The following is a 65,958-nucleotide window of genomic DNA, read 5'->3' as shown; positions in this document are numbered from 1 at the left end:
TTAACCCCTTCTTTACCGAAAATGTGTTTTGATGTACCCCCGTACATCGCCAGTAAACACCCGTGAGACACCGGACCTGCTACCGTTGTACGCTGGTACACCCTCTAATGAATGGCAGCTTATGGGCCTCAGGGGAGCCCGGTAAGGCTGTTTCTGAGGACCTCAGGTTAGCAACAGCTCTGTGTTTTGACAACAAAGACTGTGACGAAGTTCTGATGAATTCTGACATCGTAAGATACGTCATGACTGAGTTACGGTGGCACCAATGGCTTGCTCACTCATCTGCGATGTAACCTCTTTTAGACCAATCATTATTTTATTTATAATTTCTACTACAGATATTGTACTATATTTTCTGCTGACATACTGCAAAGTTTACACCCCTTGGCCTGCCTGAGAGAGTCAGTTACCACGCACTTGACCACGAGAGAGGGTGTACAGGATATATTTCTCTCATGGCGTCTCTGGCAGATTCCGATAGTGACGAGTTATTCCTCATGAGGATACTTATTTAGATGTATCAGATGATGATGCAGCAGTGTCTGATGTGTCAGTAGATGACTGTGATCCTGAAAATGATAGCGAAGTTGATGTGAGTGAGGAGGAGGAGGAAATTAGTAGCGAACTTAGTGACGCTGCACTCTCGGCAACAAGTGGGTCAAGGTCGCCATCACCATCACATGTGTCCACACACTTCATGCTCAGCTTACAAGGTAAATAAATAAGCCATCAATCTGTGCAGGACATTTTTTTCAAGCCAGTTTGTACAGTACTTACCTGGGTAACAGTACTTTAGCATAAGATATGTAAACTTATATACCGTAATGATTTATTTTATAATATTTTTTTATTACCAACATCATGCTGGGTTTATGTGATCATCAGTATTTAAATAAATAAAAAAAAGTGAATGGTTTCGACGTGGCAAAAAATATACACTACCCCTCACACTACGGGAGGGGGAGCTATCAGGTCGGTATGGGGGGTAAACGTAATGTTTACACTGGGGGGAGGGGTCGGTAAAGAAGGGGTTGAGTTTCTGGTAAACAAATCGGGGCACCTCACTCGGGGCACCAAGATGTCAGAAATATTTAACTTTTTATAAATCGGTATCCTCGGTCGGGCACCAAGATGTAAGAAATTTCAAGTATTTTCTAGTAAATAACTCTTAGGTCCTTACTCATCCCTAAAATTGTCCTTAAGTAAATTCAAACAAGTCTCATAGGTTAGGTGAACCATAACTTAACCTTAACTCACTTAACTATTACTCTTCTATCTCATAGCTAATACCCCCTTGAATTGGCCAATTCTTAAATGTTACTTAGCTAGGGAGTTCTGGACAGCAGATGACGACAAGCCGCTTTTCTGTAGTTGCTTGTGCTTTAAGCATCCTTGAGGTGCGTATATACAAATGTGCATGGACCTTGTTTAGGAGCAAAGTGAGACATGATGGGCCTCTATCTCCCTCATAGCATTGTAGAGGTGCCAGCTATTAATTAATTACAATATTAAATACAGTTAGATTACATCATGATATATACAGGGCGAATCTAACAAATTAATTTTAGTTTTAATTAAGCTAAAGCCAAACCAAATATTCCCTTTGTCTATATGAATATGTTAAATCCACATCTTCTCTTATGTGAGGCTTCTCATCCTCTAGTCACGTCATCTAACGCGCAGATTCAGTTTAGGTCAGTGGAACTTTCCAAGTAATTACACTCAATCCTCGTAAACTGCGGCAATTTGGGTCTGGACCACTGCCGCAGTTTATAAATAATAACTCTTATGTGGATAATTAATTAGGGTCTGGACTTTGGCCTACCACCCTTCAAAGCACCCTACCTACACCTATGTAGGCACCATCAAACACAAACATACAAATTTAGGTATATTGAGTGCATGTATTTAATAGAAATAAACAATGTTAAGGGATCTCACCTTAATCCTATGACAATATGGCTTAAGTGAATGAAGTGGGGTGGTGTTGGGAAGAACTTAGAACCTCTCAGCATGAGGTGGGGATGCTCCCTCATGCTGTTCTTCATTCTCCAACTCCTCAGCCTCCCTCAGGAAGCCCTCAAAGTCTGCCTCAGAGATGACTGATACTTGATGATGGTGGTTGTTGGGTCGTGGTTATCAAATTGAATGCTGCAGTTTATGATTCTCCTCGGAAAAAGCCCACTTCGGTGCCTAGATGCGCGATTTTCGTGACTTAACAGCGGTTTAAGGGTGCCGGCAGTTTGACAGCCACTTTGCCGCGGTTTACGAATTCATGGTTTATAAACACGCGGTTTACGAGGATTGAGTGTACTGTACATGTATTTACAAGATAGTTGTCCACGAGGGTTAAACGCAGTAGCATTTAATTTATCAGTAATAAGAATTATTAAAGAGAACGTAATTTCTGGGTTGTAAAAACTGCTTGAATGTTATTAACCATCTCGGGTTTTTCTCTGCTTTCTAACCAGGGACGACTATTTTAAAAAGTAGAGAGCGCAACTGCTCAGGGGAAAAGTATTTCCCACAATGGTATTAAAAATAGCATTAACAAAAGTTGGGCTGGGTACCCTTGTGTTGTTATGTAGCTCCCCATCATTCTCCTCCCATCCCCCATCCCCAGTTTTGTTAGTTTAGCCTTCTCTTGTATCATTGGGGATTGAGGAGAGACGTTTGACCGTATGGTTAGATGAAAATTTATGGGTCTGGCGGTTTTAGGGGATGAAATGGAATGAAAATGTTTGCTAACCAGAAAAAAATTACCCTTTCATTCATGTGTGCTCGAGAGTTAGCGTTCAGTTTCACATTCTTCGTTCGATTTCGCGCTTCCCAACAAGTTTCAGACTGATGGAGCAGTTTAGCCATATGCTCAGTCAGTCCGAAATGTGTTGGGAAGCACAAAATTGAACGAAGAATGTGAAACTGAACGATAATTCGTGAGAACACATGGATGAGAGTAATTTTTTTTCTGGTTAGCAAACATTTTTTGTTCCATTTTGTCCCCTAAAACTGCCAGACCCATAAGTTTTCGTCTAACCATACGGCCTAACATCTTTCCTGAAGGCGTCATGATGCGAGAGAAGGCGAAACTTTAACAACATTGGGGATTGGGGGATAGTGCCGTGGAACTACGTATCAGCAACACAAGGGTACCCAGCCTAACTTTTGTTAATGCTATTTTTAATACCATTGATGTTCTTAACTACAATAGTTATATCTTTCTCAGTGTTTTACCTGATGGTGGGTATAAGTGGGTATTATGTGGGGTAAGGTTGTAAGAAAAGGTATAAGTGAGAGTTTTGGAAAGTTGCCAGAACACACTGTGACATTATATGTGCAAGTACTGTATATTGTTTGAGTGGCTTGGATTTGAGTACCACGGTCCTTGTCCAGTCCCTGTTGGCTGCGGTACTTGAGGATTGGGTGTTATATATGTGTGTGTATGTGTGTGTGTGTGTGTTGGCATACACACACATTGAATTTCCTCCCGTATTATTTCCCAGTGTTATGCCCTTTCCTCTTGGGACATCCTGTATATCAGTTAAGTATCTTTCAGTGTATAGAAAGTTTGCCATTATATTCATATGCATCAGACATGGTCTAATACCTTTCAGGTATCATTCTTTTTACCATATGTATTTTGGTGCAGTTTAATTGAATTCTAACTAGGAATGGTGTAATGATGAGTGCATAATTGGTGAGTTTGGTTTGATAAGATTCATGTCAGAGACTGTTGAGGAAAGATGCTTTGTAAATATAGGGGAACACCAACATTAGTTATCATATTTCTCTGTATATAAAGATTATTAAAGTAAAAAATTTTTCTTAATTTTAGTACAGTATGATTTATAGATCTCCTTAACTCCTTCTCTGTGAATGACGTTTTGTTTTACTGTAGTCTGGGTGAAGGCTGTGCCCTACATGTAACAGTTTGAACGATCAGGAGGTTACTTTAGGATTTTCTGTCATGTAAAATAATTTTGATGAAAGAGAGATGATAGGTCATATGTATGATATGGATAAAAAATTATATTGATTTCTCTCTCTCTCTCTCTCTCTCTCAAGTGAAGCATGTGCATAGCATCCTTCATAGATTCAGTATTTCACACACACAAAGTCATTCTACAATGTCGCACACTGCACTTTTATTTGGCAATAGCAGTTGTGTTTTAATGGTCTTGCACGCATGAAACAGAATGAAAAGGAGACAGTCACAGCGAATGTTATCACTGGAAGGCCGTCTTGGCTCAAATGTCTGACTTGATTGCGTGTGAGGCACCGTGTATGCATGGGATTGTCGTATGAAACCACCTCAGTTATTGTATAAACAATCTTGCAGTCATTACCCCAAATCTTAATATAACTTTTGCTTCATTGTTCTTTTGATTTGTTGCACACCAGACTGTCATATGTCGAGTTGTGACTATACCTGTACAGTATGTATATATGGATGGGATTATAAGAGAGAGGCCAAAACATGAGTTGTGGAGTCGAGGGTGGGGCCAGTGAAATAGGGGATAGTATTTCAGATCTGATGTATGCAGATGAATCTTTACTACTTGATTGTTGTGGGCAGCATCCGAGTACTGTAGCCTATAAGTTGTTGCTCAATCCCAGCCTGCCAGGCCCAGCAGACCCATTGATCACAGGGAAGCAACTGCCCCAGTAAGGTTGTCCCACAGGTTCCCCACACCATTTGTGTATGTGTATCTTAGTGTAGCATGTGTTGTACAGTGCTCCATTATGTGGGTACGTTGTGGACCGATTCTACAAGTGGGGCACATGTCATCTTTGATTCCACACAACCCAAATCTAAACTAGTAACTCCGTCGGTGCGTCGGCCCTTGGGGCTCGGGCCGAACAGGTCAAGTAGGTGCGCTGCCTTGCGCCTATCCTTGGTGGAGGATGGTTCACTGGCTTGTCTAGGGAAGTCCCAGCTGGAAATCCTGGGGGCATCCCTCGGTGACTGGTGTCTGCGGTCTTGTCTTCATTGGGAGTTGACGGCACAGGCTGCCTGTGGTCTCTCCTTCTCCAGGAGTCCGACAGTGACTGGTGACATAGGGGCACTGGTTGTAGTAAGTGTACCTGTAGACTCACTATAGGGCCACTCCAGACCTCTTCCAGCAGCGACTCCACAGGGGAGCCTGCTCTGCCCCCTGTGGTGCGGGGAGAACGAGAGGGGTGTCCTGCTTGGTCTCTTGTGGAGTGAGGCTAGACCCTGGGACTGCAGGCGAGTGCCTCTCCCTGGTGAGCACAGTGGGTGTCGCCACGGTCCTGCTCCGGGCAAGGGCTGCAGGTAAGGGAAGCAAAGTGGGTTTTCTCTCCCCGGCATGCATGGTGGGCACCGCTGCAGTTCTACTAGACCCTGAGGCTGCAGGCGAAAGGAGCACGGTGGGTGTCCTCTCCCCGGCGAGAATGGTGGGCGTCCCCATGGTCCTGCTGGTGGCTGTAAGTGAAAGGAGCATGGTGTGCATCCTTTCCCCGACGAGCACGGTGGACGTCGTCGTGGTCCTATAGGGGGGAGCAGGTGAAAGGAGCACGGTGCCCAATGAGCAGGGTGGGCATTGTCGCAGTCCTACTTGGGGAGCCTGCCGGCACACGGATCCTGCCCCGACCTTGTTGAGTGCTCGTCCAGGTAGAGGGTAATGCAGCTGGGTGATGTACCTCTTGTGGATTCCGCTGAGGGGAAGAGGGGCGTGTGGTGGTTGGGGACTTATGTCTGTCTTGCTCGTTCTCTATTCGCGCCTTCCTGTGGTCTCCCCTTGGTACATCTCGTATTTCACTCAGTAGCTGACTTTTCTCCTGCAGGTGACATGAGCAATGACTGGGCATTTGACTGCTGTGCATTCAATGCCCAGTCAGAAAAAAATAAATATTGTTGAGAAACGAGATTTGCCAGTGAGGTAGTGCTAGAGTATTGCTGATGATTCTTGATTTTTTTTTCGCTGCGTGTCAGAGTTGCCAGTTTTGCCAGCTGTTTGTGAGCATAGTTATTTTGGAAGTTGTAGATTATTTTTTGTGGTCTTTTTCTCTGTAGTGTTTTATTTATGTGATTGTTAAATTGTACAATTTTATCTCAGTTTGTATGCTAAATAATTTAGAGTGTTATGCAGTGTAAGAAAACTCTGGCATGTTTTGGATGTCTCTGATACGGTAACTGTAGTTGCTAGGGTATACTAGAAGCTTCAAAAGAAATGCAAGGCTGTATAAGGATGAGGAGGGGACTGGAGTAGTTCAGTCAGTTTCAGTTCAGTTTGAGTGTAGTTCAGTGTCACGTTCTGTTAGTGAAGACTGTATATCTCCAGTACTTGTGAAAACTCTGGTGTTGCTGGCAGGCATTAAGTGTAATTGCAGTTAGTGAAGATTGTATATCTCTGGTACTTGTGAAAACAGTGAAGTGTAGTTGGCATGCATTAAGTGTAATTATTTTAGAAAATATAGACAGCAAACTTAAGAAGCCAGTGTTTATGATGCCTGTGCCGATCTAGTTGTACACCGAAAGGCTGACCATAGGAAGAACAACTCACTGGGCAACATTCTTCCTATACAGAACTACAGCTGTTGGAGCCTGTGGCAGTGTGGGACAGGGACATAACAGTGGTGTCAGGAGTGCTGATCATTAGAAAAGTGCTGCAGTGAGTCTAACCTTCGACAGACTTCTTGCCAAGCTAGGCACGAGGTGGCATGTCCGACAGCAATCATTAAGTTATTACAAGCACAGAATGAAGGAGAGAAAGAGCTTAAAGAACAATTGCGAGCACAGAGTGAACAACTAGAGGCACAAAATGAAGGACAGAAAGTAAAATGCAGTATAATATCACCGAGAGCAACCCAACACCCCAAGAAGGAGCCCACAGAGGAGCATTTACAGTGTGCCTGGACTCCAGGCGACAGGGACATAAGTCCGTCCAGGTCACGCACCCCTATAACCCGGAGCTCACCCGCCACCACCATAGCAGGAATACGAGACTACCCTCCGGGCGAGCTGACCACCGACAACCACTGGGTGGAGCTGTTGCTCCAGCTTCAATCAGCACCCCTGAGATGGCCGGTAGCCGCTCAACCCTCCTACAGGACACGGCCTGCAGCCTCTCTGGAGGTAACAAAGAGACGGCCGGTGACCACTCCCACCTTCATCAAGAGATGGCCAGAAGCCACTCTGAAGGTGCCCCTAACGAGATGGCTAGTGGCCGCTCGACCCTCCTACAGGAGACGGCCTGCAGCTGCTCTGGAGGTAACAAGGAGACGGCCTGCAGCCGCTCTGGAGGTAACAAGGAGACGGCCGGTAGCCGCTCCGACCTTCATCAGGAGATGGCCAGTACCTTCTCCCGCCTTCATCAGGAGACTTCTGGTAGCCGCTCTGAAGGTGCCCTGAATGAGATGGCTGGTAGCCACTCGACCCTCCTACAGGAGACGTCCTGCAGCAGTTCCGGAGGTAACAAGGAGACAGCCGGTAGCTGCTCTGAAGGTGCCCCCGAGTTGGCCTGTAGTCACTCCCTTCCCCAGGCCATGGCCAGTAGCCGGGCCTTAGCGACGGCCGGTAGCTGCGCCCCTAGAAGGCCATGGCCAGTAGCTGTGCCCTACGGTAGGAGAAGGCCGGTATCCGCTCCTCTGTCAGGTACTGACTCCTGCCCACCAACTTATGACCCAGAGGGAGCCCCCAGCCTGGAGGAGTACTGGAGAGGCCCCATGACTACCACTGGGCTCTTCTCCCTGTAGCCAGTTCCTGAGAGGACTCTCCTGATGGACCCCGATGAACCCCGATGTAGGCTGATGCCGAAGCCCCCTCCTGACAGCGTCCCCGACTGCCGGGGACTGCAGCCCTTGGGACCTCCAGACCGCCCCCAGGACCCTCAGGCGGGACCTCTCTACACCCCTATGCCGGAGATCGTCCTTTGTCAGGCGCCTGAGCGAGAAGTTCAGGCAGCTATTTGGCCCCAGCCATGAGGGACAGACTCCCACTCCAGGTCCTGAAAGTGCGGGACCCTTCGCCACCAGCAGCCCCGGATGAGAGAGGACGCCCCTACGCGTGATGGCAGAACTCAGCCCCATCAGTAGTGAGGCTGAGTTACCTACCTCCACCGCCCTTGCTGAGATGAGTTGATGTTCAGGAGGTTTGCCTTTGCAACGGCACTCCCTGATGCTGTTTATGGTTTTGAACTTTGGCTAGCGCTTTACCCTGAAATTACAAAGTTCCATTTCTTTTTACCTATTTCTTGTGTCACGTGGACGCATATTTTGTGTAGGTAATTGTTCCCCTTCGCGCCACGTGTATAACTAGCTAGTTAAGGTGTTTCTAAATTAACGAACTGGCGACCCAATGAAGTTGTGGTAGGCCTGCATATAAGCCCAGGCGCAGAGGCTCGGCTCTCTCTCACTCTGTTTCCCTGTCAGTGACGCCGGCTAGCTCTGGGTCGTCCAGGTTTAAGGTTTGTGTATGTCCTTGGTTAGGGATGTAGGATGGACTTTAGCAAGTTTATGCTCTTGTCCAGTAGGCAGGGTGATGTTTTGTGTTTTGTTTTCCCACTATTGGTTGTAAGTTAAGGTAGTTTAATAGATTATGTTAATTTTGTACGTGGTGTTTTGACTCTCCTTAAATGTTCATATGCTAAAGTAACTCCAGATCTAAGTAATACAATATGGTCTTGTCGTACACTCAATTATCATTCTATCGTGGTTTTACTCAGGCCGTGCACCTTGTCCACTTGGTGATTGGGTAGTTTGCGACAAATGGGGGCCTGTCCGGGATTGAATATGTATACTAGCCTGTATATTTAGCTACATTACACGTTCCTATGTACTCCCTGTGCATTGCAATTTAGCCTTTAGCAACAACTGTTTCCCTCATATTTGAGTTTGCTTTATGAAACAAGTGTTCTCCCTGGTAGTCCTAATTGTGTGCACTAGTGTATACGCGTGTAGCTAATTCCTGCTCAGTTACCTCATTCAAGAGCTGTGTTCCGTTCACGAAACTGTTCCTAGAGTGTTGTTGCTTTACAACTCTTTGTTTGTTCTACTCTGTCTGGGCATATGGGTCATGTATATTGTATGATCTATATTATTTGATAGTGTGGTGTATAGTGTTTTGTGGAGTTTGTTGCCTTAGCTCCATACACACCACTATCGTTATATTTACTATACCAGTTGTTTTACTTGGATCTATTAGGAGAATATTACATACCCACGTACAGCAAAGATTAGTACTCCCACTTTACTGATGACATTGTATTCCCCACGTAATTTTTGTAGTGTGTGTGTGTGCGCGCTACGTTCCCGTGTGTGGTGGAAGGTTTATTGTCCCACTAGGTGAAGTGGTTTACTGATATTTGAGTGATTACACTATCTAGCTAGCTAGCTTATTTTCGTTGTCCTTCCCTTCTCGCCGCCATCATGTTTGTGTTGGAAGATTTTGTTTCTAATCCTACAGTGACTGCTCTTTCTAGGTTAACCAAGGTTCAGTGGGAAGTGCTGGCAGCTTATTATAAGCTTGAGCTTCGTCCTAGGTTGAAGAAAGATGATATAAAGCAGTTAGTACTTGCACACATGGTGAGGGAGGAAATTTTCAGTGAGGAAGAAGTGAACATGTTGGAACATCCTAGTGATTTGATGGCTTTGAGGAAAATTGAGCTGGAGGAAAAAAGGCTTGAGGTTGAGAGGATGAAAGCGGACAATGATAGAATCCGTCTCTCTCGTAGTCCCACATCGCCTGAGTGTGAGCCAGATTCCTTCAAAATTGCTGCAGCATTAAAGTTTGTTCCTAAATTTAATGAGGAGGATCCAGAAGATTTTTTCACTCATTTTGAGAAGTCGGCTGAGCTCCATTCTTGGCCCCAGGATAAGTGGGTGTTGCTAATACATAGCTCATTTACTGGTAGAGCTCAGGAAGTGTTTACCGCACTGGATGCCACTCAAATTGAAGATTATTATTTTGTAAAAAAAACTGTATTGCATGCATACAAGAAAGTGCCCGAAGCTTATCGGCAACAGTTCCCGCCGCTGCCGTAAGACAGAGGGACAGACTTATGTAGAATTTATCCGCCGCAAACAACGACTTTGTAAAAAATGGGTTGAGAGTGAGTTGACTAGTTTGACAGTTGAGGGCTTGCTGGAGTTGTTTGTGCTGGAGGAAGTGAAATCTTGCCTCCCAGCTAGAGTAAGGTCACATGTGGAGGAAAAGGGTTATGTACGTTATCTGAGGCTGGCATTGCTGCCGATCATTTCTCCCTAACTAATAGTGAACCCTTCCACAAGTACAGGTTGACTGCTCCCCAGCATAAGCCAGCCAGCACTTCACAGAGTGAACGGCCCCTGAATAAGAAGCTGACGGAGACCCAGGGACCTTCTTTAAGCTTGATCCCACTGGTGAGTGCGCTGGTGAGGAGGCTCGTGGAGTTACTAATCAAGACGTGAGGTGGTCTCTCTTCTGTAGGTACTGTAAGAAGCCTGGCCACATCATAAAAGACTGTAGGAAGTTGGCCAGTAAGTACAGCCCCACCCAGGGCAATGCAGTTCTCCATGCCAGTGCACTCACCCAACCAGTGGAGGTGAGTGACCCACAGGTTAGTGATTTACTTGTTTCGGGGCCATGTGAACATTCAGGTGATTCCCTTGAAGTACCCTCATCATTTAAACCATTCTGCTCGAGAGGTGTAGTATCAAAACATGAGTCCAGTAGATTCTCGGCTCCTGTTGTTGTGTTGCGTGACACTGGATCTGATCTATCTTTCATTTTAAAGGAAGATGTTCCCAATTTTGATTGTTATACAGGTGAGACTGTACTAGTGTCTGGTCTGCCAGGAGAGGCTAGATATCCCCTTTGCTCAGTGTATCTTCGGTCTGTGTTTGTCACAGGTCCTGTACTACTAGCTGTAGTAGATCACCTCCCCGTTAGGAACATTTCAGTATTAATTGGCAATGATTTAGCTGGTTCCCAGGTTACTGCTAACCCCATCGTTTCAGACAAACCTGTTGATATCAACAACACTACTGACTTAGAGCTGAAACACCCTAATCTCTTCCCAACTTGTGCTGTTACTCGTAGTCAGAGCCAGAGGTTGTTGGACGCACATACCCCTGCTGTAGAGCCAGAGGAAAACACACCCGAGGGAGATGTTTCCCTTGCGGAATTGTTTGATGATACACTCAGTAAGTCTAGTTCTGGTCTCCTTGACTTTGGTAGCACCCCTATCACAAGGGAGAGATTAATTCAGGAACAGTCTAGTGACCCCGAATGTAAGTTGTTTCTTGCACAGCTTACTGAAGGTAATGAAATAGATGAGGTTCCACACTGTTTTTATCTCAATTTGGGGGTGTTGATGATGCGTAAATTCAGACCACCTAAGGCTCCAGCCAATCACACGTGGGAGACAGTCCATCAGATCGTCGTCCCAAAATCTCTACGTATAGAGATATTGAAGGTGGCACATGATGGGGTGGGTGGACACCTGGGAGTCCGTAAGACTTACCACAAGATTTTGTCTCATTTTTACTGGCCAAAGTTGATGAAAGATGTTAGTACCTATTGCCGTACCTGTCATGTGTGTCAGATTAGTGGCAAACCAGGCACTGAAGTCAATCCTGCACCCCTTCAGCCCATTCCTGTCATGGAGGAGCCCTTTAGTAAGGTAATTGTTGATTGTGTGGGCCCTCTCCCAAGGAGCAAACGCGGGAATCAGTATTTATTAACCATAATGGATGTTGCCACTCGTTATCCTGAGGCCATACCTCTCCGTAGTATCACTAGTAGGAATGTTGTCAGGGCCCTGATCAAGTTCTTCACAAAGGTTGGGTTACCTGCCATCGTGCAGTCCGACCAAGGGTCTAACTTCACCTCCAGGCTGTTTCAGCAAGTGATGAGGGCCCTGGGAGTCCGTCAGTGTAAGTCAACCGCTTACCATCCACAGAGTCAAGGAGCCCTGGAACGTTTCCATTCTACCATTAAGACTATGATACGTACTTATTGTTTGGAAACGGGTCAGGAATGGGATGAGGCTATTGATCTTTTATTGTTTTCAATTAGAGATAGTGTAAATGAGAGTCTAGGTTTCACCCCGTTTCAACTCATTTATGGACACCAGGTCCGTGGTCCTCTCAAAGTCTTGAAAGAATGCTGGTTAAATGACGAGAGTACTGTACCGATTGCTGCATATGTAACTCAGTTCCGCTCCAACTTGCAGCGTGCCTTAAAGTTTGCCCATTCTAATCTCAGTCATGCTCAAATACGAATGAAAGACAATTATGACAAAATTCACAAGGCACAATCCCGCATTTTTCATGTTGGTGATCAAGTTTTAGCTCTGCTACCAGTACCAAAGCAGCCTCTTCAGTCTCGGTACTCTGGGCCATATCATGTTTTGAAGCGGGTTGGAGACCTTAATTATATCATTGCTACGCCAGAGAGGCGGAAGAAAAGGCGAAGTGTCCATGTCAATTTGTTGAAAATGTATCACTCTCGTGACCAATCACAAGGAGGGGAAGTGGAACAGGTCACCTTAACAGGAACTAGAGTAGTGGAAAACTCAGAGGAAAATGACCCTACACCATTCGTAGGCAGTAAGCTGTCAAATCGTGAAATTCTAACAAATCTTATGAGTAAATTAGAGCATCTGCCCCCCACCCAGGCAGGCGATATTGACTGTCTTCTACAGGAGCATCCAGACCTCTTTGGTGACACCCTCGGCTCTGTACCCTGCTGACCCATGATGTGGATGTTCAAGGAGCCCCTCCGATCCAACAAGCTCCATACCGTCTCAGTGCCGAGAAGAGGGAATTCCTGCAGTACGAGGTGCAGAGGCTAAAAGCAAGGTTTGATCCGTCCAAGTATGAGTCCCTGGGCCTCACCTGTAGTATTAGTCCCCAAGGCTGGAGGAAATTACCGCCTTTGTGTAGATTATAGGAAGGTCAATGCTGTTACCCTGCCCGACTCCTTTCCACTACCCAGAATGGATGACATTATTGATGACCTAGGAGCGGCCCGCTACGTCACTAAGCTTGATCTCCTCCAAGGGTATTACCAAGTGCCCTTGACAGAACAAGCCAAGTCAATCTCTGCCTTTGTCACTCCAAGCGGCCTTTGGGAATTTCTAGTTCTTCCCTTTGGCATGCGGAAATGCCCCGGCCACATTCCAACGACTAATGAACAATTTGATTGCAGAGTTGCCTGGCGTCCGTGTGTACCTAGATGACTTAGTTGTCTGGAGTGACAATTGGAAGGAACACCTTGAGAGGCTGCGAAAGCTCTTTGATGTCCTGGAGGAGGCCAATCTCACAGTGAACCTTGCCAAGAGTGAGTTTGGGCACGCCCACGTCGTGTACCTGGGGCATGTGGTCGGACAGGGCCAGCTAGCCCCTGTTGATGCAAAGGTGGATGCCATCTTACAATATCCACCACCAGCTGACCGAAAGTCTACCATGAGGTTCCTTGGGATGGTGGGTTACTATCGTCGTTTCTGCAGGAACTTTGCCCAGGTCGCTGCTCCCCTTACGGATCAACTTAGCTCCAAGAAGACGTTCCATTGGACAAATGAATGTCAGCGGGCATTTGAGGGTTTGAAGGCCCTGCTGGCTTGTGCTCCTGTGCTCCGAACCCCGGACCCACATCGGCCCTTCATCATTAGAGTCGATGCAAGTGATGTAGGGGTGGGGGCAGTGCTCTTGCAAGAATATTGTGAAGTGTTACATCCCGTATGCTACTTTTCCCAAAAGTTTAAGGTTTATCAAAAGGCTTATGCCACCGTTGAAAAGGAGGCTCTTGGAATTGTCATGGCAATAGAAAAATTTGAAGTATATCTGTCCAGTAGCGCATTCCCCATCACAGTGTTCACAGACCACAACGGACTTGTTTTTATTGAAAAGGTCAAGTTTAAGAATGCTCGAGTGCTGAGATGGGCTCTAGCCTTGCAACCGTATAATATAAAACTGCAGCATATTCGTGGCAAGGACAATACCATTGCAGATGCGTTGTCAAGAGTGTGAACAGAGTGTAGGTTCCCTATGATTTACCATGTCATTTACCCATTCTATGTTTTTAGGTTTAAGGAATTTTTTTAATATTGAAGTAAACCTACTTTTGTACCTATAATGTTTGTACATGTTAGAGTAACTTTTTCCGGCTTGGTAAAAAGTTCTTTTTTTGGGGGGGAGGTGTCACGTGGACGCATATTTTGTGTAGGTAATTGTTCCCCTTCGCGCCACGTGTATAACTAGCTAGTTAAGGTGTTTCTAAATTAACGAACTGGCGACCCAATGAAGTTGTGGTAGGCCTGCATATAAGCCCAGGCGCAGAGGCTCGGCTCTCTCTCACTCTGTTTCCCTGTCAGTGACGCCGGCTAGCTCTGGGTCGTCCAGGTTTAAGGTTTGTGTATGTCCTTGGTTAGGGATGTAGGATGGACTTTAGCAAGTTTATGCTCTTGTCCAGTAGGCAGGGTGATGTTTTGTGTTTTGTTTTCCCACTATTGGTTGTAAGTTAAGGTAGTTTAATAGATTATGTTAATTTTGTACGTGGTGTTTTGACTCTCCTTAAATGTTCATATGCTAAAGTAACTCCAGATCTAAGTAATACAATATGGTCTTGTCGTACACTCAATTATCATTCTATCGTGGTTTTACTCAGGCCGTGCACCTTGTCCACTTGGTGATTGGGTAGTTTGCGACACTTGCCTTATTTTCTCTAATTTTCCAAAAAGTATAGATTTCCTCTTTAGTTTCTTCAATGCTATTATTATCGAATAGGTAATCACCAATTACATAATCTTCATTTTCCACATTTGGTTGTTGTAGTTTCACAATTTTTTTTTCTTTTCACTGTATCCAGGGCACCGCTACTACGCCCAGACCCGAAAGTGAGTGACAGTGAAAGCAGTGTCCGTGACATAGTGAAGCATGGGCAGAACAGTCAGTTAACAGACTAGGGGAAGTCAGTGAGAAAAGCATCAGTAATAATATAAAAGAGTGGTGGAATAAGCAAGGTACCAGTGAAACAGTGAACACAGCAAGGCAGTAAAATACGGGTCTATCTCAGTGAACACGCTACCAGATGGTGACACCGCTTCACACTAAGATCGTACGGAGGCCCCAGTGCAAAAGTAATATTTAACGACCCGACCAACCAACCCGTTAGGCTACCCGCTGTGAAATAGTGCCACCACCTCCACCAGTACACAGGCATAACCTCTCTGCCCTAAGTGCTATTCACCTTACCCGATGTTATGCTGGGTGTTTTAGTCCGACCTCTCGTCCTAAAGACACCAGCGACTGAGCGGGGTCCTCTTTCTAGACGGGAAGTAGAACACCCACAAAGGAACAGGGCATAAAAACTCGGCAGTATACCTTAACATATTGTCTTAATTCAAACACCTTACAATACATACACAAAGATATACTGAATATAGAAGGGGCAAAGTGACAGTGTTACTACTATTGGTACAATGTGTCCATAAGCAACATATTGATGTCAGGGTCAGTGTACAACTTTCCTCAATAGACATATATATGACAGGTCACAAGGGCACAATATAGATGTTAGAGTTAATGCACAATTGTCATTTAATACACACGTCAGGATATTCTACATACGGATGGAGTGAAGCTCCAGGTTAATCAGTACTACCATACATATCATACAGGCGCAATGTCTGTACCTGAGTCACGGCGCCAGGGAATGTCACTTAGACGCGGCGACACTGTTCACACGTTCTGTCTTTATGGACTGTCCTTAGTCTTGGGCCGCCACTGATACATTTCCCTGGTTCCGAAGGGCTTAGGTATAAACACAGTACCTTGAGTAAGTTAGGGTAGGAATCTTGATGTATTACTTCTGTCTCACTGTTCACATTCACTGACCATAACTTTCTGGTGAATTGTTTCTGTCTCACTGTTCATATTCACTGACCGTCACTTTCTGGTGTATTGTTTTTGTCTTACTGTTCACATTCACCAACTGTCACTTTCACTAAGTCTTTGACACGACTCTGGAGGTGGAAGGTGTCGTCACTGGACTGCTTGTCCCTGGGGTTAACAGAGGTGGCGCCCGGGAGTGGGAGGGGGCCCCTCGGGAGAGCTCTCCTGTAGGAGGCAAGGCACAGCTCTCGGGGGCGTCACCGCCCGGGCGCGTGTCCAGTCTGGGGTGCAGGGAGGCCCTTCCGTCTGGGGGCCTTGACCTGGTAAGTGGCCCTCGGGACGGGCCAAACAGCGTCAGGAGTCTGGCCCGCTGCTTCTTACTCCGGCTGGAGGGCCGACGGGGAGCAGGGCCTGAGCGGTCCCGCCTTGGGGTCCGCAGGTTGGCCCTGGGAGGCCTGGTGCTGTGGTCGCCAACAGGGTGGGGTGCCGTCCGGGGCTGTCTGTGGCACCTCTCCTGCGGGGCGTCCGTCAGGGGCCGGCGTCATCCAGGGACAGGCCATAGGGCAGGAACCCTCCCTTCGGGGACAGGACCTCACCACCACTCCTGGAATGGCAGCACCTCCGGGGAACCACACCTGGAGGGAGAGAGAGAAGGGCGTCCCACACAGCCGAGAGGTAGTGAGCCGGCCACGCAAGGGGCCTTCCCCTCCGGGAGAACCCTCAAGACTGCAGACTAAGGGCATACAGTGGCCATCCCTTCCCCAACACGTACAGTGGCCGTTGTCGCGGTTCCAGTCTCTAAGGGCAGCAGCAGAAGGATGTACAGTGGCCATTCCTTCCCTGGTACGTACAGTGGCTGTTACCGCGGTGCTGCTCCCGAAGGAGGAAGAGGCAGATGAGGGACGTACAGTGGCTGTTCCCTCCCCGGCAAGTACAGTGGCCATTGCCGTGGGTCTGCCTGCCCAACGGGAAGTAGCTGAGGGACATACAGTGGCTGTTCCCTCCCTGGTACGTGCAGTGGCCATTACCGTGGGACTACTCCTATAGAGGAAGTGGACGAGGGACATACAGTGGCCGTTCCCTCCCCGACGTGTACAGTGACCATCATCGTGGTTCCACTCCTTCTGCCTTTGCCTGTTGGTTTGTGCTCAATAGCTAGCAAACTGAGGTGGTCTCCAGATGTGGCTGCAGCAGAAGGACGTACAGTGGTCGTTCCTTCCCCGGTACGTACAGTGGCTGTTACCATGGGGCTGCAGGGGGAAGCAACTGAGGGACGTACAGTGGCCATTCCCTCCCCGATATGTACTGTGGCCATTACTGTGGCATTGCCTGGGACTGTATCTGGAGCAGTCCCACCCCGATCCTGGTGAGGGCTGCTCTGTCCGTGAAGTAGTGTCGCATTCCTGCAACGTAGCAGTTGGGTAGGTTGAGGGGAAGAGGGACTCAAGGTAGGAGGGCCCCGACGCCCGTCTTGCTCTGGGCCAGTCCTGCACTCACCTGGCCCACCTGGGGTGGGGGTAGGGCTTCAGCTCCGTGGCAGGGTTGGGGGTACGGCAGCGGAGGCGCGTATTTTACCCGATCTTGTCCTGAGTAGTATCCAGCGCGATACTTGTAATGCTAGGTGTTTTAGGCTTGGCTTTCCCTTCCTTAAACGCCTAACGTATAGCAGGGCACTCTTTCGAGACCGGGGCTTAGACAAATAAGAGAGAGGCGGACACAAAAACTCCAGGCAACAACCTTACTCGTATATTACTTTGTTAGACAGGGGAATCAGCAGATGTTAGAAATACAATATACTGGGCAATTATAAACTCTTATAACTAGATAGGGTTAATAGTATCTCGCAGGATACTGTTTGGGGATACAGCGAAAATAACATTTGAGGTGGAATATTCTAAATTGGTGTAGTCCAGGGTCTCGAAGCGAGTGGAGATGCTAGAGTTATTTCTCACTAGAGGGGGGTGTAAGGCACTTGGGTCTGGTTATGATTATGGTAGTATGAGGTAGGGTCTGATGGTAGTGTATTCACTTTGTTATTCTTTACTTGTACGTTGCTTTTGATCAATTATCATCACTTACTCCACTGCTTTAGTGTTTATCTTATTACTGTATGGTTCCGTATTTGTTCACTGTGTCTATTCTTCTTTCCAATGCTTTGGTACTATCACTGTCAATTCACTATTCTGCCTTGTCACTGCGCGACCACTATCATTGCACAGTTACAGTCACTATGGTTGAATCTGGCACCAGGGGCGCGGTGGACGGGCGACGCAGCTCCGCTACTGACAGGGTTGATCACCACCAGGAGACCCCATGCTCAGGGGGCACGGAATCACCTGCAGGGGCGTCCGCTTTCGTCCGGGGCTGTGGATGGCGAAGGGTCCCGTGCTCTAAGGGCTGGGGACAGGAATGCGGCCCTCAGGGCTAGGGCTGAACAATTGCCTGAACCAGTCATTCAGGCTCCTGACGGAAGATGAGAATCTCTGCCGTCAAGGTATGGGGAGTTCCCGCCCGGGCGTTCTGGGGATGGTCTAAGGTTCCTGAGGCCTGCGGTTCCCAAGGCTGGGCGGCGCCGACAGGAAGGGGCTGCAGCAACGGTCTGTGTCAGGGTCCACCAGGTGGGTCTCCTCCAGAGCCAGTCGTAGGGAGCAGAGGCTGGGGGAGACTACAGGGCCTCTCCAATACTCCTCTACGCCCTCTGTGTTGGAGGTCGGGGAACAGGCGTCAAGTTTAGGCAGCGGGGTGACTATCGGCCGCTTCCTGCCGTAGGGCCCGGCTACTGGCCGTGGCTTCCTGGGGGCACGGCTACAAGCCTCCAAGGCCCAGCTACTGGCCGTGGCCTGAGAGGGTGGGTGACTGCCAGCAAACTCAGGAGCACCTCCGGAGCAGCTACAGGCCATCTGATGAAGGCGGGAGCGGCTACAGGCTGCCTCCTGCAGGAGGGGTGTTGAGCAGCTACAGGCCGACTCAGGGGGGACACCTTCGGAGCAGCTACTGGCCGTCTGATGAAGGCGGGAGCAGCTACCGGTCACCTCCTTGTTACCCTCAGAGCAGCTACAGGCCATCTCCTTCAGGAGGTGTGAGTGGCTACCGGCCGTCTCAGGGGGAACACCATCGGAGCAGCTACAGGCCGTCTGACGAAGATGGGAGCGGCTACAGGCTGTCTCCTTCAGGAGGGGTGTGGAGTGGCTACTGGCTGTCTCAGGAGAACACCTTCGGAGTGGCTACAGGCCGCCTGACGAAGGCAGGAGTGGCTACCGGCCATCTCCTCGTTACCCTCAGAGCGGCTACCGGTCGTCTCCTTCAGGAAGGGTGAGCGGCTACAGGCCGTCTCAGGGGAAACACCTTCGGAGCGGCTACAGGCCGTCTGGTGAAGATGGGAGTGGCTATAGGCTGTCTCCTTCAGGAGGGGTTTGGAGTGGCTACCGGCCGTCTCCGGAAGAACACCCTCAGAGCGACTACAGGTCGTCTCCTGACGAAGGCGGGAGTGGCTACCGGCCATCTCCTGATTACCCTCAGAGCAGCTGCAGGCCGTCTCCTTAGCGAGGGGCGAGCAGCTACTGGCCGTCTCAAAGAGGAAGACATCTTCAGAGAGGCTACTGGCTGTCTCCTGACGAAGGTGGGAGCAGCTACTGGCTGTCTCCTTTGGGGTACTGGCAGGAGCTGGATAGGCAGCTCCACCCCTTAGCTGGTTGGTGAAGGCTCGGCCGGAAAGGTGTGCAGTATTCCTGCCATGGTGACGAGGGGCGGGCTCCGGGTCATAGGGGCGCACGGCCCGGGCTGACTTAGACCGTTGTCACACCGAGTCCTGGCGTGCTGCTGCTGCTCCTCCGTGGGCTCCTTGTGGGGGTGTCCGGGTGTTCACGAGGACACTCTGCTGTATTCCTTGCGGAGGTGTCTGGGTGTTCAAGGGGACACTATGCTGCATTTTAATACTAACACCCCATATCTAGGCCTTAGAATTATAATTGTCCAGTATACCTGTGTTTGTGACATCTGCCCGTTCCACTGTAGAATTTAGCAGTACACATGTAAGGTTGCTGCCTTGAGTTTTTGTGTCCCGCCTCTCTCTTATTTGTCTAAGCTCCGGTCTAGAAAGAGAACCCAGCTGCACACTAGGCGTTAGAGAGACGGGAAGCCGACCCTAAAACACCTAGCTAAAATACCCGCAGCCGCCGGACCCCCCACCCCACCACTCCCCACCCCACCACAAAGCCACTACCACACCGCCACCCCAGGAAGACACCACGGCGGGGTTATTGACCCGGAACAAGAGGGTCACTGGGACACTCCTGTCCTGAGTCCCTCTTCCCGCAACTGTCCCAACACCAAGTAAGCAGGCAGAGACAACGACCTTGCGAGCGGGGCAGCCTTCACCAGAATCGGGGTGGGACTGAACAAGATTCAGTCCCAGGTGACACCGCGTTCAAGGCCACTGTACGTGACGGGGAAGGAGCGGCCACTGTACGCCCTTCAGTTACCTCCCCAAGGGCAGGAAGGCCCAAGGCTACGGCCAAAGTACGTACCAGGGTAAGGGGACCCTCGGCTGCGGCCTCAGTACGTACCAGAGAGGGCGCGGCCTCTGTGCACCCCTCTCCTGTCTCTCTCTCCTACGGGAGCAACACCGCGTTCACGGCCACTGTACGCCCTTCAGTTGCTTCCCAAAGGGCAGGCAGGCTTACGGCTATGGCCGAAGTACACACCAGGGTAAATAGACCCTACGCTACGGCCTCAGTGTGTACTGGAGAGGGCGCAGCCTCTGTGCACCCCTCTCCAGCTTTTCTCTCCTACGGGAGCAACACCGCGTTCACGGCCATTGTACGTGACGGGGAAGGAGCAGCCACTGTACGCCCTTCAGTTGCTTCCCTAAGGGTAGACAAGCTCCTGGCTACGGCCAAAGTATGTACCAGGGTAGAAAGACCCTCGGCTACGGCCTCAGTACGTACTGGAGAGGGCGCGGCCTCTGTGCACCCCTCTCCTGCTTTTCCCTCCTACAGGAGCAACACTGCGTTCACGGCCACTGTACGTGACGGGGAAGGAGCGGCCACTGTACGCCCTTCAGTTGCTTCCCGTAGGGTGGGTAGGCTCATGGCTACGGTCGCGGTACGTACCAGGGTAAGCAGACCCAAGGCTATGGCCTCAGTACGTACTGGAGAGGGCGCGGACTCCGTGTACCCTTCTCCTGACTTTTCCTCCTTCGGGAGCAGCACCACCAGCACGGCCACTGTACATGCGGGGGAAGGAGCGGCCACTGTACGCCCATCAGCTGCGAGCCTTAGGAATCACGAAACCGTGCTCACGGCCACTGTACATGACGGGGAAGGAGCGACCACTGTACGCCCTTCATTCGTGGCTCCGAAGGCCCTCCCGACGCAGGAAGTCCCTTGCGCGGCTGACCCTTTCCCTCTCGGCTGCATGGGACGCCCTTTGTCACCTTCCGGGAGTGTTGCCCCGGAGGTGTTGTCAAAGTGGTGGCGTGGCCCGATCCAGGTCCTACCGCCTACCCCTGGGAGATCCCTGCTCCTGCCAGACACCTGACGGAGACGGTGCCGCAGCTCACCCCTGTCGGTGCCTCCCCCTACAGGCGACCGCAGTCCTAGGACCCCCAGGCCCGACCAGCAGCCCCCAGGTGAAGGCAACCCAGGCTCTCTCTCCCCACGGAGCCAGAGGCGACAGGCCCGCCTCCTACAGCTGTTTGGCCCCAGTCCCGAGGGCCACCTCTCAGGTCGAGGCCCCCAGACCGGAGGGCCTCCCTGCACCCCACCAACGAGGCTCCAATAAAAGAGGGCCTCCTCCCAGGTCGAGGCCCCCAGACAGGCGGGCCTCCCTGTACTCCACCGACGACCAGGACCCGGGCAATGCATTGCCCTCTGCAGGAAGGCTTCCCCTAGGGCTTCCCTCTCACGCCCGGACACCGTAGTGAATTCTGCCCAGGAAACACGGGTAAATAGTGACGTTAACGCCCCTTGTGTCATGAACAGTCGAGACGGGAAGATAACAGTGAACAGTGACAAAGTGAGGGCCGGAACAATACCAGTGAAAGTTACCACTAACATACTAAAGCCCGAAACCCGGCAGAATAGAAAATAGCCTGAGTCCCAGATAAGAGAACTTAAAGAAATCGTGAGCCAAGACTAGGTTGCGCGGAAGAATCAAAAGTCTGGAAGTGCCGTCGCGACTGACCCCATCAAGTGTCGCGATCCGCACCCTATCTAGTTATAGTAGCATTCACCCCATTGACCTTGGCCCTGTTCATCCCCAGTGCATCGGACTCAATTTATATAATACCAATTCTGCCTAAAGACGAAATAAGGGTATCGCGATATTATAATTAACTACCTAAGTGTACATGCAGAATACTGTGTCTCAAGTGTAACTGTAAATCTTGGTGTTAAAGGCTAACTCTGTGTCCCTGTCTACTGTATATCCAATACCTCTCTGTTTTATATTGTAACGGTGTAGGAATTAAGATAATAGATGTGTTAAGGTATACTGCCCGGTTTTTATGTCCTGTTCCTTCGTGGGTGCTTTACTTCCGGTCCGGAAAGAGGACCCCGCTCAGTCGCTGGTGTTCTTAGAACGAGAAGTCGGACTATAAACACCCAGCATAACACTAGCATTACAGGAATAATTAAGATAAACTGTGAAAATGAATACGGCAGGACAGTGAAATAAATGTCTTTCTAATTGAACACGCTACCATATGCCTCACCTTAAGATCATACGGACGCCCCAGTGTAAGAACAATAATTAACGACACGACAGACAAACCAGCTGTGCCACGAACTCCACCCGATAGACAAAACCTAGACTTTCCCAAGTGAAAGTGTTTAGCTTCACTGCCCGAAGACTCCTGATTGTAGTGCAATTCACCATACCCGATCTTGCCCTAAGTAGCGTCCTAGGCCTAAGGATTATAATTCAGTATAATTACTCCCGTAACATCTACCCGTTCCACTGTAGAATTTAGCAATACACGTGTAAGGTTGTTGCCTTGAGTTTTTGTGTCCTGCTTCTCTCCGATTTGTCTAAGCTCCGGTCGAGAAAGAGAACCCAGCTACACACTAGGCGTTAGGAGATGGGAAGCCGACCCTAAAATACGTAGCATTACAGTCAAAATACGTGTAAGGTTGTTGCCCTGTGTTTTTATGCCCTGTTCCTCTCATACTGTGTCTAAGCTCTGGTCTAGAAAGGGAACCCAGCTGCACCCTAGGCATTCTTAGGGCGCGAAGCCGACCTAAAAACGCCTAGCATAGCAACGACAAACTCATGGGTGCGAGGTGAGGTTGGCAGTCAATCTGCCGGAGGTGGGGGATATCACAAAAGTATCTTCTTATCCCCCCCGATATCTATAGGTAATCACGTGACTGAACATCCAGTTGGTTCAAACAAGTCGAACCGAATTCTCTGAGTCTGATCTCTGGAACCGAAAGGGGCTGGCGTAACGTGTGACAGGTTGTGGGTCTCTTCATCGTCTTTGTCACTGGTACGTTTTAAATAATGTGTAGACAGGCCAACATAATTCATTAGCGACAGAATCGGAGATTCATTTGCATTTTGCTTGGAATATAATAAATTATACACTTCAGCCGATAGTATTGTGTGTTTGCGCCGATCCGACGGATCACAAACAAACCTCATGTTGCACTATTTGACCATCAGTTCGTCAGATTGTTGGGTTAATATTACTAGTAACCAAAGAGGCTACTTCGTACCTCGAGTGCAATAAATGCATGGTTATATTTGCTTGTATATTTGATAGTAGTAAAGGTACGCTTTATTTGAAGCAGTAGAAATACCTTACCAAATCAGCCTGTCAGGAATATAATTAAGCTCTTGTGTTTAGCATTAAACAAAATATATATATATATCATCATCATCAGCCGTTGAGGTCCACTGCAGGACCGGCCTATCCCTATCGAAGCAGGGATGATACAGCCAATGTATCTCTACCAAGTGGCTTAGGCTGTCTGGTAGAGACTGTATGTAGGGTGAGAAGTGCTTGTGAGTGTAATTGTAGTGTTGGAGTTGCTTTCGATGTGTATGTAGTCTGTGAACCAAGTGTAATCGGCCCGCCTTAAGCCGACTGGGTGCAAGCCTACTAGTATGCGACACTGGATCAACCACAGCACCCCTTGTGTTCGCCAGAGTGGTCAGTGGCGGGGTGAACGCTTCCCAAAGTTTTTACAACTCTGGCGGGGAGGCGGACCCCTGCCCACCAGCATGCGAGACGCACACTCTACCACTGTACCACAGAGGCTCCATATATATATATATATATATATGTATTAGTAGCTTCTGTTTTGGCATAGGTCTACTGTTAAAGCAATATAGTATTCTGTTGCTTCTGTTCTACATACTCAAAAAAAAAAAAAAAAAAAAAAAAACTTTTGGGTAAAATTATAGTTTCTGCCAAAAAAAGAATTATAAGATGTTGATCCAGTATTTCCCTATTTTAGGCAATCTATGGCATTTTTATCGCAAATTATTTTTATTTTACCCCAGAAGATAACCGAACCTAACCTTCAAGAGTAAAATCAAAATAATTTGCAACGAAAATGCCATAGAAGAAAAGTGTCTTGGAATTTTCTAAAATACCAAGAAACGGATCAAAATCTCATAATTCTGTTCTTGGCTGAAAGTGTAATAATATCATTTTTTGCTTTATCAGATTCTGTGGACAGCATTACAGAGCTATTAAATTAGTCTTGGAGTATTTTGGAAGAGTGTTTATCCTAAAACTTATCTAACTCAATTCCTGCTCTGAATCCCAAAACCTAACCTAACTGATGGTTAGAACCATCACTAAAAATCTTTAAAAATCTTGATGCCTATTTATCCTAGAGCAAAAATAATGACCCCCTCCCCCACAGCCTCAGACCTCATTATATAATGCCATTGTAAAATCAGTCCTAATACATCAAAACTTATTCAGTGGTGTTCCAAAATGGCAGATGTGTCATTGGCAGCCAAGCTGTCATCCATCTGTTCTCAGTGTTCCACATGGCAGTGTACCTACTCACACATTGCTCCCTATCCATGACATTTTGATGAAGCATGGGATAACTGTCATCCCCCAGCTGCCCTGCTCACCAGATTTGGCTCCTGTGGACTTTTTTTTTTTTTTCTTTTTGTTTCTCAGAGGTGAAATCCACCCTGAAAGGATGCCAGTTTCAGAAGACAGAAGAGACAAAAAAATTTGCTAAGTGCACTAGACACACCTTAACTCAAGCATGCGTACCTTGATGACCAAGTGGCATGGTGTGATGTTGCTAGTTTTAGGTTAAAGCTAAAGTTGCCAATACAAAGCACTCCCATTGCGATCGTGCCACACTAGCTAGTTGGTGTGCTGTTTAAAAGCTTGGTTTCTTTTTGGACAGCCTTCGTATATGAAGTTTCATTTATGTAGTTATTCCATATTATTAGTTAATAACCAGACAGTATACTAAAGCAATTACTTTATCACAAAAAAGGTACAAAGAACGAGGAGCCTGTAACAATATGTTCGCTCTGCTGCATACTTTCCCTAACACTCACACATTACACCACCCAAGAATATTTGCCGAGTTATACACAAATTACCACAAAACTGATAATATAAAGCATATAACTGAACAGCATCTAAGGAGGCATTAAAATGAGGAGTAAACAAACCTGTGAGTGTGGAATCAGAAAGGGTCAACTGTCTGACAACTAGGCTACCAACCCTCTGCTACACTTAACCCCCTCTCCACTTCAGAACACACCCACCAACCCCTACCAGTCTTACTTCAGTATATCCCCCCAAAACTAGGTCATTCAAATTATCCAGGGTTGTTACTTTATACACTATACTGGACTGTAACACCTTCTCCATTAAGATGAAATTTATGGGTAAATTTTGGTGAAACCTAGGTAATATGTGAACTTCACACGATACATTCTGGACAATGCACCGGCCAGTACATTATCTCTTCCTTTTACACGTCGGATATGGAAAGTATATTCTTGAAGGTACAAACTCTATTTAACTAACCTCTGATCCCTGTCTTTAAACTTCCATAAAACTTCAACAGGTCATGGTCAGTATGCACAACCAATGTGCTTACCCCAGGTCAAGTCCAAAGCATGCCAAGTTTCTCTCTCTCTCTCTCTCTCTCTCTCTCTCTCTCATGCATGCATGCATGCATATAAGTTCTCACTATTACTACTGTATAATCATACTGCAGATGTTTTACTCATAGTTTTTGTTTACTCCGTATTGCTTAATTCTAGTACTGGTACCAGTAATAATCTGCCAGAACTGTTGGAAATATAAGGAAAAAATTAGTAAAACATTGAAGGTTTTGATGATCTCTGGAGTTTTCAGGTGAGATCAGATCATGTAATTTGAGTAAAATTCTGTGTACACTTAATTTGGATTGGAATCATGGAGGTGGTGGTGACCATCATCCACTCACATGATGTGGTGCTGCCAACTTCTTCCTTAGCCTTTATCATTCTTTTTCTGTGCTTGCCCTCCTCTCTCTCTATTTCTCCCATCTTTCTTGTCACTTCTTATTGCTTTTCTTTCCTTTACAGTTGGCTTTACATTGAGTGACAAGCCAAATGGTTTCCTGTAAACCAAGAAACCATTTACAATGCTGGGTGGTAACCATATAACCAAACCATACGTGCTCCCTACGTGTCAGCAAGTGGGTTGGTGGAGGGTTAATGCCCCTCCCTGTAAAACAAACACTGTAACTCAAAGTCAAATGGCCACCCCTTACGGGATTATGGCGTCTGGCAATAGATAGATAGATAGATAATTTGAATCTGTGTCTTGGAATCTTGGAACAGTGTAAAGTGATGACTCTGCTTCTCAGTGACTACTACCAATCATCATCATCATCAACATCCGCACCTCCTATCCCACCCGAGGGCAGGGTGAGGAGTAGCAATGTCCAGACAGCCCAAGTTTGCCCACTCCAATGGTCCAAGCTTCCATTCACTCATCATTCAAGCCTCAGAATCCTGGCTCTGTCTGAACAAATATTTAATCATTCGTCATCATCATCATCATCTGGACTTCCTTTCCCACCATAGGGCAGGGTGAGGAGTGGCAATGTCCAGACAGCCCAAATTTGCCCAGTCCAGTGGGCCACGCATCCATTCATTCATCATTCAAGCCCCTGGAATCCTGGCTCTATTGGATATGCCAAAAACATTCACCACGTTTTGTAGCTTCATATTAACGTATCCGATGGAGTCAGTCCGGATGCTGCCACGTTAGAAAGGGGTGCCAAATCCCTGATTATAAACTTCTTCTCACAACATTCATCCAGCCTGCTTGATCTCTTGTCAGTCCCCTAGCCTCACCGACTTCCAAACCCCTCTTCCTCACATACTCAACGATCATATCTCTCCACCTTCTCCTTGGCCTACCTCGCCTCCTCCCTCCTTCAGATTCGCTCAGATATACCTTTTTCACCACTGTATTATTATCCATTCTCTCCACATCACCATACAATCTCAGTACACTGTCTTCAATTCTAGTGTCCACCGACTTCCTCGCTCCACATCTTTCACGAATCACATTATTTGGTATCCTATCCACCCTCTGTACTCCACATACATTCCTCAGCAGTCCCATCTCCACTGCTTTTACTCTTGACTTTTCATTTTCATGCCACACCATAGTCTCACATCCATATATTGAAGTTGGCTCTAACACTTCTTCATGTAAGCCTTGTGCTGCTGCTGCAACACTCAAGCCTATGTTTCTTATCAAAGCCTTCATAGCACCAGCTACTTTTCTTCCTTGTGTCACTCTACTTTCAACTTCATTTGCACATTTTCCTCTCTTTTCTATCACTGCACCTAGATATTTGAACTCTCTCACCAATTCCAGTCTCTCTCCATTCACTGTAGCATCACACTGGGAGTCACCTTCTCTCTCAGTAACCATCACTTTACTCTTTTCTACATATACTCTTAAGGCACGACGCTCACAGACATCAGCAAAACTGTGCACTAGCCTACCAAGTTCTTGTCCTGTATTTGCAAGCAGTACTGCATCATCAGCATACAACAAATTTGAGATATTCCATCCATCACCATTCATTACCAACGCCAGCCCTCTCTCCATTACTCGTGTTTTTACTTCACTTATCACCCCGTCCATATGTATGTTGAACAACCATGGGTACATCACACAACCTTGTCACATGCCCACACTGATCGTGAACCATTCACTTAGATGCCCATTAACTCTTACACATGCATCACTACCATCATAAAAACTCTTTACGGCACCTAGCAGCTTACCATCTACACTGTACATGCGCAAAACTTTCCACAATCCTTCTCTGTCCACATTGTCATATGCTTTTTCCGGATCCATGAATGCCATGAACACCTTATGATCCTTCTCACAAGCCTTCTCTGCCATGTCTCACTGTAAATATTTGATCCATACATCCTGTTAATAATGCAGCATTATCTGCGTCCAAACAAGTAAAGATTTCCCATACATGTCAACCTGATTCAGTTTCACGTATTGCACTTACTGTTCTCATATGAATTCTGTTATAATAATATTTACAGTACACGTGTATTTGGATACAATATCAGTATCCTGGTGACATGACAGTCCTGCTTCACTCTCACACTCAGACATCACACTTATCATGTAATCTTTTTTCACTCTCACCCATTTTCAGAGGCTGATGTTGCTCTTTTGCAGTAGTGTGCTATGAGTTCAGCAGAAGGATGGAGGAGGAGAAAGTGTACCTGAGTGTGGTGCGACAGGACATTGTCAAGTATGACATGCTGGTGAAGAGCCTTGTTCAGGTCAGTGTGGTTGGGAGGAGGTTGTAGGATTGATTGATTGATTGATTACAGTAAAAAGGTCATGGGAGCGTAACAGCATAGGTAATTGCCACCAGTGTATGTGTATGTTGTGTATGTGTGTGTGTACGAAATATACATAGCAGGTTGTTGGGGAGGGGGTTGTGTTAGAGAGTTATCTCTGTTATATGGTGCTGGAGATGGTGTTCTCACCATATGTTGAGAAACCAGGTAACCTACCTGGGAATAATGCATGCATACTTCCGTCTTCTTGTTTTGAATGTTCATGTTCTTGGAAAAATGGTATATGGTCCTCTGCCATGCCCATCCATTCTGCCCACAGTACCTATGGTATCTTCATCGACTGTACAAGTATTCCCTCCACCACGCCAGCCTGTTCCACCCACTCCTTGTCCACCTCACCCCATAAAAAATTATTCCCCTTTTCAAGGGGTTAACACTGAGTGACAAGCCAAATGGTTTCCTGTGCACCAGGAAACCATTTACTACGCTGGGTGGTAACCATATAACCAGATTGTGGTGCCTGGTGGTTTATCCCGTAGTTAAGGTGCTCCAGTCGGATTGAGCCTGTGTAGGTTTATATCCAAGGGGTGGTTGGGGTTTATTGCTCACGTAATGCCACTCGGGTGAGTGAGCCTGGTCACTCTCATCTTAAATGTCAGTACCAACTTGCCTAGCCCCGGGTTCCTATGCTCCTCATGGGGTGACATAGGATTGGATGATGGATAGAGGGATGGAAATCCCTTTATCACAGTGACAGCATTTATATTTTTTGTTGTTGCTAAGATCAGATGATTTTATTCAACTTGAGAAAGACCTTTACTGTAGTTTTGGAGTGTTTACTGAAGGCTGTATCTAACACCACCTCTTCAAAATGCCTTACCATAAGTTTAATAAACTTCATCTGTTAGTAGCATGAGGAATATCTTCGACAGAATAGAAATTTTTACTATATTTTTGTTGATTTGAAGAAAGCTTGTGGCGGAGTCCTAAAGATGTGTTGTAAAGTGGGATGAGACAGCTGTGTGTTGATGAAAGGATCGTTAGGTTGTTAATGAAACTGTATAAGGGGGTCACTATATGAGTGGAGTTAAAAGAGAAATTGTCATTCATAGTTGGTATGCATCACGGTTCAGTGTTGAGTTCCTGCTGTCCAGCTTGGCACTTTAAGCATTGCTGAGAGAATTTAGAAGTGGATTATCATGAGAGCAGTTACACAATATATGCAGATTATTTAATGCTTGTTGTTGAGAGCAGGGAGGAGGCCAGAGAGAAGTTTGGGAGGTGGAGGGATGAGATGTAAGCAAAGAAACTGAGCAGAAATATTGGTAAAACAAAATCCATAGTCAGTAGGGGTGAGATGGTTTTTGTCATGGAACAGGGTGCAAGGCCTTGTGTAAAACTTGTAATGGATGGGTTCACAAAAGATGCACTGTGTTGGAAGTAGATTGTAGGATGTGAGTAATTTTCAGTGTGCAGTATGAAGGGGTATCCAGGCTGTGAATGATAAAGTGAAAATTGGTGATTGAGGAGACGGCCACTTGGAGAAGTTTTGTTATCACCAGTGCTAGAATAAGTGGATGGAAAAATACAGGAAACTGTTGTCTCTCTTCTTCATGGAGGGGCTTTCCTTAGTGCCCAGGTTACACTCTGCAAAATGTTTGAGAAATGTTGTTTGGTAATGAGATGATCTGTAAGAGAAGAGGTTACCTACTGATTGGAATACACTGGAGTGAGATTGTTGATGGATGAGTAGGGTCTCACCGAGTGAAAGAACTGAGATTACTGTATTGTAGGAGAAATTTGACATAAAAATATTGGAGTGGCAATGCAAAACAGAAGACTGATATAATTTGGTGTGTGGAGAGGAAAGAGGAGGGTGACTGAGGATAGTAAGAGTGGATGTACCCAGAGGCAGACCAAGGAAGATGTGGAGTGCTGTTCTGCATGGAGACCTCCTGGTTATGGAACTTGGCAGGAATGTGACTGAAGACTGAAACGTGAAGAGTTGCAATTGTATGAGAGGACCTGTACATACTAGCATGGTCACTGGTCTGTCATCATAAATGTATACATAAATGGAACTCAGGCAGTCGTCTCCTGAACTCCTAACTTCCTTTTTTTCCACAGCATCACCTCAATAGGTAGCCTAATGAAAGTCATCTCTAGACCAACAAAAATGTAGTAAAAGATTCTTTTCTTATTCAAGAACTTTTCTTGGAGTTGCCCAAAAGTAAATACAGTATTGCATATTGGGTCCACTGAGCAGCATGAAAGAAAATTGTATCTCATTAATATTCCCACTCTTGCTAATCATGCATAACAAAAGTCTCCATAACTTTCAGTGTCAGATTGAACAGTTTCAGCTAACCTGATTGAGAGTATCACCCTTCCTCATATTAGCATTCACAGTCATGCTAGTCAGTCAGTCATTTTGTATGCAGCATACATTCCTGTAAGCCAGGAAATCATTTACAGCGCTGGGTGGTAACCATATAACCAACCCATTCGTGTTCCCTACGTGTCAGCAGGTGAGTTGGCAGAGGGTTAGTGCTCCTCCCCGTAAAACAACTAACTCAAAGACTAACGGCCACCCTTTACGGGATTATGGCGTCTGGCAACAGATAGATAGATAGATAGACATACATTTATCATAGCATACAGTATATCAAACAAGTTTCTAATCTCATCCCTATATCCCTTGATGCTTTCAACATTTGGCTGCAACACGAGACATATTACCAGCTTTGTCCTTTTTTCAGCATAACAGTTGCCGTAGCAACAGTCCGAAAATCAGTCTGTGGCCATGGACCTTACACTGGTTGATTACTACTGACTACTGTACTTTCCTAATTTCATCATTATTGACAAACTGCCCTCTAATAATATCCATCGTTTACTTAATAGTTTCAGGCCCGAACTTCATTCCAACCATTGTCACTCTTTAGCATCCTTAACCTCAGACTTTGCAAAGTTACTCAGTGGCAAGTAAAGTCTATGAAATGTAGATGTTGTCCTGAGAGATTTAAGGGTTAATCTTGATAGTTTCTTAGCCCTTGAACCTTGATATATTCCATGGTGATGAGTAAAATCATATGACATTAGCCAGGGTTTAATAGTCATCAGTGAGGTTTAAGAGTTAATGAGAGTTTCTGAGACAGCAGCTTAGCTATATACCATACACCTCTGTTTTGATTCTACATTGAGCTACAGAGTACTCCTCCCTGTCACCACTCCTTTCACATTCCCCCAGATGTCCTCCCTTCAGTATTATTGCAGCATCCATCCATTTTATCAAGCGCTAAGACACTTTTTGCCTTGATGGACCCACAGATTATAGTGATGGCTTTCAGACCATTTTTTAGACCACCATGTTACTTTTTCACACCACCAGTCTTGGAACCTTGTCTTGCAACACCTCGCTTCATCTCTTTATAGAAAGATCCTTCACTGTCTGGTTCTTGATCTTCTACACCACTGTCTTCAATTTTCACACTGCCCTCCGTGGTAGATATATCTTTTTCTTTGCCTCTCAGTTTCTGTGAGGATAGACAATAGCTAGAGTGAATTTCATGTGATATAATGCAGCCAGTGAGAAGGTCGAGAGACCAGATTTCATTTCACATCATGTGCTTCATTATTAGTGTAATATGATTGGAGCTTACCTTCAGCTTCACATTAAGATTCATTAATGCTCATCTAACTTTGCAGGAGATTCGTGAGCACACTGGATCACAGGAGGAACTAGATGATCTTGGATCTCTGGTTCGGTCACGGATCACCCAACTTCGTGAGCAAATTGAGGAGCTGAAGAGACTGGCACAGGTGGGTGGGGAAAGCATGGCCATTAACACTGTCACGGTGGTCACATACTTTATATTTTTGCACGACAAGATTATTTTATTCAGCCTGAGAGATCACCCAGCTACTAAAAGAGTTAACTGAAGGGTGTATGTAACTCCACCAGTTTGAAATGTCTCTCTCTTAAGGCAAGTAAAACTGATTGTAAATAGCAAGAATAAGATAGAACACATGTTAACAGACTTAAGAGGTTAACTGGAGCCTTATGTATGGAAATGTATGGTCAGTCTTCATTCAAGGTGGTTTTAATGATTGTACTGTATTAAGTCCTCTTTATCACAGCCCATTAGAGCATCCTTTAACCACTTGACTGGCCCATTCAGCTCGATGGTGTAATTTTCATTGTATTCATGATACCATCGAATGATCATTCAGTATAGTTTAGACTTTTGGAATGGGAGGTGTTAGATATAGCCTTCACTAACGTTTACATTGTGACTACTTCTCTAGAACTAGTCAGAAAATGAAAGAAAAAAGTGCCATTTTAGTAAAAGGGTTAGTATGTTGCTGCTGGTACTGTAGTTGATACTTCTGTTCATTTTTTTTTTTTTTTCTATTTAGTGTTTTTTTTTTTTTTTTCTTTTGTGCTTCTCAGTTTTTCTTCTGCTGAACCTTTTCTTTCGTCAGTAAATTCTGTTGCACCCTGGCCCTGATGACTCTTACTCACTTGGGTAAAATATATTAATTCAGCAGGAGTACAATATTAGAGTTTTCCCAACCATGAGATGGTTAATGGTGACAGTATTAACACTGAGCCTTCTGTATTCACTGTTAACTGACTAACCCTTTCACATACCGATGATGGCTTTGGCTCTCATCGGCTTCTGAGGCTTAGACGTTCGGATGATGGCTTTGGCCTTCATCTGAGCATCTTCCTGTTCATTTTCATTTTTCTGCAGTACTATTGCTCCAAATACAATAAATTATACATCATTGGAAGGGAAATTAATTCAGCTGTGTTATGGAGCAAAAAATATTATTCTGTCATGAATAATTTTTCTTTGACAGAGTTTTTTTTTTTTTTTTTCAAGTAAAGTGTAAAATCGTTATGTGTTGGCTAAATTCTGCTCACTTTTTTTGCATTTTATTTTGTGTATATTGCTTTTTTGAACATATTATGATAAAGTACAATTACTAAGCTTCAAAATGAGACTAAATTGAGCTCTCTATGATGTATAGTAACTTTTCTACGAGTGGTAGTAGTAATACATCTCTGCACAACTGCATGTTGGCTAAATTCTACTCGCCTTTTTTGCGCTTCTTTTGCGTACATTGCTTTTTTGAACAAAATATGTTAAAGTACAGTTATCAGGTTTCAAAGTCATTTTGTGGCATTTCCTTGCACTTTTTTGTGTTTGATTCATTTATAAAGGCTCCAACATTTTTGCATGCATCAGCCTTGGTCACCTAATAATGGCTGTTCATGCTGCTCGATCTCTGGCATCCTTCCTATTTAGTCCATAATCCTTGAGGTCACACTCTTGACCTTGTCCCAAATCTTTTTCGGTCTGCCATTTGCAGTCCTACCCCCAATATCAACACTTCTCACTTTCTGCATCCAGTTGTCATCCCCATCCTCTCCACATGCCCAAACCATCTCAATCTACCTCTCCTCACCACAATACCAATACACTCCAGTCCCATCCTTCATCTTAACTCTTCCATCATAAACCTAGCCCCCTCAGGCCTTGCATTCAAGGACACACCACACATCCACCTAGTCCTTGTCATTTCTGTACATCTGAGCCTGCGAATATCCTGTTCCTTTACTACCCAGGTTTCATTACCATACAGCGTTACACTCCTAACACATGCCATATACAAAAATCCCTTAGCATGGAGAGAGAGCCCTCTCATTGTCAGGAGAGGCAACAGCTTCCTGAACTTTTTCCAACCATTCCTCGCACTAGCCACAGAGCTCGCTCCAGGTCCACCTTCTGCACATAACACGTCTCACAGGGAACAGAACCCTTGCACACACTCAAGAGACTCACCAGCATGATCAGTTCTTTCACACCTGACAATCTCCACATGCTTTCCCCTACACACCGCACACAGGAAATCAACATTATCTTGCAGTCTGCCTCTAATACCACAACATCTCATATGCACCTACTTATCACAAACACTGCACAAGATGAAACTACTTCCCTTGCGCTTGTGGCAAGCTGCATATGGCCACTCTCCCTCTTTGTTGACAGTACCACCACCAACCCTAGATACCATCACCTTTGTTTTATCTGCATTTCTTTCAAGTCCTTGTGCTGCATATCTTCTCTCCATTTCCTAAATCCTTCCTTTGCCTTCCTTTCATTCTCTGCAGTCAACACCAAATCATTGACACACAACATCTCCCATGGGAGCCCATTTCTTAAGTCATGTGATTGGGCTTCAAGCACCATGATAAACAAGGGACTCAAGACGGACCCCTGATGCACACCAACATTCACAGAAAACTCATCACTCAAATCTTCACTCACTTCCACCTGGGTGTGAGCAGCCACATACATAACCATTACTTCGCTAACCAGCAACTCCTCAATCGCAAGCTTTCTCATAGCCCACTTCACCACCTCCCTAGGGACTCTGTCAGAGGCCTTCTCCAAGTCAACAAAAATAAAGTACAGATCCTTTTTCCATCCTGTATATTTTTCCTTAAGTTGTCAAACAATGAATATGGCATCAGTGGTCCCTTTGCCTGGCTTAAACCCAAACTACATCTCATCATAATTCACTCTTTCTCCAGTCATACCTTCTAAGACACTCCATTATCTCCATTACTGGTATCTGGTCCATAAATTTTATGCATCTATAATTTCCTCTTTCCAGGGCATAATCTTTCCCCTTGTACACATTTACACTCTCACTTTTCAGCCAATCATTTGGGACAACACACTGATAAATAATCATATGCATCAAATCAGTAACCAACCCCACTCCTGTATAACCTGAGGCATTCAGCATTTCAGCAGCCAATCCAGACACACCTGCCGCACCTGCCTCCTGCCTATTGCCCTGCTCACAGCAGCAGCGTCAATCAAAGGCCAAGGGCCAAACTCTGGATCTGCTGCCTCCAAACCTTTCCACTTCCAGGATCCTCATTCAGCACTCAGTTAAAATGCTCTTTCCAGGTGTCTTTAATATCCTCACTGTTTACTACTATCTGCCCTTCATCACTCTTCACACACTGCTCACCTATGATGGTTCAGTTTTCCCTTTTCATCTGATTGTGCATGTATGTTTTGTCAATTGAGGGTTCCATGTACAGTTCATTTTGTTGTTCATTTAACTGAATCATATTCAGTTGTTGGTCTAATTAATGTTATACATAATTTTATTTCCCATCTTCATCAAGCCTATATCTGTAAATCTGAGTGCAGGAGGAAAACAGTGAGAAAGAGCGTGTCGTGTTAGTGGAGGAAGCTGAAAGAAGTGATAAGGTCCTCCAGGACGACCACCATGCCTTCAGAAATGCACTCCTGACTGCACAGCTTGCCATTAACCAGGTGCAGTTGTTTTTGGTTTTTGTTGTTGTGATACCAAGTTCACCTGAATGTGATCCCAGTGGACTGCAGGCTGAAGTTGCCCTTCTGTAGTCCATAACACCTTTTCAGGGTATAGGGGGGAGTTGAATTCATCTAATCTAATCTAATGTAGCATAACAAAGCAAAACATACCATGATATAACATAGGATATAAACAAGTGTAGCCTAGCCATAGGATCTAATGCCACTGCAGTTAGCCAGATATTTGCAGCTAAAATGTTTCAGCACCAGATAGATTGGTTCCTGTTTTATAACAACTTTGACTTAGAAAAGCAAAGACAGAATTACAAAGTAGAAGCTCTCTGGTCCGAACCCCTTTAGTACAGACTTCAATTCATCCAGAGAAAATTGAAACAATATGAACTAAAAAAATGTTTTAAAAATAATTCGAAGATTACTTAACTACCCATGTGGAAAGTGACCATAATTTTGGGGGGTTTCAGATTATGCCAGGTTGCCACAAGGTTGCCATTGTTCAAACATGTGTGAGGATTCATTTTATATATATATATATATATATATATATATATATATATATATATATACCACGTTGAGTACACCACTTCCCGTCCGATCAGCGAAGTTAAGCAACGTTGGGTCTGGTTAGTACTTGGATGGGTGACCGCCTAGGAACACCAGATGCTGTTGGCATAACGTTCTCCCCACGTGTCAAGTGGGGTTGGTGGAGGATTAGTGCCCCTCCCTGTAAAACAATTAACTCTAAGTCCTTGGCCACCCCGTTTGGGATACATGGCATCTGGCAATGAATGAATGAATATACAGTAACCCCTCCAATATCCGGATCAATAGAGCCATAGGCAGGTCCGGATAGTGGTCCTGTCCGGATATTGGGCCCCAGCTTATGGACTAGTACTTACGGACCCTAACTCTGAAAAACACCTATACAACTCCCTCTGGACATGCATAGCACCTATTTAAGACCCAAATCACACCAATAAGGGACATAAAAGACTGATATAAATGCAAAAGAACCATAAAATGAGGTTTTAGAGGTGAGTTTATACAATATTAAACATTCTGGGTACTTACAAGTCCCTTGGTCTTGGACTGGTTTGAATCGCCAGTTTGCAGTCCACAGTTAATCCTCTGCACTCTAAGTTCTAATTTCTTAACACTGCACAACACTGTAAATTCCTGTGTGTTCTAGTGGCAAGGTATTGCAGTTTATTCACTGTTTATTCACAAAAAACAAGCACCTGTGGCTTGCACTGTTATGAGTATCTGCTCTCCATCGGAGTTAAGCTGTGACTGTTGATGTTGGTGGGGTAACAGAGTTGCCAGATCGCAACAGCCACATTACCAATCTCCTCAACTTTCATTGTCAAATATAACTTTTCATTACCAAATTCGTAAAGCTAGCATATATTCTTCACTAATTATATATACAAGTGGAAATACATGTAATCACTCTCCTTATAACTAACACCATGTTGATTATTTTCACACTCTGTAGGGTAGCAGATTAATCAGAGAGAGCAAACAATCCACCATCTCCATCCTGTGTATCCTCATACATGTGAAAAATCCATTTGGTAATGCATTATTCTAATGCATTACCAAACGAATTTTCATTACCAAATTGGCCCACACTTGGTAATGAAAAATACCAAATGGCAACCTGACAGGGGAGGGGGGAGGGGGAGGAAGGAAGGGGTGAAGGGACCATGGTGTAACAGCTGTTTGGCGCCAGGCGGGAATTTCAAATTATGGGAGGGAAAAAAGTCAGATTTTTTTCGAATTTTTTGCAGTTTTGGGCCCATTTTGGGAATATTGGATCCCAGGAGGATTATGTCCGGTTAGTGGGGATGTTCGGATATTGGGCGTTCGGATATTAGAGGGATTACTGTATATATATATATATATATATATATATATATATATATATATATATATTCATATATACAGTGATTCCTCGAAATACGAAAACTTGATGTATGAATTTCCGTTGGTACAAAAGTGATGAATGTAGGACAAATTCCACAATACGAAAGTATCTGTCTTGATGGTTTGAAAAGCGATACGAGAGGAAATAAGAAAAAATCAAAATAGGCGCGCTGCACAGCGCTGCACTCACTTGCGGCGAGAAAACGAACTAACCCCTCTCTGGTAAACACATTTTTGCGCGCTTCTCAGTCGAGTCACGTCCGTCCTCTTCTCTCAGCTTCACTGTACGTTACGTAGTTTTTCACTGTACTTCCTTGTTTCGTATTTTTGCCATGCCTCCCAAGTGCCCTGCGTCATCTCCAGCATCCAGGGAACCAGCTACCAAGAAGAAACAGCACCATACTCTGACTCTGGAGAGGAAATTGGACCATCAACAGCTTCAGAAACACCTGCACCAGTCGAGGAAGTACCAGAGGAGCAATAGGGTCCCACCATGTGACTTAGCACCATATCAACAGCACGAATCTCCAGCCACAGCACAGGTCTATATTTAACTGTACAGTGTACGAGTACTACAGTAATTAGTTGTGTTTTATTTTTTTATGTCTGTACAATAGTATAGTACCGTATACATGTATTGCCTACTTTTAAGTAGGAGGGGTAAAGTTTAAATGGAGGGTCCAATGGCATCCTGGAATGCATCCCCCCTTTATATGTATACAGTAATCACTCCAATATCCGACGTAATAGAGCCATAGGTAGGTCCGGATATTGGGCCCCAGCTTATGGACTTGTACTTATGGACCCTAACTCAGAGAAACACCTATACAACTCCCTCTGGATATGCATAGCACCTATTTAAGACCCAAATCACACCAATAAGGCACATAAATGACTGAAATAAATGCAAAAGAAACATAAAATGAGGGTTTAGAAGTAGGTTCATACAATAATAAACATTCTGGTGACTGGCTCCTGGACTGGTACTTATGGACCCTAACCTAGCCTAACTTAGAAAACACCTTCCTACTGCACATGCATAGCTCCTAACACCCTATTGACACCAATAAAGGACATTAAAGAGTGAAATGAGGTAAGTATAGTATGGAAAAAAGTACAGTATGAGACATTCTGCCTACTTACAGCAAGTCCATGGCCACCTCGATGAATAACCGCCTCCTCTTGGACTCTGACAGTAAGAAGGATTTCCTGAAGCACTTGCAGTACACTGTTCCTGAAGTCTTGCACTGAACTTAGTCGCACACAGAAGTCCGTTCTCTTCACAGTGTGCACTCTTGTCTAACAAATGCTCCATTGTAACTTACTAAGTGTTGCACTTTAACTTTTCCCATTCTTATAATTTTCCAAAGCCAAAACAAACAAGTCTATTTACGTTAAATTTTTTTTCAATTGAGTCTTTTCTCTCACAACTGTAAATCCTTAATACAACACACTGTTTTTTTCACTGCACAACACTCTAGATTCCCGTGTGGTCTAGTGGAGAAGTTCTTGCTGTTTATTCACTGTCAGAGTCCAAGAGTATCACTGGCAGGTGACCTAGGGGTGCATCGCTGGGTCGTGGTGATGGCTTACCCACTGCAGACGACTCTGAAGACAGCCGCAACCTCACGTCGAGTGGTGACTCCACTGTGGCTGATGTGCTGGGCTGTGGCTCGGAGCATGAGGGCCAGTCTTGGGGAGGCAACGGAGTGGAGCCAGGGCTGGGCACAGCGGTGGTCACGGGCCTGAAAAAACTGTCAGTGGTTGATTGACGCAATGACCGACGATTCTGACGATTGATGATGCGCTGCCTGAAAGCACGCACTTCCTCCACAAGTCCCAAGGGCCGCATCTCCCTGTCGCAGTCCGGGTGTTCCAGGTAGTCCAGGATGAACTCTAGATGTTCTCGGAGTGCGCTCAGCTTGGGGATGGCTGGAGTAGTGTCCTGCTGAGAGGAGTCCGCGTCATCGTCGCCTTCCTCATCGGAATCTTCAAGTTCAGTACTGACACCTGCAACTGAAGACGCGATCTCGATATCAGACAACGTCTGATACCCAGGATCGCCCTCGTCGTCATCCAACCACTCACGAACATCGTCCACATCAACATCGTCGCCTTGCATACATAACCGTGCATGGAAGTCATCCACGTCAAATCCTAGAAAATCGTACTCCACATCCGTTCCGAGAAGCAGACGAGACCAACCATTTTCCAGAGTCTTCACAGGGACTTCCTTCCATGCATTAGCCCAGTTGTACAGCACAGACTTGATGTTGTAGCAGCGAAGGTTTTCCAAAGTCCGCTTTCCTCTTGTGTCCCATCCCTCCCTGCGCTCGTCCTCATCCTCGAGAACAACCATCACCTCGTCCAGGAACTTCCAATGGTATAGGCGCTTTGTTGCCACGATTGCTGCTTGTTCCATTGGTTGGATGAGAGCAGTCGTATTAGGTGGCAGAAACATGCACCTAATACGGCCATTTTCAGCAACCAAGTCCTTGTCGCACGGGTGGGCAGGTGCATTGTCGAGGAGAAGAAGGGCCTTTACCTGGTCGCGCGGGATTCCCAGTGTCTTCGTCTGGTAATGGATGACCTCCTTGATGTGGCGGTGGAGCCAGTCTTTGAAGATCACAGCTGTAAACCATGCCTTCAAAGAATGGTACCAGACGACAGGAAGGACATCCATCACCCCACGAAGGCACCGAGGCTGCTTTGCGCGGCCAACAACAATGGGCTTAAGCTGGTGCATGCCGTTAGCATTGGCACAACACAAAGAAGATATCCGTTCCTTGGAGAGCTTGCGGCCAGGTACACGCTTCGCCGTCTCCTCGGCTAGAGTGTTCATTGGCAGCGAGCGATAGAATAGGCCAGTTTCGTCTGCATTGTAGACTTGACCGAGAGTGAGGCCCTCCCTGTCGATCAAGCCCTTCACCTTGTGCCGAAACTCGTCAACTCCATCCTCGTTAGCGTCCAATGCTTTGCCATGTGCTTTACGGTTGGTAAGGCCATGCCGTAACTTGAACGCAAAGAACCAACCCTCAGATGCCTTGAAGTCTAGGGCGTCGTTAACCCTGGCGAACTTCTCAGCAGCAGCCTTCAGCTCCGTTCCACGTACCATCACACCAGCAGCACGTTGTTGTCGATACCAAATCAACGTGGATCGGTCGATTTCTGCAAACTTGGGGGTAAACATAACCTTCCTCTCCACGTTGCGTTTGCTTCTCGACGAGAAGTCAGCCGTGTACTGCATGAGTTTGTCTCGGGATCTCTTAATATCGAACAAAGTAGACCGGGCCAGGTTAAACTCGTGGAGAATGCGGGAAGAAGACCACCCCACATCTACTTTCTCCAATATCTCCCGTTTCTTCTCCAGAGTCAACACCACTCTCTTCCTTTTCTCAGGTGGCGGGGGCATCATCACACACACTAAGAGGAGGCCCGAGAGCAGCAGGAGTCCCTGGAGCAGGTAAGGTACCACCACAAAAGCGATCACGTTGGCAGCCATAACAACGAGCGTGCACTCGCAGCGAGAGACAGGCGGAAAGTGGGGAGGATGCAGTGGCGCTCTATTGGACGTCGGGGGAATGATGCGCCACAACAATGCTCTCCCGCGCTGCGCGCGGCAAGTTCAAATTACGGGCGGGAATTTTTTTTTTTTTTTTTTTTTTTTTTTGAATATTGGATCCCGGGACGATTATGTCTGGGTAGTGGGGATGTTCGGATATTGGGCGTCCGGATATTAGAGTGATTACTATTATTATGCATAACAGATGTTTATTTAATTGTCTTGGGACGAATCGGTAGAGAGGCGGCTTGCAGTCCTGATGGACCCATGTTCAAATCCTGGCTGGGGCAGGGGACAGTTTAAGGATTTGAATTTCATAAAAAGCAGACTTTCCTGACCTACCAGTTGACCCGCTGACATGTCGTAAAAATACCCCCGCTAATACCAATACACCAGTCCTGTATGAGACAGCCCTAGCATATATTCAATATGTACTGTGGGTGTTAGTGCCAAAGTGGTGACATGTGGAGGTGTAGGAGGACTACTGGGCCTTGGGATAGGCTACTGCCCCCAAGATATAGGTCCTGAAGCCTTTGCCCAGAGTTGGACACACACACACACACACACACACACAAAAAAAAAAAAGACTGATGGTGGGATTGTATACAGTGCTGCTGCTTCTTCTCGACCGAGTTTGAATATATGTCGGAGATCGCATTCTCCAGTGACCTTGACTGGGTACCAGCGAGACGGGCAGTGGTTTTAGGTATAGGTTAGCTTCTTCTGCAGCTGTTAGGCCATTTAGATTGGCATTAAACTTTTTTTTGGACTCATTTGGGTGGCTTAGAACTTGGTTGGGGAGGAAACCCAAGGCTGAAAAATGAATCTCTATACTTTACATGTTAAATCTACCCCGAGATACGATACCCCGCCCAGCAATGTGTTTTTACTTAACCGATTGCATTGTTAAACCAGGGTATGCTGGTATAGAGAGAGAGAGAAAGAGAGACAGACAGACAGACAGAGACCTACATATACCATTATGTAGACAACTGGGGATGATCGTATTGGTTTGGACAAAATGTTGATCGGGACTGCCCATATAGTCCGGACTAGAGAGGTTCTACTTGTATCCTGTTCCCTGCTTGCCATCCATTGGCACTATTTGATATTATACTGTTTTGATATTATAGAGAAGCAAAGATGAACTGATGACCTCGAGCAGGAAGGACAAGAATGAGGTTAATGGTGGTGGTGTAACGCAACGGGAGCGCATGAACCGGGAGATGCTGCTCAAGAATTCCACCCAGCTCTCGGATGATCTGCTCACAGTGACCCGGCTCATTAGGGACAACACTGAGAAGAGTCGCAAAACTGTTGACAGGATGGGTGAGTTGACCCTCCCTTACTTGCAAAATTGTTAAGATTTTTCTTTTTTTATTTTGTGGTTGAAATGTACCAGAGCTAGAGTTGTTTGTGAGGTGTTTGGCTTGGTTTTTAGTACAGGTTTTCCAGGTGGGTATCTTTTAATTAGGATATGGTGTGCATACTAACCCTTTCGTACACGGTGATGCATTTAGCATCACTAGGGTCTTTCCTCATAAATGCACAGTGATGCGTTTAGCGTCATAAAAGCATAAAAAATTTGCCAAAAAATAGTTTCCAGTTGATTGGCGTCATAGCTTGCCTGGTACCCGTGGCAGCGCAGACAGGTTTAATAGTATCAAGCTGGCTGTCACTGGGGAAGGTAGCGTGCATTCCCTTGTTCCTTTCATTTCTCTATTACCCCCAACCCAGGTGCATATCATATTTCACTGTACCAGTAGTCTGTCTGTCTATTCTATCTATTGCCAGACGCTTCAATCCCTCATACGGAGTCGCCACAAACAAATCGCCTCCACGTCACCCTGTTCCTCGCCATTTCACTGCCCTGCTCCCAATTCACACCCCCCTCTCTCATATACCTCCACTCCATCCCTCCATCTCATCCTTTGCCTTCCCTTCCTCTCTCCCCCTCCACCTCACTCACATACACTGTCCTCGACAGTCTCTCACTCTCCATCCTCTCCACATGGCCAAACCACCTCAGTGTATTTCTCCTAATGCTTCCTATCACATCCTCATCCACACCACAATGCTCCTTCACATCTTCATTTGTCAGTATGTCTCTCCATGTGACTCCACAGGCTTCTCTCAAATAACTCATTTCCACTGCTCTCACTCTTGACTTGTGTCCCTCCAACAACATCCAAGCTTCACTTCCATACGTCAGAGTTGGTATCACAATACTGTCATGTAGTAACTTTTTCACTTTCATCCTGACTTCCTTGTTTCTTATCACTGCCTTCAAGGAACCAGCAACCTTTCTTCCTTGTTGTACCCATTCAAGCACTTCACCCTCCAAACTTCCATCCTTAATTCATCACACTGCCCAGGTACATAAACATACTCCCATTTTCCATTTCCTCATCATCCGACCTCACTGTACATTCACTGATTTCACCTCTCTCGAAGATTATAACTTTACTCTTCCCTACATTCACCTTTAAATTCCGTTTCTTACACACTCTCCCAAACTCATCTACCAAGCCTTCCAGCTCCCCTTTATCTTCACTTAACAACACTGTGTCATCTGCAAACAACAGTACAGTACAGGGAGTTTCCAAACACTGCCTTCTTTCATTAGAGCTACTCCAACATCCACTGCCTTGTCTTGTATCTCTTTTATAACCCCATCCATATACAGATTGAACAACCATGGAGACATGACACATCCCTGTTTCAACCCAACTTTCAAATAGAAAAACTCACTTGGTTCACTATCCACATGCACTGCGGCCTTAGCACCGTCATACATACTCTTCACAGCATTCAACAACTTCCCATCTACTCCATATATTCTTAATACTTTCCACGATCCTTGTCTATCCACCCTGTCATATGCTTTCTCCAAATCCATGAAGGCCACATACAACTTCTTTTCCTTCTCTAGACACTTTTCCACTAAAGATCTAAGAATGAATATCTGATCCACATAACCTCTTCCCTTCATAAAGCCTCCCTGTTCTTCTCCAACTGATTCCTCTGTTATTTCCCTAACTCTGTCAATAAGTATCCTACCATATACTTTGCCTGTTATACTAAGAAGACAAATGCCCCTACGATTACAACACACTTCTTTTTCCCCTTTCCCTTTGTACAAGGGAATAATTGTACCTGACTTCCAATTCTCCAGGACTCTACCCTCCTCCCATGCCAATCTGCACATCTTCCACATCCATGCTACTACTATCTCTCCCCCCATGCTTCAGCATTTCACCACACGCTCCATCAATTCCTGGGGCTTTCCCCATTTTGACTTTCTTCAATGCTTCCACAACTTCCATCCTACTGATTTCTTCCTGTCTTCTCACCTCCCTCCCTCTCCCAGCCATTCCCCAGCTACTTATACTCACATTACTTTCATTCTCTATGTTCAGCAATTCAATAAAGTGCTCTCTCCAACTCGCATTACTTTCATTCTCTACGTTCAACAATTCAGTATAGTGCTCTCTCCATCTGCTCACTTTTTCTCCCTTCTCAACTAATAATCTACCATTTTTATCTTTCACCCCCCTGCAAACTTCATTGCCACCCTGTCTGACTATCTTTACCTCTTTCCAGAACATTTTCTTACATTCCCTCCACTTGACACTCAAATTCCTTCCAAATTCCTCATCCACTCTCTTCTTACTCTCTCTTACTAATCTTTTCACCTCTCTCTTCCTTTCTGTATATAACTCTCTCTTCCATCTCTCAACTTCTTCCATGTCCCTATGTCTCATCCATTCATTGTATGCTTTCTTCTTTTGTGCCACAGTCTGTCTCACCTCTTCATTCCACCATGCTAATCCTTGCACCCCCTTATGTCTTCTCTTCACATATTTCCTCTGTGAATACCTTGAACACATCTTCCACTTTCCCCATCTGCACCAATTCATATTTACCCAATCGTTGCTCCGCTTCTCTCTTATATTCTGCCTTTTTCTCATCCTCTCATAACCTTTCCACTCTTCTTACATCTACTCCTTCCTCCCATCCTTCCCTTCTTCTATTTCTCTGTTTTACTTGGACCTTGATTCTGACCACCACCAAGTGGTGGTCAGAAAGGCCACTTCCCCAACCTTTGTATGTTCTTGCATCCATTACACATCTTCACATCCTTTCATCCACACACACACAATCAATCATTGCCTTCCTTTCCTTTAGTTCACTATCCACCCTTCTCATCACTCGCCATGTATATCTGTGGATCATTTTGTGCCTGAAGAGGGTATTGGCTATCACCAACCCCCTCCCAGCACAAATGTCCACCAAAGCACTGCTATTCTCATCTATCTCAGCAGGCACACCCCACTCACCAACTACTCCATCCACCTTCACATTCCCTACTTTACGATTCATATCACCAATCAAAAACACTCTCTCATTCCTTTCAAACTTTTCCATGAACACTTCTACATTTGTCCAGAACTCTTCTCTCACTCTGCTTGCATGATCTTACGTTGGCGCATACACGCACACAATTGCCCACATTTGTAGTCCAACTTTCAGTCTTACCCATACAATCCTTGAACCAACTGATCCACACTCTCGTATATTCTCCTTCCATCTGTTACTCACAACAATACACACTCTTTCTTTTGCCCTCTCATTCTCACCTACTCCTGCACATATCCCCTATCCATACTTCCATTCTCTCACGCTCTCACGTCGCCATTTAGTTTCAGTTAATCCACATACATCCACTTTCACATTCTCAAGCACCTGGACAATCTCTCAATCTTTCGCCTCATCATTTGCACCCCTTACATTCCATGTTGCCATCTGTATCATGTCCTTTGTACCGTGTTTAGTCTTCATCTTTTGGTCAGTCCTGGTCCGAGGCTTCATGTTCATATTTTTAGTTAGTTGTTTTCCGGGGAGGGGCACTAACCCTACGCCAACCCACTTGCTGTCACGTAGGGAACACGTGTCGGTTGGTTATGAGGTTACCAGCCAGCATTGTAAATGATTTCTTGGTTTACAGGAAATCATTTGACTTGCCACTCGATGTAGAGCTGCCCTAAAAACAGGGTACCACTACGCTAAGTGGGTGGATGATGGGTGCCCCCACCTACCAGTAGTGCTTGTGTATAGTTTTTGGGGACTGTTGTGATTAGATTTGGTGTTTGCAATAGGAAATTAGGTGTTTGTGAATCGTTCCTGGCCGTTATCAACCGTTGGCCCAACGAAGATTGTTCAACTGTTTTTCACCGTGGCCCCACAACTACACTGCCTCTACCCTGCACCAAATGTGAGTATTCAACCATAAAAATAGTGACTGTGAATCATGTGAATATAGTGTGCAATACTTAATGAGTAAGGAAATGGTGAAACGTGCAGCAGCTTTAGGGGGAGGCGGCAAACTGCCATACAGTCACGTCACAGTGTTGTCATGAACGGAATAATAGCCACAGTGTTGATTAAATCATTGTCTTATAGTGATATATCTGGAACAGTGTTACAGTTCAGTAAACAGGGTTACAGTGCAATGAGTGTACATAATAAAATATTGGCTGGGGAATGTATCACATACATCTTACAGCCACAGCACGCTGTTGTCATGAGGGGGATAAAATAGAGGAGTTTTATTGATATTCATTGCTATTGTTATATTTATTCTGTAATCTTGTTGTGTGAAATAAATAAGCATGAGTATTACAGTGATACAGTAATCCCTTCAATATCTGATGTAATAGAGCCAAAGGCATGTCTGGAAAGTGGGTCCTTCCGGATAGTGGGCCTCAGCCTCCTGAGCTGGTTCTTATGGACGCTAATCCAGCCCAACTTTGAAAACCACCTAACTCCCCACTGGACCTGCACAGCACCTATTTAAGACCCTGTTCACACAAATAAGGGACAGAAAGCTTGAAATAAATGAAAAGGAACCAGAGAATGAGGAATTAGAAGTGAGTATGGAAAATATTTAGCAGTGTACAGAGTACATACAATACGTCCGTGGCCGTTTGTGATGAAGGTTAACCCCCCTCCTCCAAGGCTCTGGCAATGGTGAAAATGCTCTTGAAGCATGTACAGTTATCCAGTGTTGTGCTGCACGTAATCCTTTGCACTACGAATTATAATTGTTTAACACTGCACATTCTGTTCTTAATTGCACCACGCTAGTTTCAAGCACCACTTTGCACTCTGTACTTAATCTTTGCACTCTGAAATTTAATTTCATAACACTGCACAACACTGTAAATTCCCGTGTGGTCTAGTGGCGAGGCATTTCAGTTTAGTATGAGAGAATATTGGTTTTCACATAGTAATATAGGCAATATAAGCATTGTTTCACTCATGAAACTCATCAACATAGGCAATATAAGCATTGTTTCACTCATGAAACTCATCAACATACCTGACCTTTTTTTGGCGACATTACCTGATCATCATTTCTGACTGTTTCTTCCTCTAATGCTATGTAAAGTTTGTCCTCCACATTGTCATCGATTGGGAATCACTCTGGCCCTGAATTTCGTATCGTGGCTTGACATGTCTTTACTGGCCAGGTCACTGGTAACAGGTGAATTGCTGAGACAATGGCGTGCAGAGGGGGGGGAAGGTCATGCTGGGTAAGGCATTGTCCCTGCCTGGCATCTTGTAGAGGAAGGTGTCCCGTGTATACGTACCAAAAATCACTCGTGAAAATTGAAAATTGTGCAAATTAGGGACCTTGCAATTGATTCGCGTTTATGTACGTCAACGGGATTGGCAGTGACAAAATGTGTGGACATTAAATCACGTCGACGGGATGCCGCGGGTTAAGCACACACAAAACTTTAGTAAACAGAGTATGCCAGAATCAGTGGAACTCCTCCCTCAGCCTTATCCTCCCCACCATGCCCTTAGGACAGTACCGAACAGACTCTTCCCTCCTCCCCTGGGCCAGATCCCCTGACAGACCTACTGACGTCCTATTGACCAGGCTACATATAGGCCGTGTTCCTCTTTGTGTCCACCTGCGTCACCTGTAACTCACTCCTGACTCTTACTGTCCATGGTGCCATATGGTCGACGAGACAATTGACCACTTCCTTTTAGACTGTCCTCGTTTCCATCCATACCATATGACTTAACATGACAGACTTGTAGCAGAGGGGATCACCACCTTTACCTTCCTGACCCTACTGTCAGGTCTTGGGACTTGACCCCCAACTCTGAACTACTTCATCACGCCTACCTGGTTGCATTCTATGGAATCGTGGGCGCTTCACCTCTGCCGCTGCATCAGTCTAAACCCGCCCTGGCTCACTGCTAGGGTGAAAACGGCTTAATCGTTGTCCTCACCCTCTAAACATGAAACAAGAACAACAATATTGCTGATCCAGTTTCCAGTTATTGGGGTATTAGGAAAAAAGTTAATATAAACATGTGGACCATGAACCAATTATCATTTAATGCCATTTATTGCTTTACTGTATGTGGTTATTGAGGAGTTTCATCATTGTGATAGTTTGGTGCACCAGTTAACCACGATCAGAGAGGTTTGACTGAACTGGAATAGACTGATGTTTACGCTTGTCTCTGCCACTGACACTTGCATCTTATAAGCCATAACTGGGGTTAAATGTCAGTAAAATTAGATAAAAATCAGTCAGAATAAAGGGATCACCACCAAGACAGGCAGTGTAAGCAATCCAAGTGATAGTACACAACACTTAACACTATTTGTAGCTGCCTGGTGAACAACTGTAGTCTGGCAAGCATGAGAATTTCGAGTGCCCTCTCACAATTTTGTGCAGATTAAAAGAGGTACTGGACCAACCAGTGCTGGAAAATTGGTGTTGTACCTGTGACTGCTACTGCTACCACTACTGAGAAATTAAGAGCAGTACTGTATTTAAAAAGGGGAAAGAAAAAAAAGAAAAACAGCAACAACATACAGCAAGGACTTACTGTATTCAGTTTGGAGCATCCCATTAAAGTAACTTTAAGTTCTCTTTATAAGACACTGTATTTGTTATTTGTTTTTCTCTTAAGTGAGCAGTAAATAAAATATTGCCTCTTAACACGTCCTTATTGTATTATGTCAATTTGACAGTTTCCTCAGTTTACAGTGGCATTAGTAAGGAAATTGTTGATATTTTGGAACATGTCAGTTAACTCACATCGTAAATGTAAGGACCACCTTGCCTAGCCCTGGGCTTCTGCACTTCTCATGAGGCAACTTAGGATTGGATGATGGATGGATGTCATTTAGGAAACAGTTAACCCATTCAGACTGAAACATTGTTTTCATTGTTTTCTTATTATCTTCTGATAGATTTTTCCAGCTTGGGATCAAATTTTCAGAGTAGAAAAGTTTGATACAGCCTTAATAATCCCCATAGGATAAAAGAAGTCTTCCCAAAGTTCAATAGAATCATCTGGTAGTAGCAAGGATAACTAAAAATGACATTACTTTGATTGGGTCTTAGTGCAGTTCCCTTTATTTCCAGTGGAGGGATCGCAGACAATTAGTACGACACAAGAGGAGCTGAAGACTATGGGCTCGGAGATTGGTCAGGCTCGCAAGATTCTTAACAAGTATGGGAGGCGCGAGAACACGGACAAGTTACTAATTTTCCTTGGCCTTGTGTTTTTTCTGGCATCATGTCTAGTGGTTCTTAGAAATAGGTTCATTTTCTAAGAATGTATAGCTGGTAACTTGTTTTTGGTGGTACAGGTATTTTGGTGTAATCTGGGCAAGCTTTATATATATATGCAGTATATATAATTTTTTGTACCACTGAAAGCTGTTATGGAATATCGTGAGAAACAACACTTTATGTGTGCTGGAAGTGACTGTCTGTCTTACTGTGGCTTGTGTCTAGTTTTCTTTAGCCCTTTTAAACTCAGGCTTTCTCTGAAATTAATAAGATTGCCTAGTTTTAGCCTAAATAAAATGTTTAAGGTTTGTGCTGATGGTTTGTTTACTCATGTACAGGCACAGTACTTGCAAGTGTTAGCACCATGTTGGTTCATACCAGTGGCATATATTAACTCTGAAATATACAAACATTTCATATACAACACTAAGCTTTCATTTGTACTTCATAGTATCAACACTTCTTTGTGATATGTGTTTGCCAACATGTGGAAAAGCTAATTTTGGCTGTCACACTCTCTCTTAGTGGAGCAGGGTTGGACTGACAAGACAAAATGACATAAACCATTAGATGTGATAGTCTGTAACTGAGGTAATTTTTAACCTCTGGAAACCTAGGATTTCCCTCATCCTACTGATTTCTTCCTCTCTTCTCACATCCTTACTTCTCGCAGCCATTCCCCAGCCACTTATACTTGCATTACTTTCATTCTCTGTGTTCATCAATTCCTTAAAGTGTTCTCTCCATATCAGTTTTCCATCCGCTCACTTTTTCTGTCTTCTCCACTGGCAATCTACCATTTTTATCTTTCACTTCCAGACTAACTTCTTTATCACCGTGTCTAACTCTCTTTACGTCTTTCCAGAACATTTTCTTTAATTCACTCCAGTTTACACTCATATTCCTTCCAAAATCCACATCCATTCTCTTATTAATCTTTTCACCTCTCTCTTCCTCTCTACATATAACTCTCTCTTCTGTCTCTCAACTTCCTCCATGCTTCTGTTTCACATCCACTCACTGTAAGCTTTCTTAATTTGTGCCACAGCCTATTTCATCTCTTCATTCCACCATGCTGTTCCTTGCATCCCCTTTCGTCTTCTCTTTACCCCACTCACCACCTTACATGCTGCACATATTTCTTCTGTGAATATATTACACACACCCGCCACATCCCCCATCTGCTCCAAATCATATTTACCCAGTCACTCCTCCACTTGTCTCATATATTCTCCCCTTTTTCTATCCTCTTGCAGTCTTTCTACCCTCCTTGTATGACCTGCTTCTTCCTGTCTTTCCCTTCTTCTATTCCTCCATTTCATTTGAACCTTGGCTTTCACCACCAACAGGTGGTGGTCAGAAAGTCCACTCTCCCAGCCTCTGTATGCTCTTGCATCCATTACACACGTTCTCATTCTGTCATCCACAGACACATAATCAATCAGTGCCCTCTGTTCACTCAGTTCTCCACCCGCCCTTCTCATCACTCGCCACATATACCTGTGGATCGTTTTGTGCCTAAAGTGGGTATTGGCTATCACCAACCCCCTCCCTGCACAAATGTCCACCAGAGCACTGCCATTCTCATCCACTTCTGCAGGAACACCGAACTCAACACCTACTCCTTCCACCTTCACATTCCCTACTTTTCCATTCATATTTCCAATAAAAAACACCCTCATTCCTTTCAAACTTTTTCATGAATGCTTTCACATTTGTCCAGAACTCCTTTCACTCTTCTTGCATGATCTTGCATTGGCCCATACACACACACACATCATCGCCAACATTTGTAGTCTAACTTTCAGTCTTACCCACACAGTCCTTGAGCCAACTGATCCATACCGGTACTCTCTTATATTCTTCCATCTCTTGCACACAACAATACACACTCCTTCTTTTACCCTCTCATTCTCAACCACTCCCATGCATATTCCCCATCCATACTCCCATTCTCTCACACTCTCACGTCTCCATTTAGTCTTGGTTATTCCACATACAGTACATCCACTGTTGCACCCTCAAGCACCAGGACAATCACTCTCTCTTTCACCTTATCATTCGCACCCCTTGCATTCCATGTCGCAATCCATGCTGTGTCCTTTGTTCAGTCCTTCGTCGTCACCTGTTGGTCAGTCCTGGTCTGAGGCTTCTTGTTCGTATTTTTAGTTGTTTTCCGGGGAGCGGCACTAACTCTCTGCCAACCCACTTGCTGTCACATAGGGAACACGTGTTGGTTGGTTATAAGGTTACCACCCAGCATTGTCAATGATTTCCTGGGTTACGGGAAACCATTTGGCTTGCCGTTCAATGTAGAGCTACCCTCGGTAATTTTGCATTATTCCACTTAATTCCATGACCCATGTCTAATCTGTATCTTACCATGGCATTATTCAAGCTAAGATCTTCATATCATATTTATGTTCTTTGACTCTCTTTTGCAGTCCTCAAAATGTTTCACCAGTATAAACCTTGTCGCATAGATATAGAATTTGGTACACATGTGCGTCATTTACAGTTTTTGCTCTCTTTGTTTACCAAAGTAATTGTCGTCAAACCACTTGTTCCTGTGACATCAATCCTTTCCATGCCCATAAAACTAGAGACATTATGAGTTAAACACGATTTAGGTAAAATGATTTTCCCTCTCTGGTTTTAGTCCATTGTCTGTTTTATTATACATATTGACCACTCCAAGGGTATTGTAAATCATTAAAAAAACTAAACTGTATAGTTAAATTGATCCAGTAACTACTCAGAACATATTCTTAGTGCCCAACGATAATAGACAAAAAGAGTTCTCCATTTGGTTCTTTTGTTCATGCCAAAATAAAATTGTATGAAAGTGGAGAGTTTGTTGAAAGGAGCATGATTGACTATAAGTAGGTAGAGAGAACAGTGCTTCAGAATGTTGTAGGCACATGGGAGGTGAGATGACCTTGTGGAAGTTTATTTGAATGTATGTAGGTAAAGCAGGGAAGTATGGTAGGTAAGGGGTAAAAGGGGTGCCCAGAATGAAAGACAAAGTGAATTGTTGTGGCTCCAGGCACATCTCAATCCTTGTGACAAGCACATTACTGGAAAAGTACTGATATATATCTATTTAGCCTGGTGTGCTGTAACCTGAAGTTGCCCTCATCCTACAGTTCACCATCCGTTTTTCAGGGAAGAAGGAAAAGTATTTATATAACTGGGCAATGGTTATGTCAATGCCACCACGTGAAAGCATTTCTCTCTAGCACCCCGAAAGCGTGAAACTGAGAAACGGAGCAGCAGCAAATAAACACAAGTTTAAGACAGCGAAGGAGTTAGGGTCAGTGAATTGAAATATATATAGAGAGAGAAGAGAGAATGTGAGGGAGAGAGAATGTGTGTGTTTGTGTGTGTGTGTTTGAGAGAGTGAGTGAGTGATTTGGGCACAGCCTTGACAGTTTGTCCTTTGGAGGATCAGCAGTCTTATATGCCATACACCTTCATATGTCACCATTTCAGAACAAATACAGTACAGTATTTACATTCTACAGTATTGAATACAAACTGGGGCTGCTTCATTCAGAACTGGTAAAATGGTATTAGCATCAGCTTCAGGAAGTTCATAATGATCTATAAATTGATGATGAGTTTTGTGGAAGATCAGTAATATGTTTCAACAAAATTCATATAATGAAGCTATTTCCTGCCCCAACCACGGATTGAAGTTTTGTCCTGAGTGTTTGGTTAGGAGTGCAAATGTATGTGGTGTTACCTGTGTAGTGACTGCTTTCAAACATAATTTGGTAGGATGTAGAGCTTGAAAGAGCAATGACTAATGTGGTTGTGAGAAAGTTCAAATGAGAGGAAAAGATGGGTTAAGTAAGAAAATAAGAGAAAAAAGAAAGAGCTACATCAACTAGGAAGAAAAATGAATACCGTAATGCTAGGTGTTTTAGGGGTCGGCTTCCCATTCCATAAACGCCTAGTGTGTAAAATGCAGCATAGTGCCAGAGGGGGCACCCCGACACCCCGACAAGGAGCACATAGAGGAGCAATGACAGCATGCTGGGACTCAGAGCAACAATGGCATAAGTCCGCCTGGGCCGCGCGCCCCTATGACCCGGAGCTCGCCTGCTGCCACCATAACAGGAATACCAGACTACCTTCCGGGCGAGCTTTCCCCAACCAGCTTCGGGGTGGAGCTGTTTCTCCAGCTCCTGCCAGCACCCTTGAGACAGCCTGTAGCCGTTCAACCCTCCTGAAGGAGACGGCCTGTAGCCGCTCTGAGGGAAATAAGGAGACGGTCTGTAGCCGCTCAACCCTCCTGAAGGAGACAGCCTGTAGCCGCTCAACCCTCCTGAAGGAGACAGCCTGTAGCCGCTCAACCATCCTGAAGGAGACAGCCTGTAGCCGCTCAACCATCCTGAAGGAGACAGCCTGTAGCCGCTCAACCCTCCTGAAGGAGACAGCCTGTAGCCGCTCAACCCTCCTGAAGGAGACAGCCTGTAGCCGCTCAACCCTCCTGAAGGAGACAGCCTGTAGCCGCTCAACCCTCCTGAAGGAGACAGCCTGTAGCCGCTCTGAAGGTGCCCTTGGGTCTACTGGTAGCTGCTTCCTCCCCCAGGCCACTGCCAGTAGCCGGGCCCTATGGCAGGAGATGGCCTGTGGCCGCTCCTCCATCAGGAGCTGACACCTGTTCTCTAATCTACAACACAGAGGGAGTCCCAAGCCTAGAAGAGTACTGTAGAGGCCCTGTGATTTCCCCCGGCCTCTGCTCCCTGCAACCGGCTCTAGGGAAGACCCACCTGACGGACCCTGACGCAGGCTGGTGCCGCAGCCCCTTCCTGACAGCGCCGCCAAGCACCGGGGACCACAGCCCTCGGGAACCCCAGAACGCCCCCAGGACTCCCGGGCGGGAACTCCCCGCACCCCGATGCCGGAGGTCTTCGTCCTCCATCAGGTGCCTGAGTGAGAAGTTCAGGCAGTTATTCGGCCCCAGCCCTGAGGGCCGTACTCCTGCCCCCAGCCCCCAAAAGCACGGGGCCCTTCGCCACCCGCAGCCCTGGATGAGAGAGGATGCCCCTGCGCGTAATCCCGTGGCCCCTGGATGTAGAGGCCCCCGGCGGAACCCAGCCCCATCAGTGGTAAGGCTGTGACACCTCCGCTGCCCTTTTACCTGACCGCCACGATGCCCAGATCTGAAAGGAGTGACAGTGATAGTACAGTGTCTGTGACCCAGTAACATAGAGGCCGAGCAGTGAACTAACTATCAAACGGAAGTCATTGATAATACCAAAGGGTGGAGTGAGTAACAGTGACAGTTGCAACCGCCAACACAGCCACCCAGTGAGAGACGGGTCTGTCATAGTGAATATGCTACCACCAGATAATACCTCCTAATACTAAAACCGTATCCAGACCCCAGTGCCAAAGAAACACTTACCAACAGGAAACAATATCAGTGACTCCACGAATATCTAAAACCCAGACTTCCTATAACTAATACAGTAATATATAAACCTCTGCCCCAAGTGCTATTCATTTTGATCCGAGCAGTATCGTGCGCGATACTGATAACCCATATCTAGACGTAAGAGTTATAGTTGTCCAGTGTATCTGTATCAGTGACATCTACTTGTTCCCCTGTCTAACTTAGTAATACTCGTGTAAGGTTGTTGCCTTGAGTTTTTGTGTCCTACCTCTCTCCTATTTGTCTAAGCTCCGGTCTAGAAAGAGAGCCCCGCTACACACTAGGCGTTTCCAGTATGGGAAGCCAGCCCCTAAAACACCTAGCATTACAGTGTGTAGCTGGGCTCTCTTTCTAGACCAGAGCTTAGACAAATAGGAGAGAGGCAGGACACAAAAACTCAAGGCAACAACCTTACACATGTATTACTAAGTTGTACAGTGGAATGGGGTAGATGTCACGGATACAGATACACTAGACAATTACAACTCTTATGTCTAGATATGGGTTATCAGTATCACGCAAGATACTGCTTGGATCAAAATGAATAACACTTGGGGAAGAGGTTTATGTATTATTAGCTATAGGAAGTCTAAGTCTTATATATTCGTGGAGTAGCTGGTATTGTTTCACTGTTGGTAAGTGTTACTTTAGCACTGGTGTCTGTGTATCGTACGGCTTTAGTATTAGATGTTATTAGATGGTAGCGTATTCACTATAATAGACCCGTATCTCACTACGTGGCCGTGTTCATGGTTGCACTGTCACTTTCACTCACTCCACCACTTTGATATTATCACTGGTGCTTTCTTACTGACTTCTGGAATGTGGTTAGTTCACTGCTCTGCCTTCATGTCACTGAGTCACAGACACTGTGCTATCACTGTCACTCCTTGTTGATTGGGGCGTCGTGGCGGTCAGGTACAAGGGCAGCAGAGGTGTCACAGCCTTATTACTGACGGGGCTGGGTTCCGCCGGGGGCCTCTGCATCCAGAGGCCACGGGATCACGTGCAGGGGCGTCCTCTCTCATCCGGGGCTGTGGGTGGCGAAGGACCCTGCGCTTTCAGGGCTGGGGGCGGGAGTACAACCCTCAGGGCTGGGGCCGAAAAACTGCCTGAACTTCTTGCTCAGGCACCTGACGGAGGACGAAGATCTCTGGCATCGGGGTGTGGGGAGATCCTGCCCGGGGGTCCTGGGGGCAGTCTGGGGTTCCCGAGGGCTGCGGTCCCCGGTGCTTGGCGGCGCCGTCAGGTGGGTCCTCTCCAGAGCCAGTTGCAGGGAGATGAGGCCGGGGGAAGTCACGGGGCCTCTCCAGTACACCTCCAGGCTGGGGACTCCCTCTAAGTCATGGGTTGGAGAACAGGAGTCAGCTCCTGACAGAGGAGCGGCTACTGTCTGTCTCCTGCCGTAGGGCCCGGCTACTGGCCGTGGCCTTCTAGGGGTGTGGCTACAGGCCGTTGCCAAGGCCCATCTACTGCCCATGGCCTGGGGGAGGGAGCAGCTATCAGCAGACCCAAGGGCACCTTCGGAGCAGCTACAGGCCGTCTCCTGACGAAGGCGGGAGCAGCTGCAGGCTATCCCCTGATTTCCCTCAGAGCAGCTACAGGCCGTCTCCTGATTTCCCTCATAGCGGCTACAGGCTGTCTCCTTCAGGAGGGTTGAGCGGCTACAGGCCGTTTTGGGAAGGGCACCTTCAGAGTGGCTACAGGCTGTCTCCTGACGAAGGTGGGAGCGGCTGCAGACCATCTCCTGATTCCCCTCAGAGCGGCCACAGGCAGTCTCCTTCAGGAGGGTTGAGCGGCTACAGGTTGTCTCGGGGAGGGCACCTTCAGAGCGGCCACAGGCCATCTCCTGACGAAGGCGGGAGCGTCTGCAGGCTGTCTCCTGATTTCCCTCAGAGTGGCTACAGGCTGTTTCGGGGAGGGCACCTTCAGAGCAGCCACAAACCGTCTCCTGACGAAGGCGAGAGTGGCTGCAGGCCATCTCCTGATTTCCCTCAGAGTGGCTGCAGGCCATCTCCTGATTTCCCTCAGAGTGGCTGCAGGCCATCTCCTGATTTCCCTCAGAGTGGCTACAGGCCGTCTCCTTCAGGATGGTTGAGCGGCATTAGGCCGTCGTCTTGAGAAGGGCATCTTCAGAGCAGCTACAGGCCGTCTCCTGACGAAGGCAGGAGCGGCTGCAGGCCATCTCCTTATTTCCCTCAGAGCGGCTACAGGCCGTCTCCTGACGAAGGCAGGAGCGGCTGCAGGCCATCTCCTTATTTCCCTCAGAGCGGCTACAGGCTGTCTCCTTCAGGAGGGTTGAGCGGCTACTGGTCGTCTCAGGGGTGCTGGCAGGAGCTGGAGAAACAGCTCCACCCCGATGTTGGTTGGGGAAGGCTCGCCTGGAAGGTAGTCTGGTATTCCTGCTATGGTGGCGGCGGACGAGCTCCGGGTCATAGGGGCGCACGGCCCGGGCAAACATATGCCGTTGTCATCCCGAGTCCTGGCGCGCTGCCGTTGCTCCTCTATGGGCTCCTTGTTGGGGTGTCGGGTTGCCCCCTGTGGCACTATTCTGCATTTTAAATACAATCTACTTAGGAAATGGGAAACTTTTGAAATGAGGTGCAAAAATGAGCAGATCGAATGTTTTGAAAGGCTGATGAATGAGTATGATTAATACAGAATGATGGGAAACATGATAACGCACAGAAATGGAATGTGGTGCCAAGGAATGTGACAGTGGTAGACGCAAAGTACATCAGAGTTAAAATGGTTGTTAGTGAGTTTTTACGTACCGTCCTTTACCAAATGTTGGGTTGTTGATACGAGGGCCGTGAGAGGACGATATGGAGGTCTGTCAGATCATATGACTGGTATGCAAGATCAAGCTGAGAGGAGTGAGGTGGATCAGGAGAGAGAGGAGCAGTCAGGAAGAAAGACTGAAAGTTGAGAAGCTGAGAATCAAAGAAATGGCAGATGATTACAGGACCAAAGTAGAGGAGGAGTTAGAATTACTGAATTGGAATGAAATGGACCTGGACAGCATGTGGAATGCATATTGGGACTGATTAGTTAGGAATGCTAAAGCGGTGTATGGTGTGGCAAGAGTAACAACAAAGAAGAAATGTACGGCATGGTGGGATGAGGAGGTAAAATGAGCGGTGGAGGAAAAGAGGAAGTAGCTAAAGTAGTTACAGAACAGGGGTTCAGTTGAAATAAGAACTGAATATGTTGAGAGCAAGAAGCACGTAAAGAGACTGGTGAGGAGGAAAAAGGAGGGGGTAAATGAGGATCTAGGAAAAAAATGAATGCGAACTACTCTGAAAATAGCAAGTTATTTTGGAAAGAGGTGTGGAAATGTAGAAGTGAAAGCGGAATAAAATGTGTTGGTGTGAAGGATGTAGGTGGTAGATTATTAACCCATGGAGATGAAGTAAGGACCAGATGGAAAGAATTTTTTGAATGCCTGATGAATGGAAATAGAGAAAGCAGAGTGGCTGTAAACATGATTGGTTTTGGGGGTGTGCAGAGAAGGAATGCAGTACCAGATGTGACACTCACACAGGTGAAGAGTACTGTGAAGCGGCTGAAAAATGGGAAAGCAACTGGTGTTGATGAGGTGTATGTAGAGATGTTTAAGTGTAGTGGAGAGAGTGGAATGAAGTGCTTGTTGGAGCTATGTAAGAAGGCACGGATGAGTGAAACTGTGCCTGCAGAGTGGAAGAAGGCTGTGATTGTACCCCTGTACAAAAATAAAGGTGAGCTGAGCGAAGTGAGTGCAAGAATTACCGTGACATAAGTTTATTGAGTGTGGTAGGGAAGGTATATGGAAGAATTATTATAGAGGAAGTAAGAGAGATCAGAAGTTCTAGTGAGTGATGAACAGAGTGGCTTTAGGAGTGGCAGAGGATGTGTGGACCAAATATTTGCAGAGACATAGTAGAGAAGGTTTGTGAGGACCATAAGGTGTTTATGGCATTCTTAGATCTGGAAAAAGCATTATGACATAGTGGACAGAGAAGGATTGTGTAAAGTTTTGAGCATGTACGGTGTAGAGGGTAAGTTGTTAGGTGCTCTCAAGAGTTTTTATGATGGTAGTGAAGCATGTGTAAGGGTTAATGGTGACATGTAGAGGTGTACGATATGTAGGAGGACTACTGGTCCTTGGGAGCAGGCTGAAAAGCCTATGCCCAGAGTCGAGCACAAGAAAAAAAAAAAAAAAAAAAAAAAAAAAAAATCTAAGTGAATGGTTCACGATAGGTGTGGGCGTGCGACAAGATTGTGTGATGTCCCCTTGGTTGTTCAATATATAAATGGATGGGGTGATGAGAGAGGTAAAAACATGAGTAATGGAGAGAGGGATGGTGTTGGTAATGAATGGTGATGGATGGAATATCTCAAATTTGTTGTATGCTGATGATGCAGTACTGCTTTGCAAGTACCGGACAAGAACTTAGTAGGCTAGTGCAGAGTTTTGTAGATGTCTGTAAGCGTCGTGCCTTAAGAGTAAATGTAGAAAAGAGTTAAGTGATGGTTATTGAAAGAGAAGGTGACTCCCAGTTCGATGTAACAGTGAATGGGGAGAGACTGGAATTGGTGTAAGAGTTCAAATACCTGGGCACAGTTATAGAAAAGAGAGGAAAATGTGCAAAAGAAGTTGAAAGTAGAGTGACTCAAGGAAGAAAAGTAGCTGATGCAATGAAGGTCTTGATAAGAAAAAGAGGCTTGAGTGTTGCAGCTGCACGAGGCTTACTGTACATGAAGGAGTGTTAGTGCCAACTTTAACACTGGATGTGAGACTATGGTGTGGCATGAAAATGAAAAGTCAAGAGTAAGAGCAGTGGAGATGGGACTGCTGAGGAATGTATGTGGAGTACAGAGGGTGGATAGGATACGAAATAATGTGATTCGTGAAAGATGCGGAGTAAGGAAGTCAGTGGACACCAGAATCGAAGAGAGAGTACTGAGATGGTATGGTCATGTGGAGAGAATGGATAACAACAGAGTGGTGAAAAAAGGTTTATCTGAGCGAATTCGAAGGAGGGAGGAGGCGAGGTAAGCCAAGGAGGGGGAGAGATATCGAGGATGAATGTTTGAGGAAGAGAAGTTTGGAAGTCAGTGAGGTTAGGGAACAGACAGGAAATCGAGCTGGCTGGATGAATGTTGTGAGGAGAAGTGCATGATCAGGGATTCTGGCACCCCTTTTTAACAGGGCAGCTTCTGGATTGGCTCTATCGGATACGATTATGTGAAGCTACAACACGTGGTGAATGTTTTTTGGCGTATCCGATAGAGCCAGGATTCTGGGGGCTTGAATGATGAGCGAATGGAAGCGTGGCCCACTGGACTGGGCAAATTTGGGCTGTCTGGACATTGCTACTCCTCACCTTGCCCTAGGGTGGAAAAGGAGGTCCTTATGATGATGATGACTTTACCAAATAATTTCCAAACTTTAATACATAGATGGATAATGGTGGAAGTGTAGAATAATGAAATTCATATTACTGAAAGCATTCCACCCCCTTGGGAGCTTTCACATATTTCTGTGTATCATGTTACCCAATGTTAATGTGAGCAGCAAACAAGGTGTATCTCGGATTGCTACAACCGGCAGGGTAGGGCTGGCGGCGCAGGGTCCTCTGATTGCCGTCAAGCGACTGTTGCAAATTCCATTCATTCTCGTCAGCGGAGAAATGCAGGTGCGGCCTTACTCGTCACCAATATCCGTAGTCTCAGTACCAGTTTGAATTCATTTCCTTTTTTCCTACAGTCATATCCCCTCTAGCCCTGTTCCTCACAGAACTCCAAATCTCTCCATCTACCGAAATATCTCCATTTTGTTTTCGTCGTTACCATTTCCTCACAAACTTCTGTAACAAGGGTGGCACCTTTCACATAAAATCTGAATATGCAGTTGACATCATTTTAAACTTCACTTAAATTAATTTTGATTACTCACTCTTTAAGCTATTTTATCAAGATATTACCAAATATATCAGTGTAGTCTATCACTCCCCCAGTGCTTCTTCAGGACCCAGAGTATTTGACTCCATAGCCACACAGTTGAGTAACCTTTACCTTGCCCTTAGCACCGGAATTACCATTTTGGGTGATTTTAACATACATAACATTGAATGGTTATTGCATTCTGCCAGGACTGACGATGCTGGTCTAAAGTGCAAGATGTTTGCAAAATAGTTTAATCTCACACAGTTGGTAAAGCAACCAACCTGAATATCAGATAATCCTGACCATAATGCCCATCTCTTGGATCTATTCCTGACAAATAATCCAGATCAATAGAGGATAGAAGTACTGTCACCACTTGGATCCTCTGACCACAATCTCATCAAAACCTCAATAGTCAGCACCCCTAAGCCTCCCCGTTCTGAACCTGTCATGGTAGCTGATGGCACTTTGCTAGGGCAAACTGGGATGGATTTAGAAATTATCCTGCTGATATTCCATGGGAATTTTCTTCTCTTGTGATGTCAGTTCTATCCAGTCCCACATTAATGACGTACTACCAGCTGGTATGGATTTATTCATACCAAGTCACCAGTTCACTAAAAGATTGAACTCTCCAAAATTGTTTGATAACATCTGTGCCAGAGCAATAGCCCAAAAGTCATTAGCATATAGGACTTACTTAAAAAACATATGAACCACTGTCAATTTAAAATTGTTAGAAAACATGCAAAAGCTGTAATAAATCACGTTAAATCAAACTTTCTTCAAAATCAAGCACCAAAACTACTTATCAACCCTAATGACAATAGAATATTCTGGTCATCTCTCATTTCAGTAATAACTATAACATGTCATCATCCATTCCCCCACTAAAATCTTCAGATGGCAACATTTCAAATGACACTGTGGGAAAGCAAATATCTTTGCCAGTACATTTGCCAGAAATTCTACTGCAGAGGAAGTCAGCCAGAATGTCCCAGCACTAGAACTTGACTCTCCCGAAATTGTTCCACTTAAAATTAAGACAAGATATGTAAAATCCATTCTAGACAATTTACCAACCAACAAAGCTCCAGGCCCAGATGGAATTCCTCCATTTGTTTTGTAAGTGTTCCCCAGAACTTGCCTCTGTCTAGCTAAATGAATCGGATTATGCATATGTACTTCTTCATTCCCAAATTCATGAAAAGGAGCCAATATCCACCCAGTTCCAAAGAGAGGAAGTTCCTTCTCGTGGTAAAGTATTTGAAATTGTAATTAACACTGTGTAACAAGGAAATTGTTTACCGGGTATTCAATTTCTTTGGTCTTGTTAGACTCAGTTTTCCATGCTGATTCCAATGGTGTATGTTTTGTTTGTCTATCTCTAGGTTTTTGTCAACAATTGGCAATTGTGTATTTCCAGTCTTGTTACCGCGCACCGTTGTAATGGGCGACATATCACTTCCAAGTTACCACACACACACACACCATCTGCGTCCATGCAAATGTCTCTGATATGACCATTATCACGTCATGCAACGCGGATCCAGTCAGTTCATTCAATGAGCTTGTCTCATGTTACTATAGTTTGGCTGGTCGGCGTGTTTTTGAGCTGTTCCTAAAGGTGTTTCTATTGATGAGAATACCAGTAAACATTCTTGCAAGCTGTCAGCCAATACATTTTGTCATGTAAGTGGAGAATATATTGGACCAAAGATGGTCAAACACAAAATCCACCATGATACCAAATTTGCTCGTGCATGTAAATCATACTTTGGCGTGGCAATGGGCGATCAATTTCAGGATTGGGCTCCGCACAACACTTATGGTAGCTGTTGCTCTGCGCTTGAAGCTTGGCTACGAGGAGCGAGAAAGATGCCTTTCGCAGTTCCGAGAGTGAGGCGAGAGGCTTTGAATCACGACGACGACGGTTATTTCTGCATGGATGATATAAGGGGTACGAAGGCATTAAGAGCAGAAAGTACATTGTATAACCTAATTCACCTTCTTCGATCTCTCCTGTGCCTCACAATAATGAGTTGGTGATTCCTGTCCCTTCTGCGGACACAGAAGTTGTCTCTGACCATGAGGACATCGTCAATGACGGAAGGGAAAGTGATGATGAGTCGTATGTTGGAGAATGTTCCAGAGACACTCCACACTTTCCCAATGAGCAAGAACTGGATGACTTGGTCCGAGATTTAGGACACACCAAGTCCAATGGTGAGTTGCTGGCATCATGTCTAAGTGAATGGAACTTGTTGGATCCCAGTTGCAAGTTGAGTTATTCGAATCACCGTGGCAAATTTGCATCCTTCGTCAAATTTTGTGAAGAAACCTCATTGTGTTATTGTTTTGTTGTTAAGGGTATGCCATGGGAGTGGATTACAAGGCCTCAGAATGGCGGCTTTTCATAGACAATTCCGCAAATAGCCTAAAAGTTGTACTTCTATATAACAAGCAACGAACTCCCATGAATTCCAGTTGCACATTCTGTGGAAATGAAAGAAGGCTATTAGAATGTGAAAATTTGTCTGACAAAGATTAAGTACTCAGATCACAATTGGGAGGTTTGTGGGCATTTCAAAATGATTTCGTTCCTACTTGGAATGCAAGGCGGTCAAACGCGGTACAGTACTCATGTTTTTTATGCTTGTGCGACAGCCGGAGTGATGGGGAACATTTCGTGTGGACAGACTGGCCTCTCAGACAGAGTCTCACTCCAGGCTCGTGCAATGTTCTGAGAGCTCCACAGATCTCCAGAGAGAAGGTATTGCTACCGCCGCTACACATAAAATTTGGTTTTGTGGAACAATTTGTGAAAGCCATCAACAAGGATGGTGATGTGTTTCTGCATATCCTATCAGTGTTTCCCAATTTGAGCATGGCAAAGGTGAACAGCTGGCATATTCACCAGGCCACAAGTTCGAAGAATGCTTGCAAGTCTTGAACTCCAGGGTAAAATGACCGATGATGAAGAGCACTTGGAATGCTTTCAGAGGAGTTGTGGAAGGTTTTCTTGGCAACCAGAGGAGACCAGATTCTGCACAGCTCGTCAATGACCTGATAAGTGCATTCCACTGGCTTGGATGCAGAATATCAATCAAATTGCACTTTCTGCATTCCCACCTTGATTTCTTCAAAAGCAACTTGGGTGCAGTTATCGAGGAGCATGGCAGACGGTTCCACCAGGACATTCTGTCAACGGAAACCAGATATCAGGGCAGGTGGAACGAGGCAATGATGGGCGATTACATTTAGGGATTGTTGCGCAATTATCATCACAGCTACAGAAGAAAGTCGATCGAAAGTGCATTTCTAGACACAATGTGCCCTCCATCCCTTGTGATATTACTGTTTGCCCATTTTCTAGTTATATTCATAATATAGACCTGGAAATATATAAATTCTTTGACATTCTCAGCATTCTCGAAATGGTAACAAGTTGCAGTTCCTGTCCTTGAACGATACATATGTTGTTGCATAATTCCTGTAACTCTAGATTTACATAAAAACAAATAGCATATTCGGAATCTACAGTACACATTGATATTGATCAGAAAGAGCGTAAAAATCAGCATCAACAAAAACTGGTTTAAGTTTTTTACACAGCTCAAGTTCAACACCTTGAGTCCAACATCTTAATTAGTGACAGACAATATGGTTTTCACCACGAAAGATCCACCATTGACTTAATTTCCCGACTCATACCATCCATCAATCAATTGATCAACATGGAGAAACTCATGCAGTAGCCCTTGATATTTCTAAAGCTTTCGACAGTGTGGCACCGTTCGCTGCTGTCCAGACTTCCTTGCTATGGACTAATGTCTTTTGTTCCTCTGCTTTCCTCATATCTCAAGGACAGAAAAATAAGAATAAAAGTAGATGACGTATATTCTAATTTCCACTCAATTAAAGCCGGTGTGCCACAAGGATCAGTTCTGGTGCCAACCCTGTTCCTAGTTCATATTAATGATCTCTTTATCTGTCACCCACAATCCCATCCATTTATATGCAGATGACTCAGCACATCATAGTTCATTCACACTCAAACACCCATTTACAAAGTGTAATATCTCTAACTCTTAACTCAGTACAGCCATCTCCATAAATCAAGACTTATGTAAGATCAATGAATGGGGACAAAATAACCTTGTCGCATTTAATGCTAGTAAAACCAGATATATACAGTTTACTAATAGACAGATATTGCGAGATTCGTATGTTACCTTCAGTACTAGTAATATTCCCATCTTCCAAAGTATTGAAATTCTCGGTGTTTCACTTAACATTGCCCTCCACTGGACCTCTCATGTCAGATCACTTGCTAAAATTGCCTCAGAGAAACTTGGATTATTGTACAGAGTCCATAACTTCTTCACTGACGAGCAGTCAGCTATTATTTATAAGTCATGTGCGCTCTGAGCTTGA

At 45.5% G+C, this 65,958-nt stretch overlaps 1 protein-coding gene and 1 pseudogene across 4 annotated transcripts; both read left to right on the top strand.

Annotated features, from left to right (window-relative positions):
* Positions 1-23,195: 23,195 nt before the first annotated feature.
* Positions 23,196-51,069, top strand: Sec20 (vesicle transport protein Sec20). Of its 4 annotated transcripts, XR_013897706.1 has the most exons (7): positions 23,196-23,323; positions 28,541-28,647; positions 32,377-32,490; positions 35,907-36,032; positions 42,672-42,867; positions 47,259-47,468; positions 50,001-50,103. XR_013897706.1 is itself a non-coding variant. In XM_080274184.1 (6 exons), exons 2-6 carry the CDS (start codon positions 28,567-28,569, stop codon positions 50,189-50,191), a joined length of 708 nt encoding a protein of 235 aa, XP_080130310.1. In that variant the 5' UTR covers positions 23,196-23,323; positions 28,541-28,566; the 3' UTR covers positions 50,192-51,068. The 4 variants fall into 4 exon arrangements, 3 of the variants coding, with proteins under 3 accessions (XP_080130310.1, XP_080130312.1, XP_080130311.1); XM_080274184.1 differs by lacking the exon at positions 47,259-47,468 and having other exon boundaries at positions 50,001-51,068; XM_080274185.1 differs by lacking the exons at positions 23,196-23,323; positions 47,259-47,468 and adding an exon at positions 23,757-23,828 and having other exon boundaries at positions 50,001-51,068.
* LOC145402455 (5S ribosomal RNA) lies at positions 36,604-36,722 on the top strand (annotated as a pseudogene).
* Positions 51,070-65,958: the final 14,889 nt, after the last annotated feature.

Source organism: Coenobita brevimanus, chromosome 57 (genome assembly GCF_032717465.1).
Source record: "Coenobita brevimanus isolate Jiangsu-jjx chromosome 57, ASM3271746v2, whole genome shotgun sequence".
Classification (NCBI taxonomy): Eukaryota; Metazoa; Arthropoda; class Malacostraca; order Decapoda; family Coenobitidae; genus Coenobita; species Coenobita brevimanus.
The sequence above is the reverse complement of the archived record's forward strand: the minus strand, read 5'-3'. Positions and strand labels throughout refer to the sequence as shown.

What these genes read in the sequence shown, in the direction of transcription:
- Sec20 (XM_080274184.1), top strand. Translation starts at nt 28,567, where the DNA reads ATGGAGGAGGAGAAAGTGTACCTGAGTGTGGTGCGACAGGACATTGTC. An exon ending in AGCTGAAGAGACTGGCACAG is followed by an intron (nt 32,491 to 35,906) that starts GTGGGTGGGGAA and finishes ATCTGAGTGCAG; the next exon opens with GAGGAAAACAGTGAGAAAGA. An exon ending in CACAGCTTGCCATTAACCAG is followed by an intron (nt 36,033 to 42,671) that starts GTGCAGTTGTTT and finishes TTGATATTATAG; the next exon opens with AGAAGCAAAGATGAACTGAT.